This window comes from Lactuca saligna, chromosome 3 (genome assembly GCF_052625555.1).
Source record: "Lactuca saligna cultivar CGN05327 chromosome 3, ASM5262555v1, whole genome shotgun sequence".
In the NCBI taxonomy this organism is placed as follows: domain Eukaryota; kingdom Viridiplantae; phylum Streptophyta; class Magnoliopsida; order Asterales; family Asteraceae; genus Lactuca; species Lactuca saligna.
The window spans coordinates 180,331,527-180,403,615 of NC_136419.1; the positions used below are offsets into that span (position 1 = coordinate 180,331,527).

General features: G+C 39.0%; 2 protein-coding genes across 3 annotated transcripts; one reads left to right on the forward strand and one right to left on the reverse strand.

Moving 5' to 3' along the window:
* Positions 1-8,876: 8,876 nt before the first annotated feature.
* Positions 8,877-16,172, forward strand: LOC145037552 (ARM repeat superfamily protein). Of its 2 annotated transcripts, none has more exons than XM_078986239.1 (21): positions 8,877-9,026; positions 9,138-9,205; positions 9,380-9,531; positions 9,895-9,969; positions 10,316-10,431; positions 10,518-10,632; positions 10,847-10,975; positions 11,194-11,241; positions 11,466-11,590; positions 11,692-11,888; positions 12,202-12,494; positions 13,159-13,308; positions 13,551-13,778; positions 14,043-14,192; positions 14,292-14,367; positions 14,474-14,601; positions 14,692-14,892; positions 15,045-15,185; positions 15,258-15,386; positions 15,473-15,682; positions 15,776-16,172. In XM_078986239.1, exons 3-21 carry the CDS (start codon positions 9,397-9,399, stop codon positions 15,926-15,928), a joined length of 2,799 nt encoding a protein of 932 aa, XP_078842365.1. In that variant the 5' UTR covers positions 8,877-9,026; positions 9,138-9,205; positions 9,380-9,396; the 3' UTR covers positions 15,929-16,172. The 2 variants fall into 2 exon arrangements, with proteins under 2 accessions (XP_078842365.1, XP_078842366.1); XM_078986240.1 differs by having other exon boundaries at positions 9,385-9,531.
* Positions 16,173-16,411: 239 nt separating this feature from the next.
* Positions 16,412-18,238, reverse strand: LOC145037553 (transcription termination factor MTERF8, chloroplastic-like). The gene is made up of 2 exons (XM_078986241.1): positions 18,149-18,238; positions 16,412-18,029 (listed from the first exon to the last, which is right to left on the reverse strand). Exon 2 carries the CDS (start codon positions 18,003-18,005, stop codon positions 16,929-16,931), a length of 1,077 nt encoding a protein of 358 aa, XP_078842367.1. The 5' UTR covers positions 18,006-18,029; positions 18,149-18,238; the 3' UTR covers positions 16,412-16,928.
* Positions 18,239-72,089: the final 53,851 nt, after the last annotated feature.

A 72,089-nucleotide genomic window follows, 5' to 3' on the forward strand; every position in this document is an offset into this window, starting at 1 on the left:
CGAGTTGGTCTACCAACTCGTCGAGTCCATACTCCTCCAACCCCATACAACCCCGAATCCACTCGTCGAATCTAGCAATAACTCGATGGGTTCTCCTTCAACCACTCAATCGGGACCAACTTCGTCCGACTTGCCGAGTTCATCCTTGAACTCGTCGAGTTCATCATCCACATTTAAATGTGTCTAGCCTGTGACTCGCCGAGTTGTATGAACAACTCGTTAAGTCCATCCTCATAACTAAGGAGATTGCCTTAACTCATCGAGTTCTTCCTTGAACTCGTCGAGTATGATGAAATTCATGACCATTATGGACTCAGACTGGCTGAGTCCTTTTCCAATCTCAACTCATACCCTTAACAGAAGGGTTTTGGGGCAAGAACTGGCCTGACTTGCCGAGTCCCACAACTCACTCGCCGAGTCTTTCTATGTCCAACACTATTCCGATGATTTCAGACAAGCTCAAGGCATCCAAGATGCAGATTTGGCCTCCTAGGGTCGGGATATCACACAAAGCTGCTACCTTTGCACCCTTGCATGGCCCTTTTTGCTCAAAAGGCCATAATAACCACTTAAACTTTGCATGGGGAGTTCTAATGGCATAAAGCTTCCACCTTTATGCTTTTACTACTTAAGACACTCCTAGATCTGAAAGGATCTGGATTGGGGACGTTCAAATCCCACAAGAGATCATCCTTGGTCCATAAACTTCATAAAAAAGGACATAAAGAGACATAACAAGCTAGAAGTCAAGGAAGGAACTTGATTACGAAAATGAGCAACAAGTGGAGTGAATCTTTAGGATCTACTCCTTCCTCCTTGAACCTCCAACCTTCTTCTTGTTCCTCCAAGCTTCAAGAATGCTCTAAAACTCCCAAAATGACTCACAACTCAAGGGAGGCTCTAGGGTTTTCATTCTGGACTTGAGAGAGTATCAAGGGGTTGATGAAGGCTATAATGTTCCTTAAATAGGGTGCAAGGCCCTCATTTAGGGTTTTCCCCAAACCTGGCCAACTCATCGAGTAGGTCACTAAACCCGCGACCAAATCACGCTCCTACTTGTCGAGTCACCCATCTACTCAACGAGTCACTTCCTTATTTGAGGTTTTCTTCTCTTTTCTGGCCTTCTAAATTCAGGGTGTTACAACTCTCCCCCACTTAAACTAGACTTCATCCTCGAAGTCCGCCACGGTCCACTACCTTACAATCCATTTACCACTTTACCACTAGGTACACACTTCATCTACCCGATCTAATTATTGAAAACGTCACCTTCAGAACAACCGACCATTACTACCTTCGAGTACAACACCTTTACCCAACTGGTAGCCTTACCGGTACTCCCAGTGCACTTACATTGATACACAAGCCCCCCCCCCCCCTTTCCTTGCACTGCCATTGGCCTTTCCAAGGCAACTTCCTATAAGCAACGATCTTTCCGATCTCCATCAAGAACAAATCTTCTGATGAAACCGCAATCATAGGCACTCTCAGTGCCGACCATTACACCGACACTCACGAAATATCCCCCCATCCGATGCTCCAATAATGAAAACTCCTCCCAACGTGTGAATTCAGACAATCCTTCGAGCAGCATATCCCTCTCTCCTACGTTTAAGGCTCAGACGAGGACAACATCACCGAGCCAAATCATTTACTCTGAGATCATTTGATTCTGCAGTGAGCAGCTCAGCACCACCCAATTAGCTCACGACTTCTTACACCAAATTCCTTACCATCATTCTTTCCTGAAGTCCTGCTAACTCCCATCTGCCTACTAGATGAACCGAGACCACCCTGATCCCAACTAACCTACCATTACCCAAAATACCGGTCCCCCATTGGCCGGTTACCAAACGCAAGAGCATTCCCTCAGTCGCTCTCGGCGACTTAAGAAGGTACAACGACTACCTGAAATGCTCTACCAGCCCAGCCACCCTGGCTCTAGAAGATCTAAGATCCTCGATCCCCTACCTTACCCTAAGGTCTCTACCAGGTCTCACCTGTTGCTAAAAGAACTCGAGCCTCGCCCACAGGCCTCACCCATCTATACTTTTGTGCGGCCTCTCCCATAGGTCTCACCTATCCAGGGCTATGTAGACCCACTCCTCTTCTAATCTCAACTAGCTAAACTTCCCTGGTTCTTATCATGCTAACTCGGAGATACGGGCCTACTCACATCCGGGTGGCTACCCCGCCCTATCTTAAACTATCTGAAAAACCCTGCCAACGAATCACGCATCTGATACATTCGTACTATCGAATAGGGACCGACGAATGCTACGGCTACCCCGTAGTCTTACTATACTCGTTCTGCCAACTAGTGAATGCTACGGGCCACCCCATACTCTTACAACACTTCTGCGTTACCAGCCAACTAACGCTACGGGCCACCCCTCAGTCTCACCATACTTCTATGCTATCTGCCGACTAATGCTACGGGTCACCCCGCAGTCTCACTATACTAATGCTACGGGCCACCCCGCAGTCTAACTATACTCATATACGATTGCTACGGGCCACACCGTAGTCTTACCATACTAATGCTACGGGCCACCCCGCAGTCTAACTATACTCATATACGATTGTTGTGGGCTACACCACAGTCTTACCATACTTCTCTTACTATCTGACCACTGGTGAATGCTACGGCTAACCCATAATCGAGCATACAAGCACAATCTAGTACCCCCAAGCGGTACTCATGTCCCAACTAAAACTCCCTACCGATTCTTCTACAATCTGCTATCAGACATCTCGAGAATGAGGTCTCACAATTGGCAAGTTTTTCGAACTTCCAATTCACACTATCCTCAATTCATACAGCCGCCTGGGCCATCTTTCTCCCCGACAGAAGAGTAAAACTTATCCCAGTTTCAAAACCGCTTCTGCTCCCATAACATGATTGTTTCTCCCCCACTTAGCTTCGGCTAAGTCTTTACGGTACGTGAAAATCCGAGGATTTCCATTCCTTCCTCCCTTGCACAAAAGGCATGATAACTACCATCGCCTTAATATTGCTAGCGATCTGTCACTAGCACGCTCCAAATACCATACGATTTACCGAGTACAGGATGAACAATTACTGCATCCCCGATACTAATAATCCCCCGAGCTCAAATTGACGTCCTTAAGGTCCGAATAACTAATGCTCAGAGCAACCTCTTCAGTGATAGACCACTTCCCTTGATGCTTCCAAAAGATATCCCAAAAACTAAGACTAGAACCACCAAACCCTGATGATGGTGGAGGGCTACTCCATGGACCCTATCTACCGACCTCCACGCAATGCTCCTGAACCACTTTTGGTCACAACCGAGATAATTCTAGACACTTCGAACTGGAAAGTGAGAGATGACCCTATATTATCTACTAATAGTTCCTGGTATGCAATTGGCATATAACAATTCTGAAAGTACAATCCGAATACAAGCAGAGAGACAACTCATACATACTATCACATGAGTTCGGGGTAAGAACAACCCTAATACACATAGAATCGGAAATAGCCATTGATACATACCTGCAACATTCCCTACTGTAATCCAGATCTCCCTCATCTGTCACTGCAAGGACCTACCCTCTCACCCATCCGTAATCCTCGAAGTTGTCGGGGGAGATACACTCCCTGCTCCTCCCCTCATCTTCGGGAAATCGGACTTCTTGCGGCCCACCTGATTGCAGTGAAAACATAATGGGCTTGCTCCCTGTGAGCAGTCCCTGCTGACGTGACCATCACTGCCACACTTGTAGCAGCCTGAACCCCTGGAATGACAAACCCCCTCATGCAGTTTCCCGCACATGCTGCACTGACTTTGGCCCTGCCGACCTACTAATCGCTGATCTGAAGTCGTGGGTCTCTTCCCAGGACCCTCCAAAGTATACATCTGATCTGACCTCCTCTTCACAATGTGCTCCAAATCAATCTCCTTTTCCCGCACCCTGGCAATCATAGAGTCCAAGGTCGGACATGTCGAGAAGCTGACATGCTCTCGAATATCAACTCTCAACATGTCATGATAACGGGTCCTCTGCATCTCATCATCTCTTGTATACTGAGGCACCAATAAGGCCCTCTCCCAAAATTTAGCGGTAATCTCCGCCACCGACTTTGTCGTCTGTACTGGACAGCTGCTGAAGCTCCACTGCCTGCGCAAACTCTGCCCTAAACCTAGTCACAAAGTCAGACCAGGTTATAGCCTCAATGGCCAAGGCTCCCAAGGAATCACCAATTGACTCCCACCAGTCTCTGGCTCTGTCCTTCAAGCATCCTGCAGCAAATCAAACCTTTGACCCCTCGGGACAAAAGCTCGTCAACTGTGCAGACTCAATGTTTTCAATCCATCTTTTGGAAACAATGGGGTCCTTCACCCCATGGAAGTCTGGCGCGCCACACCCCTTGAAGCCCTTGAAGGAAAATGTGTGTGATTCTGATTGGCTGGATGCCATATCACTTCGGAACGCTCTGAGACGATCCTCCAACTCAATAATCCCTTCCTTGATCGACCCAAAGATGATCGGGGTTGACTCAAGGATACCTCTCGTGATCTCAGACGCGATGAACTCGTGTAGCCCGTCATTAACCTGCTCGGATCCTGCCCCCGAGCCTGATCCTAATCCTGACCCTCCTACTCCATGTTGTGTGGTCACCATACTGAAAGTAAACACATAAACGTCAGGATCATACCTACTCCCAAGAGGTCTCACACACCATCCAAGTTTCCTGGTTCCATCTCGGCCCTCCTTGACTCAAGTACGGGCCCATACTACCTTCCACATCTATCCGTACTTTTCTCAAGTACTGCCTCAACTCCACCAAGTCCCTTTAACTACTACTAACACTTCTCCTAGCACTACTCTCATCCTAGGCTTGCCCTAGGGTAACCTCCAACCCGCACCCAGTCCTCATTTACTGAAGGCATCTTTATAATTCCAATTAGCCACTACCTGAATACCATCACATGTGACGAGGCCCAGATAATCCTTCGGGTAAAGGACTCGTCCCTACAACGGTTAGACTCAAATGAGAGCTGCGAAATAGGGCCGAATCCAACACTCTGATATTATTTAACCCTGATCACATATGACTTGACGTATTCACCTAATGGCTAACTCTCATCACTCAGAGTCCCACAACGCACAAAGCAAGTAGCATTCAGATAAAAGGGAAATCTAACCAGAACATAATCAAGCAATTCTATCCACACAACAAGAATCTGTACTAGCATGCGATGTTAAGCTTATATAATCAGGCATAACCTAAACAGGCTATAATACCGTTGTCTAACTAACAATACCATGCAGTTCACACACCATATAACATGCATATAAGGCATCCTCCTAGATCCTTAGCCCTAAATCTAGCATGCTGATCACATAATCATGTCATGACATAAACTTGTATGGGTATCTTGGGGAAAACTTACTTGAGCTCGGCTGATTGCACGCATCACACACTTTGTTCTTCTCAAAGTTCTTTTCTCTTTTCAGATTCTTTTTAAACTCCTTTTTATAAAATGGTTTTACTTTTGAAAATTTTCATACCAAGCCCTTAGTTTAAGTTCATAAACACCTGAGAGTATGTCCGAATCCCTCAAACCAAGGCTCTGATACCAACTTGTAACATCCCAAAACTCAAGACCAAATTTTTTGCTTTAATTAAGTTATTATATAAAACCAACATTATAAAAACATTCATATTAATATCTCATGTCAAACCAAAGTGTCAATAATCAAAACATATTATCATAAAACCATATCATAGTGTAATCCTAAAGATCTCATGTGCGGAAAACGTAGTGTGATGCACTGCGATCGAGCCAGCTCCTTTCCTTGAAAGCAAGGTACCTGAAACCAAAACTGAAAACCGTAAGCACGAAGCTTAGTGAGTTCCCCAGATATCACATACCATACATACTAACTGGTCCATACATGCCATACATAACCAAGAGCCATTCATAACAAACATATCCATAATCAAGTAAGGTGCTATATGCCAAACATAGTCTTGCGGGTATGCCACGGGCCGCACGTGGTCTTCCTGGTCAAGCCTGGGGCCACTCCCTCGGTCTTACAGACAAGTGCCAATGGCTACCCCTTGGTCTTCCATGCAAGCATCACCAAGACAACTATACATACTACTCTACTAGGCAACGCAACATATAGTGTTCCCGGAGCCACCTCCCGTTTTTTCATATATAATAGCATACAGTACACCAGGAGCCACCTCCTGGTCTTTCGTACATAATAGCATATAGTGCCCAAGGAGCCACCTCCCGGTCTTTCATACATATTGCCTAGGGCTAACCCTCGGGTCTTCCTGCCATACGTAATAACATATTGTGTGCCAGGAGTCGTCTCCCGGTCTTTCATGCGTAATGCCTAAGGCTAACCCACGGTTATTCCTATCTTACATAAACTAAATGGGTCGGCATTGCAGCCATAGACCCATACAAACAGTGAGGAGACTCACCTCGCACTGCCGAAAACTCGTTGAACACCTCTGACTGCTAACCGGCAACTTCTGAATCGCTGACTCTTCGGCTTCCTGAACTATCAATACCCAAAATAACATTTAGATCAATAATCCAAAAGTCAAACCTGGTCAAACTTGGTCAAAGTCAACATCCAGTTGACCTGACTCGCCGAGTCCATACTCCTCCAACCCCATACAACCCCGAATCCACTCGTCGAGTCTAGCAATAACTCGACGGGTTCTCCTTCAACCACTCAATCGGGACCAACTTCATCTGACTCGCCGAGTTCATCATTAAACTCGTCGAGTTCATCATCCACATATGAATGTGTCTAGCCTGTGACTCGTCGAGTTGTATGAACAACTCGTTAAGTCCATCCTTATAACTAAGGAGATTGCCTTAGACTCGCCGAGTTCTTCCTTGAACTCGTCGAGTACGATGAACTTCATGACCATTATGGACTCAGACGGGCTGAGTCCATTTCCAATCTCAACTCATACCCTTAACAGAAGGGTTTTGGGGCAAGAACTGGCCTGACTCGCCGAGTCCCACTACTGACTCGTCAAGTCTTTCTATGTCCAACACTATTCCGATGCTTTCAGACAAGCTCAACGCATCCAAGACCCATATTTGGCCTCCTAGGGTCGGGATATCACACAAAGTTGCTACCTTTGCACCCTTGCATGGCCCTTTTTGCTCAAAAGGCCATAATAACCACTTAAACTTTGCATAGGGAGTTCTAATGGCATAAAGCTTCCACCTTTATGCTTTTACTACTCAAGACACTCCTAGATCTAAAAGGATCTAGATTGGGGACGTCCAAATCCCATAAGAGATCATCCTTGGTCCATAAACTTCATAAAAAGGGACATAAAGAGATATAACAAGCTAGAAGGCAAGGAAGGAACTTGATTACCAAAATGGGCAACAAGTGGAGTGAATCTTCTGGATCTACTCCTTCCTCCTTGAACCTCCAACCTTCTTCTTGTTCCTCCAAGCTTCAAGGATGCTCCAAAATTCCCAAAATGACTCACAACTCAAGGAGGCTCTAGGGTTTTCGTTCTGGACTTGAGAGAGTATCAAGGGGCTGATGAAGGCTATAATGTTCCTTAAATAGGGTGCATGGCCCTCATTTACGGGTTTTCCCCAAACCTGGCCAACTCGCCGAGTCAGTCTTCTGACTCGTCGAGTAGGTCACTAAACCGGCGACCAAATCGCGCTCCTACTCGTCGAGTCACCCATTTACTCAACGAGTCACTTCCTCATTTGAGGTTTTCTTCTCTTTTCTGGCCTTTTTGAATTCAGGGTGTTACATAAATATTAAGATTTAATCTTGATTCAAATCATTGTCTTATTTGTTATTTTGATTGATTCTGGAAGCCTCCTAAGATTCCCTTAAAACTGTTCACACCATAAGGGTTTCAAATGTTCTCATTGCTAAACTAGTGAACAATTAATATTCAATCCTTGTACCTTCAGGTTAATTCTAATTAATCTCAAATTAATTATTATTAATTTTGATTAATTTGCAATTAACTTCTAATTAGTTTATTAACTTGTAATAAATCAATTAACTAGTTATCTCACTCTCTTATTTATTTTCTAACTGTTTTAGCTTTTGAGAGAAACCCAAAAATAATTGTTATTATTTTCAAAGTTATGCCTATTAGTTATGAGATTAGACTACTATTTCCAGCAATATTATGTTCATTAGTGTATAATTTTTAGTGTTTTTATGAGTGTTTGTCATCAATAAAAACTAAAACAAATTACACGAGAAGTTCATTTGGTTTGAGGTAATTTGGGACTAACAATAAAAGTAATTTTTTTTTATATCTTTTAGTATAAAAAGCGCTTGATAACATCGAAATAATTTTTAAGTATGCATATTTCAATCAAAAGCGAACGTCATCGGTTTTGCACATGAATCATTTGACTTCGTTTTTAAAAAACACTTGATGAAGACGGTATGCGTTGTAGCAAATGACTTGAATGTGCTTTACAAAGAAAAGATCGAGACATCGTAACCAACGTCACTTATTAAGCCGATTAAGGAAAAATTGCAAACCATAAAGCCGATGGATGGAATTTTTTTGTGTATTCAACTTAGTTGAGTAACAAAATAAAAAAATTTCTAGAAAACTTTTTTGACTAAAAAATGTAACAAAATAAAAACATGATATAAAAACCTACCTATTGAGAAGACATGGTCTACTTTTGTAACTTAGCATTAACTTCAATTAAAAAAAAAAGGAGGCGACATTTCTTGAAATCCAGCTTGCAGATGCTGAGATGAGGAAGATAATTGTTAGTTGTGACAATTTCAAATATTAAATTCGTATTCCCCTCCACGTAGGGCACTGAAAATTTATTCAGAAAGAGAAAAAAAAAAAAAAAAAAGTTGAATAATTTTTTTGGCAGTGGAAGTTAAAAGTGCCGGGGAGGAGGAGATTACAACACTCTTCTTGCCTCCCCACGTCTTTAAAAAAATGTAATATCAGGCGATTAGTTTACATCGACTAATCATAATCTTTCGTTTTCCTTCTGCTTTAGGTAATAAATTCCATCAAGATTCATACCAGTAACGTTCCTTTCAATTTTGATTGCTACCCTTAACGGATTTTTTGATTTATTTATCATCATTTGCTTTCCGTGTTCCTCCAGATCGAGATCAGAAGCTTTCCGATTGTGCGATCAAGTTCGTTGAATGATCTTATAATTCATTTGCATTGGTGGGTATCGTTCAATCGATCCTAAATTCGACTTCAATTTACTTTTCCCCTTCAATTCGGCCGACTTTCTAAATTTAGCAGCCGAATTCACTTCATGATTAGAGCTGTGTGATTCTGATTCACTACATTCCAGCTGCTGAGTTCATCTAGGCTTGACGAGTTCTTATTTTGCAGAAAAGTTCTTGAGAAAAATGGGGGTTATGTCAAGGCGGGTTTTACCCGTCTGTAGCAACCTCTGTATATTCTGCCCTTCGATGCGAGCGAGATCACGACAGCCAGTTAAACGATATAAGAAGCTTCTTGCAGATATATTTCCTCGATCGCAGGTGAATAATTTGACTTGTATGCTATTCATTACTTTATTTGAGTTGAATTTTACTGAAATGTGATTTGATTTGATCGAATCCCTAGTTAAGTGTCTAGTTTACTGTTATAATGTACCACTTAATCCTACAATAAGTATTAACCATGATGATCATTCAAGGATAGAAGCAATTTGAGGAAAATATTATATTTCTAATGAATCTATTAGGCATAGAAGGGATCCTCTATAGATTTTCTGCCTAAAATACTCAGAATTTAGTGATGCCAACTTTGCTATTATGATAGATGACAATCACGAGCATGATTTTTGTATCTTAATGGTGAATTTTATAATTACTCTAATTATAATCAACTTCAAATTCCAGAATGCTGAGCCAAATGATCGAAAGATTGGGAAGCTTTGTGAATATTCTTGTAAAAACCCTTTACGTATACCAAAGGTAAAGCTTATATCACTCATCTAAACTACCATATTAATGATCCCATGCTCTTTTGACTTTGTTTTTTCAATCTATCTAAAGACTCTGTTTCTTTTTTCCATCAAGTGTTGTTTGGATAAATGATGTTTAAAAAATATTTGAGAAAATGGCAAGACACTTGAGGAAATGGAAGGAAAAAAGAAATGTGGGCAAATTTGTAACATGTTAGGACTTAATGAGGAAAGCCTCATTCCTCTGACTTTCTCCATTAAGTAGTTCTTTCTGCATTAAGTCAAAAAGAAACACCTTAAAAGGGCTTATGTTAGTTTATTTATATCTTATGTCATTTGAATAACATTTGTTACAGATTACAGATTACCTAGAACAGAAATTTTACAAAGAGATGCGCAACAAAAACTTTATCTCTGTAAAAGCTGTTTCACTTGTTTATGGGAAATTGCCATCTTCATGTAAGGAGCAGATGTAAGTTGAAATGCATTAACTATCTTCACTTAAAGTTGAATTTTGCATAATAATGTATTCAATCCAAGTTTTTTCAATATCTTCAGGCCACTTTTTGCTAGTAGTTTGTTGGGAATTGTTCGGACACTATTAGAACAAACTGATAATGATGAAATGCGAATTCTTGCTTGTCAGACTCTTGTCAGCTTCATAAACAATCAGGTAGTTAGAATAGTTCTTTAGGTTAAATGCAAGAAATAACAACATTCTTTCATGGATTTGTTTATTATAGAATCATACTTTTTCATTACTTTCTATTACAACATTGCACTTCGAAAAATCTACTCAATTACAACAATGCCATTCAATTTTTCAATAACAAAAAATTGAATGGCATTGTTGTAATTAATGATAATTAACTTCTTAAAAAATACAGGTGGATGGGACTTACATGTTCAACTTAGAAGGCCTCATTCCCAAACTTTGTGAACTTGCTCAAGAAGTTGGAGATGATGAAAGAGCATTAAGGTTGAGGTCATCAGGGCTTCAAGTTTTGGCTTTCATGGTAAACATAATTTTTCTTTGTTATCTTTATCATTTATAATATCGATAATTCTTGACAACTTAGTAATAGAAAAGATCATTCCTTATCATTTTCCTCTTTAGTTTCTGTAACTTTTGGAGCTTCACTTAAGGTATTGTGAATACATGGTACTCTCTAATGATATAACCTAAAATACCCTTTGCATAATTTCTAATATTGTTCTTGATTTTGTTTTCTAGGTTCGATTTATGGGGGAGCAATCTCATATCTCTATGGACTTTGACAATGTACGTTCTACTTCTTTTTGCTTTTCTTCTGTTCTCTATAAACTTTTTTAGGTAGATTTTTAATGATGAGGATGAGGAGGGTATTTACGTCTTGTTTAGAGATCGAGAATGAGTCCATGTCTGATCTTGTTCCACCTTTTTAACAAACGGGACCCACTTGATTTTTTTTTTCTATTTTTTTATTTGAATTGATATTCAAAATCTTGTTTTTGTTTTAAAAATAGATTGTATCAGTAACCTTGGAGAATTTTATGGACACACCAAACACTGACCATGAATCATCATCATTAATGGATGTAAACAAGATGATCACAAATGTTGTTAACTTTAAAACGGATGTTCCCATGGGGTAAGTGGGGTTATGTTATTTATGTATACAGATATTAAATTATTCTTCCTCATTTAAAAGATTTATATCAATTATAGCTTTTGTTTTTGAAAATGTTACAGGGATGCAAACAGAAGCCCCTCTTATTGGTCGAGTGTTTGCTTGCATAATATGGCGAATTTAGCAAAAGAGGCAACAACTGTTAGACGTGTACTTGAACCTCTTTTTCACAATTTTGACACTGAAAAGCATTGGTTCCCTGAAAAAGGGTTGGCTTTTTCTATTTTAAAGTATCTGCAGATGGTGTTGGAGGAATCAGGTAAATGTTGATTCTTTTTGTTTTTTGATTCAAGTATATATATATCGATTAGTAATAGGGTTAAATGCAAGAAAAAGCTAGTTACTTTCATTTATTTCTTCCTATTATAGTGTTTTACTTCGAAAAAACTTTGTACTTACAGCATTATCATCCACATACAAAACAATTTCTACAGCTATAATTGACTAGATTGTTCAAGTATATATAATAAAATGACTTGATAAGAAAAAAGAAGCATCCTACTTTTTTTTTGCATTTAGCATGTAGTTTTAACGGTTTTATAGTATTAACATTTTTTCCACTTTGAATTCAGATGACAAATCACATCTACTCTTGTCTATCTTAATCAAGCACCTTGATCACAAAGATGTTATGAAACAACCAGTTATTCAGATGCACATTGTGAATGTTGCTACACAGCTTTCACAATATGTAAAGCAGCAGGCATCAGTCCCCATTGTTGGAGCAATAGCTGATCTCATTAAACATTTACGCAAATGTTTGCAGAATTTATCTGAGCCATCGAGTCCTAGAGTGGGCCCCATTAGCTCTTATATGGATCTTCAATGTGCTTTGGAGAATTGTATCTCAAGTCTCTCACATAAGGTTCTTTATGTCCCTTAGTTATTTGATGCTTTTAGTTGGCTTTTCATATATGCAAGAGTAAATCACAAAAAGGGTCCCTTTGCTTTTCATGATTTTTACTGTGTTTGGTCCAAAATTGATTTTTTTTTCCAGTTTCGGTCCCTCAAACCTTAATAAATGACCACAGTTGATATGAAACCTTAAAATAAAGACGAAAATCGTTACAAAACCTTGAAATAAGGACCAAAATTGAAAAAAAGTTTTGATTTTAGACTAAAACACAGTAAAAATAGAAAGTATAGGGACCATTTTTGTCATTATCTTAATATTAAATTAGGGCAAAGTACATAAAAGCACAACATACTTTCACCATTTTTGGATTTAGCCACTTAACTATTTTCATTAGTGATTGAATCATTATCTTTTTTTTACCCATTTAAAAAAAAAACATTTTTTCTGGTTACTCAGTTTTGATAATATAGAAAATCACAACGTACTTTCATCAATGTTATAATATCATAATCCTAAACCGGGAAAATTTGTTTTTTAAAGAGTAAAAAAAGTATAATGGTTGAATCACTACAGAAAATAATTGAGTGGCTAAATTAATAAAATAGTGAAAGTACAGATGTTTTTGTGTATTTTTCACTTTAAATTAAATTGTACTTTACTTGATGATTTGTAGGTTGGAGATGTGGGACCCATTCTTGATTTGATGGCTGTAGTGATAGAGAATATTTCAGCAACTCCTACTATAGCTAGAACAACTATGTCTGCTCTTTATCGCACTTCACAAGTTATCAGTTCCATTCCAAACATTGCCTACTACAAAAAGGTAAGGGTATTTTGGTCATTTATTTCAATTCCTTCCATCCATGAAGGAATGAAATCCATTAAACATGGAACCTGAAGGATCCCAATGGAATTGAATTCCGTCCATTTGCCAACCAAACATGCCATGTCATGTCATGGAATGGAATCTCATATTCCAATTCCACCGCAATCCACGAAACAAACACCTCTTAAATATGCATCAAATTACATATAATGAATGTTTTCGGGTCTTTAACTTTTCAGGCATTCCCAGATGCTCTGTTTCACCATTTGATCTTAGCAATGTCACATCCAGATCATGAAACACGAGTTCTTGCACATCAAGTATTCTCCAATGTGCTTATGCCAGCTGTAAGTCAGCCTTCATCAGGTTATAAAGCTGACAAATCTGAAACCATAGATGAAGAAAATCATGCCATGGAATCATCATCTCGTGGTGGAATCACCCATTCTTTGCCTAATGGGAAAACAGTATGATGCAACTTCTCTCTTGAATTCATCATCATACTTCTTTTTTCTGTTTCTTCATTAATCTTTGGTATGATGGAATCAAGAAAGGAACGGAATGCTTCATTCCAATTGGAATAAAAAAAAAAAACTTGCGTGTTTTGAATGATGGAATGGAATGAAGAACTCATTCCATTCCATTCATTCATTAATTCCATCCTATCCAACCAAAAAGACTCTTAATGTAGATACTCAATCATTTATGTGATTTTTTTTTTAATTCTATAGATCTCAAGTTCCTTGAGACTGAGTCGCCATCAAGTGAGCCTTGTGCTATCATCAATCTGGATTCAAGCAACATCTCCCGAAAATACCCCTGCAAATTTCGAGGCAATTGCACACACATATAGCCTTGCTTTATTGTTTACTGTATCAAAGGTGATGTTTCAATCTCAATCCTCAATATTCCACCTAATCAACATTTCATACATAAAAATTCAAGAAATCATATATTCATCTCATTTCTTCTTTCTTCAGAATTCAAATCATGTGGCACTAATCCGCTGCTTCCAGTTGGCATTTTCCATTGGAAGCACCTCACTGGATCAACAAGGTAAAGATTAACAATTTGACATTCAAATATTCAATCACACCCCTCATTAAATTTATACTTTTTTCAAATTAATTTTTGGTATAAATTGATTTTTGACTTCTTGAAGGTGGTCTACAAGCATCCCAGAGAAGATCTCTCTTCACATTGGCATCTTACATGCTTATTATTTCTGCAAAGTCAGGCCATATTTTGGAGCTGATTCCAATAATTAGATCAACATTGACCAAAGAAACGGTTTGTTTTTGTCATAGAATTAGCAACATACTTTTACTCTTTTTATAGAAATATGTAATGTACTTTTTATATTGCTATTTTTCAATGCAGATGGATCCTTATCTTGCAATAGATGAAGAAGATATGAGGCTGCATGTAACTTCAACAAAACATGGTGAAGATAATGGCTATGGATCACAAAGAGATGAAACTGATGCAATGAAAGCACTTTCTGCAATCGAGTTAAAGGATCAAAAGTTGAAGGACACACTTTTGTATCATTTGTTATCAAAGCTTGAAGATTTATCAGAGGTTTGTTTATTGTTCCTTTCGTTAATTTGTAGGGCTGAATTTAAAACTGATTATAATCATCCTACTTTTACAAATTATTTAAACCACAAAACATGACACTTCACTATATTTAAAACTGATTACTTATAATCATCATCTTTATATTTCTACAGGAAGATGAATTAAATATGAAGACACAGCTTTCAGAGGGATTCTTCCCTGATGATGAATACCCTTTGGGGGGCCCACTATTTATGGACACACCTATTCCATGTTCTCCAGTTGCCCAAACGGATTTCCAGGCTTTTGATGAGGTAATAATAATTCTGTCTTTCTTTTTTGGACTGAATGAACTGTGAGAAAATGACGATTTTACCCTTGGATAGGTGATGCCTCATGCTGATGAGACAGATGAGGATACGTTTCAAGACCAATACGGAAGCCAATCAGCTCGCAAAGATTCTCTCTCCATGAATTCACTTGACATTTTAAGTGTTAATCAGCTTTTGGAATCGGTATGTCTGTTTTTTAATCTTTTTTTGGAAATTAAAAAACAAAAAGATAATGATAATTAATATTAAATATTGTGTTTGTTTAACAGGTGCTGGAAACAGCACGTCATGTTGCAAGTTTGCCTGTTTCCTCAACTCCTGTAAGTTATGATCAAGTGAAAGATGAATGTGAGGCTTTAGTAACAGGAAAACAACAGAAAATGTCTGTGCTTCAAAGCTTTAAAAAGCAACAAGATAACAACACAATGTTGATTCTTTCTGGTGAAAATGGTAAACAAGATCAAATTACATCATACAATGTAAGAATCTTGACTTTTTTATTTTTAAGTTTCTGTGTCCCTAAAAGCCTATATTTGATTTTTCGAAATGTTTTTTTAACCTTTTTTTTATAGAAAATGGAGCTCCCAGAAGATGTTAAATTGTTAACAAATGGGGAGCAAACTGATCAACTTGTTTCTTATACAAAACTATACAGTCAACAACAGTCTTTTAGGCTTCCACCTTCAAGCCCATATGACAAGTTCTTGAAGGCTGCTGGATGCTAATAAAGTTTCAGTTGTTTTTGGATACATGGATTCACTAATGATTTCTTGTTATAATGTTTTTTTTTTTCCCTCATAGTCTTGGTGTTATATAAAAGTTTGATTTTTTTTTTTTTTGTTCTTTTTCAGAAGTAGAAAAAGAAGGTTTTTTGTTTTGTTGTAGTGTATGTAGTTGTGGGACAAAATGTTGTGTTTTAGATGATAAAATGTTGGAAGTGAATATTGAATAGTTGTGTTTCTGTTTTTATTTTCATTTGTGTTGAGGTGTGGTTCGTATTTGTGTGTTGTCTTTGACCATGAGATTTGCAACTAATTTGATTGATATTATTTTAAAATGTTTTTTATTTTTTTTTTCAGAATATTTGTTTGCTCGTTATCATACTTTGCATATGTTATTCTTTCGTATGTTATCATACCGAAATGGAGTATCATAAGGATGCAATTTAAACAATCTAAACAAGTTCAATTGTAATACCCGAACAAAAATAAAAAATAATAAAATATATAAAACTTAAAGAGGCTAAATATAAACAAAGCCTAAACTATGTTACCTACATCTTTAACGTAAACAGTCCAAACAAGTCAATGATAATATGTTACAAAAAAAACTTAAAAGGACTAAACGTAAACAAAACTTAAACTATTATTACGCTGATTCTATCCTTCTTCAAAAAGATCAACTTGGTTACAACAATTTGATAACTCAAATTGAGCATTATTATGTCAAATACACAAACAATACAAAGCAAAATACCAATTGTGTTCTAACTTCTAAAAGCCAAGTGATGTGCATCTTTTGAAGCAATTTGGACAATAAAACCTCTCACCCCCAACATTTGCAGAACACTTCAAAAGTTATAAAAAGAATATGCACTCCTATGCTTCAACTAACATAGTGCAATCTCCCAATTCCCAAATCACTATATTTCGTCAATTCCACTTGTGCAAATCTAATGATATTATACAATCTAAAATCACTAAAAAAAAAACTGAATTTCGTGTTTCATTCTTTTGGCACAACCAAATCACCACATTTGTAAGCCAATAACAACTCATCGGCGTTATCTCTGTTCTTAGATATGAACTTCTCCAAGAACTCATCTTCAGGCAACCACATCACATTAAGAAACTTCGGTGTCTTCTTCAAAATCTTTTTTGATGTCAAAATATTTAAAATTTTATACCTGGGAATCACTCGTTCTTCCAAACTAAGCATCAAACAAGTAGGTCGACGAACTAACACAGCCTTATCAAACTTAACTGTATTTAAGAAGAATTCAATCCCAAGATTTAACTTTGATTCAGATACTCTAAACAATCCAGGAGCCCTTTTAAACATATCTGAACATTCGACTTTAGTGAACCCAAATGATTGGAATAATTTAAACTTTCTTTTAATTGTTTCATCACTCATACAGCTCAAAGTATACAGAGCATGAACCAGCATTCTTGAATCGAGTGAGAATCCCATGTCTAACACCTTGGATACAAGATCTTTAAGCTCTGATTCACCCATTATCAACAGTCTTGGTTGTCTTGTTGTAATTGTAACAAGTTGTGACCCAACAATTCCGCATTGTTCTAAGTATTTGATATTAGCAGAGATTCTTGTCACCGGTTGCTTAATATCAGCCCAATTACATCTTGTCAATGTTCGAATCAGATTCTCATTGTCATGATTCATCAGCTCTTTTATGACATCAACACAGGGTTTCAGCCGTTCAAAACGATTAGATAAGTAACCTGGGTTTTTGGAAATGAACTTACTCAGTTCTGAACCAGCGAGACCCAAATTTTGAAAAAACTGAATCCTTGGTTTTAGGGTTTTTTCGGCGTCTGCGAAAAGGATTTGAGGAGATTCGTCTACCCAATTTTGAATATCGGTGCTGTTGAATCCGAGAGACTTTAAGAGTTGAATAACGGATTGTGGGTTGGTCTCGGAGGATGAAAACCGAGTGGATAGTGAGAGGGCTCGTGGTTTGGAAAATCCTAAGGATTCTGTGAGGTAATCAATAATGGAGGATTTAAATGGCGATGGGGATGGAATGGTGTGAAGATAACGAGAGAAGAGATTCGCCATTTGAGCTCGGAGGTCTTGTACACCCTGTTCTCGTGTTTAAAAATGAAGGGAAGCGAAGGGGAAAACAATTAATCAGTTGTGTTCTAGAGTTGAGAAGCAGATGCAAGAAAAAATGGGAGGCATAAAGGAGAAATCGATAATACCAGGTGAAATCGCAAAGCAAATGCAGAGAAAAATCAGAAGCCTTTTTCTGCTTGATTGAGAAGCCGAAGGGGTGTTTTGGCAAACCTTATTAAAACACTTTGTTAGCTAAATAACCTATTCTACATTTTTATAAATAAAAAAAATTTCGGATAAAAATAATTTATTTAGGTGAAAAAACTCTCCTAAATCAAATTTTTCATAAATTATCTCACACTTACTTATTAGTTTATAAATCAATAAGCTATAAGCTAATAAACACTAAGTTTTCTTTGCCAAACACTCCGAAGTCTAAAGTTGTGCTCCCTTTATTTGTTGAACGTCCGAAGAAATAAGGCCAAGGGTAGAAGCGTCTTTTTCATATGTTTCTCTCCCAGACATCCAAATGAAGTTTTTAACCGGATTGGTGTTTTGGAAAACATATTTACCATTAGTACTTTTTAAACATATCAACATAAGGTTTTTTGGTAATTTAGTAAAAAAGAAAAAGCCATGGTGCCCTAATACCATGTTCCGAGTTTCATTAAAGAAAGGAAAAAAATGAAATGAAATATGAAAAGAAAAGAAAGGAGGTGAAGGGAAAGTAAGTTGCATTTTTCTGTTATCGAGTTCAAAAGAAATGAAAAGATAATTATTTTTCTTTTGTGTTTCCGAGTTGAAGGAATAAGAAATGGAAACTAAAAGTGGATAATTATACAATTTTCACGTTTTTACCACAATTTCAAATCTATACCACACAATTTCAATGCCTAAACTTTTTTTTGCCACTGTAGCATGCCTCTCGACTTCTTTATTTTTTTTCACATGATTACTTATACAAGAATCATAGGTAAATCATTAACGCATCACTTATTATTAATCAAACGTCAACTATGTTCATAATTTGCATTACTTTTTCAACCAATACCAATCACAACCACTCATAGTGGAAAAAAAAGTCAAAAAACCCCAAAATGAATAACTTGTGCATAACATGATGTCAATGTAAAGGTAATCAAACAGATTCATACTCAACAAATTCCAATGAATGAACTCAAACCAAAAACCAAAAATATAAAGTCAAACTCATAAGCAATCAAAAACTATCATCCTAAGTAAGTCATTTACCAACATTCATCATTTTTTTCAGCAAACCCTTTTGTTATGTGTCCAGAATAATGGCATCATGTAGAAGAAACAAAATTAGGAAATCATTATATAAGGAGAAAAGAATGAAACCTGATGTAAGCCTTGCTGGGATGTTGAATTGATGACAGAGGATGAAGAAGCAATATTTTTGTGCATGTTGTTGTTGTACGTGAAATTCTTATATAGGGTTCAACGATAGTTTGGTAATCATTAGGTTTCTATGTTTATCATTGATTATCTTCTCTCCAAATCCCTCCAATTTGGGTGGAAGATTAGGAGAGAAAACGTTCCTCTGACTTCCTTTCTTTTCTTCCCAAAACATTCTAAACAAAAAACTCGAGAACACGATTGACTCCTTCTTTCTCATTGATTCCCTCCTTTTCTCTCCACTTTCCTTGTTAAATGAGATTGGGAATAGGGTGTAACTCTCATTATTACCAGAATGATTGAAAGACACGTTGTGACACCAATCTCCATCAATAACCGTCAACCCTGGCGACTCCACTGCAGGAGGCGAGATAGTCGGCAACTCAACTCCAGTCGCACGACAACAATTCTATCACATGTAAGATTTTCGATTTCCATCACATGTTCGATTTTTCAACCTTAATCTTCAATCATATCGGTTTTTTTAACTACAAGAAACGATTCTATTGACCCTCAGGGTTCAATTTCTATATTTTTTTATTTCCATCATAGGTTTAATTTTTTGAACTATAAGAAATGGTTAGAGCACAATTTGTTAGCTGATTGTTTCTCTGTTTGTAACGTCTGGAAAATACTAAGTAAAAATTTTATTTAAACTCAACCAAAAACCATCAATCATTCATTTCAAAACCCATAAAAGTGTGAAAATGTAGTAAAATAGTTATCAGAGCACAAATCATAACTCAACGTGTGGAATGTTGGTGGATGCGATGCAATCACGTTGAGCTTTTCCCCTTGGAATCGGAAGTACCTAAAAACATTAAACATAAAAACGTAAGCACAAAGCTCAATGATTTCCTCGAAATTCCACATATCATACATACATCGGGACCCGCCCGATTAACAGGCTTCTCTTTAGCATGTAGTGGGCACCGTCCAACAGATATAGAGGGCCCCGCCTAAACATACATACAAATACATGCAAGAGTCACACAGACATGTAGCATCCTATAAACATAATCCAATAGGCCGACATTGGTGCCTTCGACCCAAAAATATTGTGAGGAGACTCACCTTAATCCGAAGATAACCAAATCTTACACTCATTGCTGCTACAAAAGCTCCTCACACTGAACATATCCAAAACAATACTAATTAATAGTTAAAGTGATGACCCATAATCAAAGTTCCATTTCATACTCTCTCTCTCTCTCTCTCTCTCTCTCTCTCTCTCGCTCTAGTATAAAAGACCATTTTATACCTCCAAGGCTACACCCCACCCTAACATGACCTAATGCTAAAAAATGATCCATAACACCCTCTGATCGTATGCCATGTGGTTTGTATAAATTGGATACATTTCAAGTATAATAAACAACAACAAACTAACTGATAAAAATACAGAACAGGAAAGTAAAGAACATAAAGAATTTCACTAAATTGTCTTTCACCAAGAAAGGGTTTTGTCTTCACCAAGAAGACGGGTTCTCACAAAGACGGTCTCCAAGATGATTACAACACCAAGCCGTTCTACATTCGGGTTTCACCCTAATGTTGTATATATATATATATACACACACCCACACACACACTAAAATAATCTAGTGAATCCCTTAAATCAATGGATTGTATCTAATCTACATATAAACAGATCCTTATCACCAAGATATCGGATATGTTATCTATCTATATTTAGAGAGTGTAACTACATAATATACAAAGATATCTTCCTAATATATATATATATATATATATGTGTGTGTGTGTGTGTGTTATCTTCCTAATATGTATAAATGAGATCTTCCTAATATACAAAGATCACTAAGATCATGGGATCATGTTGACGTTGATCATTCTGGAGCTAACGTTGGCGTTGATGCTGACGTTGGCGTTGGCACTGGTGATGGTGATCAAAGTGTAATTCTATTTGACTCATCAGATTATAATGTGTGACCTTACAATCTCCCCTTATCTAATGATGTCAAAACTAATCTTTAAAAAGTTCTTCAGCTTTAACAAATCCCCCCCTGATAAGGTGTATGACTCTTACCAATTTTGGTTATCAGTAGTAGAAGTAGTAAGAGCAGCGGAAAAAATCAGTGTATCATGGGTTGCGGCGAACTAACAGATGATAAGGATATGATAGAATGTTGATATCATCGCCCCCTTAGATTTTACTCCCCCTTATATAATCAACATTTGAGTTTTTCTCCCTTAGATGTATAATCTTCTTTCAAGAGTGTTTACTATGAATGATCAAATAGCAATGTAGCATAACTATACTTTTCTCTTCCTTTTATGACAACATCAATATGTACTACCTTTTTTTAAGAATACAACAAATAATCCTTAAAGAAAACATCAAAAAAAGTTAGAGGATGAAATATGTGTATCACATTATTATGTTATTGCAATAGCAGATCATTTACATAGAGTTGTGTAATAGCCCAATTTTTCAAATAAAAATTTTCATTTAAATAATAATCCATGTTCCTTAATTGTAAATTCCAACCATTAAGTATTTCTCAAAAATCCATTACATCGATTAAATTATCAAAAGATTAGAGTGTCCATAAAAAAATGTTGGAGAGTGCGTGTTGCGCCATCATGTCAGGCCCTTGCCCTTAGATCCCGAAGTACCTGAACACAACCAACAAAATTGTAAGCTAATGCTTAGTGAGATCCTTATAACATACCACACATATAATCATATAAGTCCACATACGCCATGCATACAAACAAACATGTAAGGAAGCCATGGAAACCCTCCTTGGTCTTACTCCAGATGCCATGGGAACCCCTACATGGTCTTAACCAACTGTCATGGGAATCCCCACATGGTCTTCACACGAGTACATAACATATTGATAGCACTTCCACAAATGATCATTATAGCTAAATAACATGGGCCAGCCTTGGTACCTTCAACCCATTGGTATGGTGAGGAAACTCGCCTCAATCAGCTGAACACGAACGCTGCTTGTCTAATAGTCCGAAATCACATACTGAACAAAATACAATAAACCCTAAATTAGGATTATAACATAGTCTAATTAAAGATTCCAAACACCTAATCCCAAGTCCTTCCATAGTGGCCCAAAAGTCTTTCCTTTTCTAATGGGCCTAAGGTGCATGATAAAACTATTAATGGGCTATATAGCCCAATAAGTCCTTACCAAAACAATTATGGCCCAACTCAAAATATCAGCCGACAACTCTAAATGGGACCAGACCTAACACTGATTAAAGCCCACTATGCCTATAAGCCCACACAAAGCCCAAAATCCAACTGGTGTGCGTGCGCCTTACGTACCACTCCAGTACGCCCAACGTACTGACTGAGAAGTTATACGCTGATGTACGTACAACTTGCTACACACGGCGTACAAAACATGCTATGCCACCTAAAGCTTGAACACCACCTTCTCCTTGTTGAATGCTCTTTAAAAGGGCCACCAACACACTTTCTAAGCTCAAGAATCACATTCACAAGGAAATCTGAGGTTAAGGGACGATATAAGGCTATAGAGGCTGGTTAGAGTTGATGTGTTTTGAGCATTCTAACACTTCCTAAGTGTACATGCAACCCTAATAACCTTGGATCTATGTTTGTCTAATTATCATGCAAAGTTGTTTTCCAAGGTTATGAACCTATCTAGCATACATAGGGTACAATTTTCTTTGTATAAAAGATAGAACTACATACCTTGTTGTTGAAAGTGTTCCTTGAAACCTTATGAGCCTAGCACCTCAAGTGTGATGCCTCAAATGCTTCACACAACACCAAATGCAAAGAATAACTTGAGAGAATACTCTAACACATGCAAAATCGGCCAAGCCCTCTTGTTTCTTAGTGTAGCCGATTTTGGGGAGAGTTACATTGCTTATATAGTGTGTTACATTAGGTAAACCCTAATGTTCCATGACTCTTCATTTCTTGATCCATGGGTTAACTCCATGGAGCATCCTATGGGTGGAACCCAACTTGATAATCCATGGAGCCTCTTAGCCCACTATATAAGATATGGAAGATTTACTTAATCTACCTATATATCTAATTAGTTATCTTTTAATCACTTAATTAATTCTAAATTAATTCTTGATCAAAACTAATTAAATAATATTATTAATATATTAGAACTTATAATATATTAATAAACCATATGTGTTATTTCTCTCATTTAGTTTATCCAATTGCATGGTGCCATGCAACCCAAATGGACCATGCCGGGTCGGGTCAAGTATTTACCAGAAATAGTTATGGACTTAGACACCTTATCCAACAGTCTCCCACTTGGATAAGTCTAATAACTATAACTGCAATACTTCAGGAACCGATCGGCAATCGTAACTCTTTCAAGGTCTCTCGGAACTGAGAAGATGTTGATATGCCATTTAAGATAAGTGATCATATAATCCTCTGTTCTAGATATCAGCCGGACAGTTACATGGAACAATGTCTTACTTATTGTCCAACAATTTGTTTCCCGATTTCCAATTTGTTTGACAAAGAACTTAATTGAACACATCAACTTAGTTTTGACCAGGCCCGGTACATAGGTCAAAACAAAATCATCGAGGGGCCCAGATATCAACTTCTAATCCAAGAAGGAACAGATAAACTTCGACTCATATGTTTGTTCTACTACTAGTTGAATTATACACAAAAGTATGTTTTATAACATCGAGTTACCAATACGTTTTCGTACAATCAATGCATAATCAATTCATAGGCAACAAATCATATCTCTAGGTTTGAAGACTTATATGATATTACCGTCTCACGATCACTCGAGATAAAATTCCATGAAGTGATTCCAGTGAGCGTGGGTTGATTCCAATACTCAGAACTTATGAGCACTCATGAAGTGTTGTCTTATATCCTGACACCTACAACCAACTTCATGACAGTCTTACTTCATATCTACTTCCAACATATGAATGACTGTGGAAAGTTTGAATAATATGTGAAACCACAACATACTATTCTAGAAATCAAAACATGCAAAAGAAATTATAGTAAATGATTGACAAAAGATAGTAACACTTTACTCATAAATAAACACAACTTTTATTCATCATCAAATGTCAATTACACTTTACAAATTTCATAATTTATCTAACTACTAAAACTAATATCATCCTTCAGCCCTATGCTCCGAGCATGCTGGAGATGCTTAACCCTACTCAGTCCCTTCGTGAGGGGATCTGCTGGGTTCTCATCCGATGATACCCTCTTTGCCACGAGGATTCCTTCTTCTATGCGATGTCTGATAAAATGATATTTTCTGTCGATGTGTTTGGATCTCCCGTGATCCGTTGGTTCCTTGGCTAAGGCAACAACACTTTCACTATCGCAGAAAATTTCCATGGGCTCCTTTATAGCTGGTACTACTCCAAGGTCTCCTATGAAGTTCTTCAGCCATATTGTCTCCTTTGCTGCCTCGTTTGCTGCTATATACTCTGATTCACAAGTGGAATCAGCCACTGTCTCCTACTTGGAACTCTTCCAAGTGATAGCTCCTCCGTTCAAGGTAAAGACCCAACCCGACTGAGAGCGGAAATTATCCCTATCAGTCTGGAAGCCAGCATCAATATACCCTAGAACTCTCAAGTCATCACTCCCGCCGAGGATAAGGACCCAATCCTTAGTCCTCCATAAGTACTTGAGGATATTCTTTACCGCAGTCCAATGTGCCTTGCCAGGGTTCCCTTGATACCTACTAATCATGCTCAAGGCAAAGGCTACATCAGGTCGAGTACACTTCATAGCATACATGATCGAGCCTACTGTCGAAGCATAAGGCACTCAACTTATTTCTGCTATCTCAGCCTCAGTACTCAGGCTTTGTGTCTTACTCAATCTGGCATTACTCTGGATGGGTAACTCTCCTTTCTTGGAGTTCTGCATGCTGAATCTCTTCAACACCTTGTCCAAGTAGGTACTTTGACTAAGTCCAATTAGTCTTTTACTCCGGTTTCTCAAAATCCTTATCCCTAGAATATAGGCAGCTTCTCCTAGGTCCTTCATAGAGAAACACTTCCCAATCTAGGACTTAACTTCTTGCAGAGTTGGGATGTCATTTCCTATGAGTAGTATGTCATCCACATACAATACCAAAAAGCTAACTATACTCCCACTAGCCTTGACATACACAAAAGATTCATCTTCACTCCTAGAAAAAGCCAAATTCCTTGACTTTCTCATCAAAGCAAAGATTCCATCTGCGAGGTGCTTGCTTTAATCCATAAATGGATTTCTCAAGCTTACACACTCTATTAGGGTACTCGTTGCTGACAAAACCTTCTGGCTGACTCATGTAAACATCTTCAATAAACTTTCCATTAAGGAAAGCGGTTTTGACATCCATTTGCCATATTTCATAGTCATGAAATGCAACTATAGCTAACATAACCCTAATAGACTTAATCTTGGCTGCTGGAGAAAAGGTCTCGTCGTAATCCACTCCAGGAGTTTGAGAGAAGCCCTTTGCAACCAGTCGAGCCTTATAAGTGTGTACATTACCATCCATGTTGGTCTTCTTCTTGAAGATCCATTTGCCCCCTACAGTCTTACGACCTGGTACATTCTCAACCATGTTCCAAACTTGATTTCCATACATGGATTGTATCTCGCTATCCATAGCCTCTTTCCATTTAGCAGACTCAGGGCCTGTCATGGCTTCCGCATAGTTGTTAGGTTCATCTAGACCTACTAGTGTCTCATCACTAATAAGTGTCTCACCTTCCGCAATAATATGGAAACCATAGTAATGCTCAGGTGCATTCCTAACTCTCGCGGAACGCCTCAGAGGTACAGACCCATCAATTGGCTCAACAGGAGTTTCCTCCTCAAGTTGAGGGCTAGGGTTTGAGGTTCCTTCACCACTTGACTCTTGAAGTTCTTCAAGGTCAATTTGCCTCCCACTGTCTCCTTGGCTTATCAACTCTCTCTCTCTCGAAAGACTCCTCTTCTTGCTACAAAGACCACATTATCACTAGGTCTGTAGAAGAGGTAACCAAAGGATATTTGTGGGTAGCTGATGAAAATACACCTCTCGCTTCGGGGTTATAGCTTATCATGAGACTCGCGCCTCACAAAAGCCTCGCAGCCCCAAATATTGATGTGGTCTAGTTTGGGTACTTTACCAGTCCACATCTCGTGAGGAGTTTTGGCAACTTTCTTTGTAGGGACTAGATTAAGAATATGGGCGGCAGTCTCTAAGGCATACCCCCAGAATGAGATTGGTAGCGAAGCTCGACTCATCATGGAACGAACCATATCTAACAAGGTTCGATTACGCCTCTGAGCCACACCATTCAACTGCGGTGTCCTGGGAGGTGTCAATTGTGAGACAATCCCACATTCCCTAAGATAGTCGAGGAACTCTGAACTAAGATACTCACCACCTCGATCGGATCGAAGCATCTTAATGTTCCTGCCCAATTGATTCTCTACTTCCTGTTTAAACTCTTTAAACCTTTTGAAAGTCTCTGACTTATGCTTGATTAAGTAGACATATCCATATCTACTATAATCATCATTAAAAGTCAAATAATAACGATTAGCATCCCTTGTGGCATGTTTGAATGGTCCACACACATTCGTGTGCACAAGATCCAACAAACCTTCACCCCTCTCACAAGAACCTGTGAAGGGTGACTTTGTCATTTTTCCAAGTAAGCATGATTACAACTATCATCTGACTTTAGGTCAAATGACTCCAAGACTCCATCCTTTTGGAGTTGGCCTATGCGTTTCTTGCTTATATGTCCAAGACGACAATGCCATAATGATGCTTTATCCAAGTTATTATTATTAACAAAATCAATACACAATACATATTTCCTAAGTTATCAACCACATATATAGTTTCATACATGCCATCAAAAGGTACTACTTTAAAATAAAGAAGATATTAAAGAAAGCATTAATCGAACCAACTTCATTATCAAATGAAAAGGTGAAACCTTATTTATACAATGCATGAAAGGAAATAATATTTCTTGCCATTTCTGGCGAATAACAACATTTATTCAAATCTAAACTAAACCCACTACTTAGCGATAAAGTATAAACTCCAATCTTGGTGACAGGTGAAGCTTTCTTGTTTCCCATGATCAAGTTTATTCTTCCTTGCTCCACATTCTCACTTCTTCTTAGTCCCTACAAATCAGAACATATATGAATACCATAACTGATATCAAGGACCCCATGAGTTAGAATGGGTGAGTTATTAGATAAGATAATGTAAATACCTGCATGGTTGGGTTTAACTTTCCCATCCTTCACATCTTGTTGGTACTTTGGGCAGTTCCGCTTCCAATGTGCCTTTTCATAGCAATAGAAGCATTCAGCCTCTTTTGGGTTAGAAGAAGGAGTGACGAAACCTTTCTTGGTTCCACTTGAAGAAGAGCCATCAAGGGTCCTAGCCTTGGTACCCTTCGAAGAACTCTTTCTTTTCTTCCCTCGTCCTTTCCCCATTGCCAAGGCAGGGGCGAAGTTGGTAGGAGTAGGAGTAGTAACAACCGTCTTACCCTTAATACCACTTTCCGCAGTCTTTAAGAGTCCTTGAAGTTTGCTGAGAGTGACCTCTTCCTTGTTCATGTGGTATGTCATGCGGAATTGATCATAACATGAAGGTAAGGAGTGCAAAATAATATCTATTGCTAGCTCCTAGGGGAATTTCACATTAAGCTTCAGCAAGCGGTCCACAAATCTTTGCATTTTCTGCATGTGGCCCGTGATGGGTTCTCCATCCTTCATTCGAGTTGTTATCATGGAGGAGATGATTTCATACCTCTCTTGTCTTGCACTTTGATGGTATCTTTCCATCAAATCTTGGTGCATTTCAAAAGGGTAGAAGTCCTCATAGGAATTTTGGAGGTCGGATGTCATAGTGGCCATCATGATGCATACCACCTTGGTGGCATCCCTTTCATGTGCCCTAAAGTTAGCGATTTCTTTAGGAGTAGCAACTGTCTCATCAATCCCCTTAAGCTCCTTATCGAGGTCATATTCTTTGTCCTCATAGCAGGTAATCATTCAGATGTTTCTGATCCATTCATTAAAGTTGGATCCATCAAAAGTGACTTTCCCACACAAGTTCATTTGAGAAAAGGAGCCATTAGGATTAGAGCCAGAAGCAGCAGTGTTTGCATTCATCTGAAAAGAAGAAAAGTTTAGAAATAGAGATAGTCCTTAATAAAACACTCAAATGTAGTATTAAGGCTAGGACCCAATCACAATATATTATACTTAGAAGAGGTATGTCGTAATCTAAGTAATAACATATTTGAAAGGTAGGTGAATGACGATTCACGAATTTCCACCAAAGCCGAAATATTAAAAATATTTAGTTTGGTTCTTAGAAACTCCTAGATTCTTTTGAGATTCAATGAACTTTTCAAAGGCATGTTTCAATCTCGAGTGTGCCCTCCAAGTTTTGTGACTGGGATGTCGAGGATCACAAAACGAGGTGTAAAGTAACCATACAAATTACTTGGTACCCTTATTGTAGTACCCCTCAATCGATGTGTCAGTTAACCACACACGCTCCATCGATACTATGATAAACATTAAGTTACCCTTTACCTAGCTTGTTAAGTCCAAGTTAGTGTGCCGGTTAACCACACACGCTCCACTAACGACTTAGATAAAGTGTAAAGTGTAATTTCATGGATTAGCACCTTATTCACATTTTTCCTAAAGTAACTAAGATTGGGAATTTAATAAAACATTTAGTTACTTTATAATTATCATTATACTTTTAATGAGAATTTATAAGTCTTTGTCCTATCCGTTCGGCTAACGACCCTCCACCAGTCAAGAAACTGGTGGGTGAGAGTGGACACCCATTAAGTTGCCATTTTATAGGCAACAACGTTATACCCACCTTATAGACTGGCTTTGTGAATGAGGCGTACTAGCGGTAAGACAACTTTGATCTTATACATATATATATATATATATATATATATATATATATATATATATATATATATATAATTATTAAATTATAATATTATAAGTATAAGGGTTGAATTTTAACTTTTAAAATTCTAAGGGTTGGAACTAAAGTTTTAATCAAGACTTTACTTGTTCCAAAACTTGAGGGCAAGTTTTGTAAACTTTCAAAACTTTTCATTTCTTGTAACTTATGAGTTAATTAGAGTATTAAAAATGAAGACTCTTCATTTTTATAACCCATATGTTCTTTTAATGGTTTTTAAAACAAAGTGACTTTTGGTTTTCCATAACTTGAGGACAAGTTATGGACTCCATTAAAACACATTATGATCATGAATTAATCTACCACATAGGTTACAAATAATTCCTATGATCATCTAAACATCATAAGAACAAGAACATGAATATGAACACTTTCATGAATCAAAAATTACACTTAAAACTTTGTAATTTTGATAATTGTCATTGTAAACGGATTAGCATAAGCATTACACCATCTAAAACATGTTTTCAAGTACCAAAACAATTTAGGGTAATGTTTCTAGTCCATTTCCAGCAACTAAAATCGAAATTCTGAACACATCAGCCTCTACTCGTCGAGTGCAAGAATAGACTCGACGAGTAGCTTGCATTTGTGCATGGAATCGTCGAGTCCCCCATGGACTCGGCGAGTTCATACGAGCAGAAAACAGAAAAACGATTTTTTCAAGCAGTTTGCACAAATAATCAACAAACGAGCCTAGGCTCTGATACCACTGATGGGTTTTGAGCATTCTAACACTTCCTAAGTGTACATGCAACCCTAATAACCTTGGATCTATGTTTGTCTAATTATCATGAAAAGTTGTTTCCAAGGTTATGAACCTATCTAGCATACATGGGGTACAATTTTCTTTGTATAAAAGATAGAACTACATACCTTGTTGTTGAAAGTGTTCCTTGAAACCTTGTGAGCCTAGCACCTCAAGTGTGATGCCTCAAATGCTTCACACAACACCAAATGCAAAGAATAAACTTGAGAGAATACTCTAACACATGCAAAATCGGCCAAGCCCTCTTGTTTCTTAGTGTAGCCAATTTTGGGGAGAGTTACATTGCTTATATAGTGTGTTACATTAGGTAAACCCTAATGTTCCATGACTCTTCATTTCTTGATCCATGGGTTAACTCCATGGAGCATCCATGGAGCGTCCTATGGGTAGAACCCAACTTGACAATCCATGGAGCCTCTTAGCCCACTATATAAGATATGGAAGATTTACTTAATCAACCTATATATCTAATTAGTTATCTTTTGATCACTTAATTAATTCTAAATTAATTCTTGATAAAAACTAATTAAATAATATTTTTAATATATTAGAGCTTATAATATATTAATAAACCATATGTGTTATTTCTCTCATTTAGTTTATCCAATTGCATGGTGCCATGCAACCCAAATGGACCATGCCGGGTTGGGTCAAATATTTACCATAAATAGTTATGGACTTAGACACCTTATCCAACAAGAGTTTAGTCCCAATGAATTAAGGATGCTTAAATAGGTATCAAGTCCGAAAATTAGGGTTTTGACCATTAGTCACGTACTTCCAACACACCCCATGGTACACCCCGCGTGCATGCCAAACCTCCGCGATCATCCATACTTAGTATGCTAAGTGTACTCCTGGATTACTCCCAATATACTAAGGGACCATTATGAGATAATTTTTATTTCAAGGGTATAAAGGGTAATTACCTGATTTGGAGTCTTACAAATCTCCCCCACCTGAACTAGACTTCGTCCTTGAAGTCCGCGGATGCAAACAGATCTGGGTAATGCTCTCGCATCTCATCCTAAGGCTCCCATTTCCATTCCGAGTGCTTTTGGGGCTGCCATTGCACCTTCACTAGATTCACCTCTTTGTTACGACGAGCCTTAATCCTCCTATCCAAAACTATAATGGGCTTCTCAACATAGTTCAGACTCTCATCCACCTGAACGTCGTCCAAAGAAATAACTGCAGCCTCATCTAAAACACACTTCCGAAGCTGAGACACATGGAAGGTGTTATGAATCTGACTCAGCTCATCCAGAAGATCCAGTCGATAAGCAACCCTATCAACTCAGTTAGAAATCCTGAACGAACCAATAAATCGGGGCCCCAACTTGCCCTTCTTCCGAAATTAAATGAAACCCTTCCAAGATTACACCTTCAACAAAATAAAATCTCCCACCTGGAACTCGAGATCCGAACGACGCCTGTCAGCATAACTTTTCTGACAGATCTGCGCAACTCGCAACCTGTCACATACCTACTGAATTGACTCAGTAGTCTTAAGCACCACGTCGGTGATTCCCATGACTCGATGTCCAACCTCACCCCAACAAACTGGAGTTCTACGCCTCCGACCATACAACATATCAAACGGGGGTCGATCAATACTAGCATGATAATTGTTGTTGTATGAAAACTATGATAGTGGGAGATAAGTATCCCAACTCCCTCTGAAATCCAATACGCAAGCCTGAAGCATATCCTCGAGCATATGAATCATCCGCTCGCTCTGAACATCAGTCTGGGGGTGGTAAGAGGTACTGAAATACAACTGAGTATCCAACTCTTCATGAAACTTTCTCTAGAACCTGGAGGTGAATCGAACATCGTGGTCAAAGACCACAAATACCAGTACTCCATGCCTGACCACCACCTCCCGCACATAAATATCTGCTAATTTCTCGGCAGAGATACTCTCGGAAATTGGAATAAAATACATACTCTTGGTCAATCTATCCACAATAACCTAAATGGAGTCCACAACCTGAGCCATCTTAGGCAAGGGCTGAACCTTGACATGGGGACTCTAATGCTTGGCTTTGACCTTCCTGAAGGTCAAACATTGTTCAACAAACCATGCAATCTCCCGCTTCATGCAGGGCAACTAATAACTCAACCTCAGGTCTCAATACATCTTTGTGGCCCCTTATGGATAGAAAACTTGGATTTGTGCGCCTCCTCAAATATCTTTTGTCTTGTACCCCTGAACATCGGTACCCAAACTTTGCCACACTGAGTCAGAAAACCACAACTGTCTCGAACAAATAGTGGAATCTACCCCCGAATCCGCTTAACCTTCCAGTTCTCCTTCTTTAGTCCCTCCACCTGAGCTTCCTTGATCATATCCAATAGAGGTGAAATCATGATCATCCTCAGGCAAACATATCGAACCAGATCACTTGCCGCCTTACGGCTTAAGGCATCGGCCACCACATTGGCCTTCCTGGGATGGTAAAAAATCTCGCAATCATAATCTTTTACTACATCAAGCCATCTCCTATGTCACATATTTGGATTCTGCTGGTCCATAAAATACTTCAAACTTTTGTGATCAGTGAAAATGGTGCATCATACACCATATATGTGACATCCCCAAAATCACAGCCAGAAAAGACCGGTTTTGTTTATACTTTATTTCAAAATCAGAGTAATCTTTTAATAAAAGAATTGCGGAATTTTTCCCAAAACAATATTATGATAAAGATTTATCAAAAGCATTTCCTTAGAAATGTATTTCATTAAAATACTCGGGATGTCATGTTCGATACAGTACATAAGTATAAACAATACAGTATAAGCCTTACTACATTATTTCATATCTACAGGCCTATATCCATAATCCCTCGTCCAAAACATCACATCTATGCTCATGCGCCACTACCTTTAATACAAGAAACTGAGTGGGCCAGGCTTGGGAGCCTGGTGAGCACATAGGGTTTTCAACCCACAATAAATAAGTTTATTAATTTCATCAATCAACAATAACCCGATTACCCGTTCCCGTTATCCTCACTTTACGTCCCTAAACACCTATCCTAAGGGACCTAGCCTAAGGATCATCATCGGGATGGACACCACTGCTAAGGGGATTCCTCAGCAATAAATGTCCTAAAGGCAACCATGTGGGAGATGGAGTACACCGGTGAACACATCGTTCACAAACACCTACAGGTTGCGAGCCTGCTAGTGCCACTGGACTATCTAGAAGAGTCTGTGGTCGTCATCCATACTCCGCTAGATGACAGAATCAACAACATCAACATCGAGGCCTCTCATCATTTTATCACACATCACCTATTACATCTACCCATGTTTTACCCCAACATTTTCGTAGATATAAAATACATATACAGTTTAAATCATTGAAAACATGTATAAAAACGTTCATCCAGCATAGATAGCAAGTATTCAGATAATATGCACACATAGCACGTAATTTATATAAAATACTTCATATCTATGTGTAAGCTGAAAGTAACTATGCACTCACCTAAAAGGTGGTGACTCAGCACTCGGACAACGCTTCGATACTCTCAAAACGATTTTCCTTCGATAAAATCCAGTATCAATACCACTAGGGTTTAGTCTAACGATAACCGCGACAAATTAATAGTCTGACTATTATTATTATTATATAAGCTTTAATAACACTCAATATAACTCATAATAATAGCCCAAATAAATATTTTAAGGACCTAATAACATTCCTATAATTATTTGAAAGCTATATTAAAATTTCGTAAGCGTAGCTCACTTACAGCGAATTTTATCGAAAACCAGAACTTAGTTGGAGCAGCGTTTCGAAACCGAAACACTCCTTTTTCTCAGGACTCCGGGAGCCTCGGGGCTTCCTTAGGGTGCTAGGGGGTTTATCTAGGGTTTAGGAGTGGTTTGCGGTCTTAGAGAGAGAAATATTTTAGATAGAGAAAGAGATTTGGTATGAAAAATGAAGCTGCCTTCGGCCCAATTTATAGCCCGCGAGGCCTCGGTACGTTGGGCGTACCTCGGACCTACGCTGGGCGTAGTGGCACGGATAAGGCTTCCAGTTGTCTCGCACATGGCTCGTTCTCGGAGTGGATAAGAGCGAAGGTACGTGGGGCGTACAGAATTCGGACGCTGGGCATAATGCAAGGTGACGTGTCATCATCCGAAGCGACGACCGTGGGCTGCAAGCCACGGCCAGGATTAAGCCACGTCATCAGTCCATGCATCAGCTTCACAAATTCATTTTCCAAATTTAAAAATTCGTAACTTTCACATATGAGCTCCGTTTTCGATGTTCTTTATATCCACGCGAAGGTGGGAACGTACTCTACAACTTTCATTTAGACTTCGTCGGCTAATTTTGACTCGATTTAAAATTTTATATTATTAACAGGTGAAAGACCCCAATTTTCGTATTTTTGAAAGACCCAAACTTTCATATTTCACATTATCATTACTCCAAAACATGCTATTTGCATATTCATAAAAGCAATATTTTACATTGATATAAAGGATTTACAAACTATTGGATACAAACCTTATATTACAAAGTGTTATATATATTACATAACTACGCAAGATATTGTAATTTATACAAACATAAAAAGTAGTACAAAAGTACTATTACAAACTATTCTACATCTTTCAATAGTATGTAAACATACTAGTTATTTATCACTTGCAATTGTTAAACATTGATAGGGTAAGCGGTGATGCTTAGTGAGTTCAAAAATAGATACAATATAATGTTATGCCATATATATACACTTCAATGTGGCAAAGCAAAGAGGAACAACAATATGTATGTGAGATCATGTGACAAGCGTTCATATCAATCAAAGACATTATTCAAAGATATTCTTTTCAATTCTTGATATACATCAATAAGGATTTGTCCTAAATGGAATAGATGACATGTAATTTCTGATTAACCTCTTGTTAGATTTCAAGCTTATAGTCCTGTCTAACCATTTGCCAATGCCATAGAATAGAAGTCATTCTCTTACGGAGACATGCTCTACATGGCTAGAGGCTACGTACCTGTACCAATGTGAATCTAAGTCCTTTCACTGATCACATGGTCAAAGGTATTATAATTGCTATAAACATAGCGAATAACACAAGAAAATAACTCAAAATGATAATACTGAAAAGCACATAGCACATATAACACATAACATACAATTGTTCCTATATATTGAACTCACCTTAAGTTAACCGGGGGTTAAAATAGTAATTTGGACAAAACTTTGGCTTTAAATATGGCCTCCTATGTTGAAAACCGGGAGCTTGATTGAAAACCAGGCTCTGCGAAGGTAGGGCTTCAAAACCGAAAAGATAAAATTTCCGGGCTTCTCGGGGGTCTCGGGACGTGTTTCGGGTGCTAAAATTGATTTCGGGGCTTCGGGGAAAGTCAATATGAAGAAAATATGGAAAGAGGGGCTAAAAGTGGCAAATTTCCAAAGTTAGTCGGAAGATCTCACAGGTCCTCTTTTATAGGACCGAGGTTCGGAGCTGGCTTAAGCAACGAAGGGCTTGGTGGAAGCAGCGGAGCGAAGCAGGTGGCGCGAGAGGGGAGGCTCAGATGCGAGGTTCGGCTGCGAGGCTGGTAGGCAAGGCGTGTCTCGCTCCTGCTGGACCTCGGCTTCGCCGAATCAGGGAAGAACACGCGTCGGTCTCGGAAGCAAGCAGCGAAGCAGCTCGGTGGCGAAGGCGATGTGATGTAACGCCTGTATTTCTGGGCTTGCCATTTTTAGCAATGTAATAGTCTAGGTTAACCTTTGTAACCCGTTTTGAAGTAATAGAAGTGTATTATTTGAGTATTATGTGTTTTGTGCTTAATTGCTTAATTATGTGGTTTGATTAATTAAAAATAAAAATAAGCGTCAAAATTTAAGTGTAAAATAAACTTGATATCTTTAGATAATGTTCTAGTAGTTGAAACAAGGTTTCCGAAGATATAAAGAATGCCGAAATCCGAGTTATAACAAGGAAGTTATGACCTGTCGAAGTTTCGCGATAGAACCGGCACCGATGAATGACGTAAAAAGTGGAATTTACGTTAGAACGATATTTAGCCTTAGTGATCTAAACGAGAATCGAAGATCTCGTTGTTAGTATCAAAGCGATAAAAAGTTAGGCGAGAACGGACGTCAAACGAAGAAGTTATGAATTTATAACGAAATTTTCTGTCCCGGCCTATTAAAAATAAATAATAAAAATAAATTCAAAATTAGCCGATGGAGTCTAAATGAAAGTTTTAGAGCGTAGTCTCACCTTCGCGTGGATATAAAGAACGTCGAAAACGGAGTTCGTATGAAGGAGATATGAATTTTCGAAGTTTATTAAATAATTAATAATTAAATTTAATTATAAAATCTGGCCTTATCCGAAGACGAGTCACCGGATTCATCTGGAGTACGCCCCGCGTACTCAAGTACGCCCCGCGTACAACAAGAAGTGTCGACACTTCGGATGACGCATGCAGTGACGACTTCGGAGCCCTGTACGCCCCGCGTACGAGGAGGTTCCAGCCTCCTATAAATAGGATGCGAGGATTCCGGGTATTCTTGCTCATTTCTTCTCCTCTTCGTGTCGAAGCTCTGCGTTTTTACCCCCGAAGCCACCCCTAAGCCCCGGTAATATTCCCAAGTCCCGAAGCAAGTCCCGAGATCCCGAGAAGTGCGGTTTCTGAGCCGAAGCTCTGCCCGCGAGAAGTTCGATTTTTGTAGAGGTCTTCCAGATCTGCTGAGGATTACTACTTTTGCAAGTCGTAGTGATGTCCGATCATCTTTTGATCAGGTGAGTGTATACTACCTTTCATAAACGCAATAATAATAGAAGTATGGGTTGAGTGTATTAAGTATATTGTTGTTTATATGTGTGAGTGTGTTGTTACTTTCTCCTAACGTATATTTATGAAGTATTTTTATACGAGATACGTGTTATGTGTATATTTGGTTGTTATGTGTGTGAAGGTATATTCACTTTCTTCTATCTTACAGATCTGGTTATTTCTATATGAAATACGTGTCATGTGTGTGTGCCTCATCTGTCATATGGAAAATGTATTGATCAAGCATGCTATACAGGTTTTGAAAATATGTATAAAAATGTATGTTTTTATCTACTAATATGTTGGGTAGAACATGGGTAGATAGTTGGTGTGTAATAAACAGATGAGAGGCCTCGTTGTTGTTTTGATCTAGTCATCTAGCGGAATTTAGATGACGACCACAGACTTTTCTAGACAGTCTAGTGGAACGCTAGCAGGCTCATAACCTGTAGGTGTTAATGAACTTGGGTGTTCATTCGCTGTATTCCATCCCCCTCATGGTTGCCTTATTTGACTTATATTGCTGAGGAACCCCCGCAGCATGTGTTTTCACCCCGATGAAAATATTCTTAGATTAGGTCCCTTGTGTTAGTTAGTTTAGGGACATAAAGTGAGAATAACGGGAATGGGTAACTGGGTTATCGTTGGTTGATAATAATTAATTTAATTATTTATTGTGGGTTGAAAACCCTATATGCTCACGAGGCTCCCAAGCCTGACCCACTCAGTTTTATTTGTATTACAGGAAGTGGCGCAAGGGTGTAAGATGGATGAACCATCAAGTTGTTTTGTTTACAAATCTGTATATGTAAATATTTGTTGAATGACTTGTAATGTTATCGTTTATGCTTATTGGTCTATATCGGAACATGACACCCCGAGTTTTGATTATATAATGATAAATACATTTCTTTTATGAAATGCTTTGGTAAACATTGTTTTATCATGTTTTGTTTTTGGGAACAAATTCCGCAACTCTTTCAAATCAAAAGGATTTACTCTGAATTTATTTTAAAAGCATAAATGAAAATCGGTCTTTTCTGGCCGAGATTTTGGGGATGTCACAGTTGGTATCAGAGCATTAGTTTAAGCGAACTAGGAATTTTTAGGATTTCTGGACTTAAACTTAGAATGCTAAGTGAAATTTTGAGATGTGTGTCTGTTACATTTTAGACAAGAGCACTAGTTTATTTTAGGAAAGTTGCCTAAAATGCTTTATGTGCTAAATGTTATATGTTTCCATATATGATATTATTTGTTCGGATCTATGGTTTGTTGCCGACTGGATCTAGGAACTGTATGTGTGTAGGATTCTAAGCGTACGTCTACGATATTTGAACTAGCATGTAAACGTTTCGCAGTGATAAGGATGATTTGAATATTTATCGTGAATGAGGATCTAATTTCACCTTATTTGGTGTGTAGATCAAAAATGGTGAGAACAAGAAGTGGAGTTGGAAATGCTGATTAAAACAGGAATCAACCACCAGTGATTGAGCAAAGACCTGTCGTAGCAGCAGCACCCGAGCCAATAACAATGGCTGGTGTACAAATGATGATTCAAACAATGTTGAATCATCAAATGGATGAAACTAGACGGTTGCTTCAACAGAATCGTGAAGAACTGCCAATTCGTGTAGAAGAGCCTGAATTAAATGAAGGGCACTCGGAAGGTGGAAACTTTAGTGGGTCTATTGGTCAAGCCAACCCACCGATAGATAGGCGAGACAACCATGATGGAAGGAATGAAGGAATGGGATGCAAGTACAAGGACTTTCTAACTTGCAAACCATCGACCTTCAATGGAAAAGAGGATCCGATAGGAGTGATGGATTGGATCTCTGAAATGGAGTTAGCCTTCATGACTTGTGGCTGCAGAGGCAAGTTGCAGACTATCTATGCAGTGCATCAGTTCCAAGGTGGAGCCGTTCGTCGGTGGAACACTCTAGGGAAGACTTTGAGCCCAAATGAGCCACTGCAATTGTCATGGGTAGAATTCTTGGTGCAGTTCAAACGCAAGTTCTACTCGGCTCAAAATCTATTGGAGCTAGAGAACAAGTTTCTGACACTAACGAAAGGCGGCATGTCAGTTGATGAATACACCAATAACTTCACCGATAAAATGGAGTTTGCCTTGCGTATCGTTCCAGACGAGCTGAAAAAGGTGGATTGGTATGCGAAGGGACTCCCATGGGAGTATGAGGTGCCAATACGTTAGGCACATACTCTAGAGGCAGCTATCTGGGCTGCCAAGTCTGTTGAGAACATGATAAAGGGGAGAACCACCAACAAGGTTGAGGTTGGTGAGAAGAGGAAGTTTGAGGGAACATCTGGTTCTGGTAAGAAAAGCAAATTTTCGAAATCTGATTCGAAAAGGTTTGGTGGGGGAAAAGGAGGAGAGGCGAAGTGGTGTGAAAAGTGTAAGAAAAAGCACTTTGGGAAATGTAGCGAGGATGTAACCTGCTACAAGTGTGGGAAGGTTGGACATTTTGCCAATGAATGTCCGAACAACAAAAGGATGTGTTTTGGTTGTAATGAAGAGGGGCACATTTTGAAAGACTGTCCGAAGAAGAAGGAGGCAGCTAAGCCCGACATTCCACCAAAGCCGAAGGCGAGAGCATTCCAGATGACACTGGAAGCTGCTAAGGATGAAGCTGATGTCGCTTCAGGTACCTTTCTCGTTAACAATTTGCCTGTCCAAATTTTATTTGATTCTGGAGCCAACTACTCCTTTATATCGCATGAATTTGGTAGAAAACTAGCCTTGCCTGTTGATAGACTAGATAATGCTTTATTAGTCGAAGTTGCTAGTGGCAAGTTTGTACCTGTTAGCCATCGTATGAAAAACATCTTAATCGACCTTAATGGGAATAAGTTCCACGAGAAATTATTGCCCATCGAACTTAATGGTTTCGACATCGTGTTGGGAATGGATTGGCTTAGTGCCAATTATGCCGAGATATTGTGCAAGAAGAAGATAGTTAAAGTGAACCCGCTTGGGAAAGATTCATTTATGGTGTATAGGGAAAAACGCCGAGTGAATTCTGGAATCATTTCCCTAATGAAAGCCAGAAAGTGTTTGACCAAGGGATGTACATCATATTTAGCATTCGTGATTGATGCTAAGAAGGAAAAGAAGGTGATGCAGAGTATTCCTGTGGTGTGTGATTATCCGGAAGTATTTCCCGAAGATCTTCATGGATTACCACTTGATAGACAAGTAGAGTTCAGAATAGACTTGTTACCAGGAACAACGCCAATAGTAAAAGCACCTTATCGATTAGCACCGATGGAGATGAAGGAGCTGATGATGCAACTTCAGGAGTTATTGGACAAATGTTTCATTAGACCTAGTTCATCACCCTAGGGAGCTCCGGTGTTATTCGTGAAGAAGAAAGATGGAAGCATGAGGATGTGCATTGATTACCGAGAGCTGAATAAGGCAACAATAAAGAATAGATATCCGTTCCCAAGGATTGATGACCTGTTTGATCAATTGCAAGGTTCGAGCTATTTCTCGAATATCGACCTAAGGTCAGGATATCATCAGCTGAAAGTAAGAGAGCAGGATATAGGGAAGACTACATTCAGAACTAGATATGGACACTACGAGTTCTTGGTTATGTCGTTTGGACTAACCAATGCTCCGACAGCATTCATGGATTTAATGAATAGGGTTTGTAATCCGTTCCTTGATAAATCTGTGATAGTGTTCATAGACGACATTCTGATTTACTCAAAAAGCCAGGAGGAGCATGGCAGACACTTGCGAGAAGTGTTAGAAGTCTTGAAGAAGGAGAAGTTGTATGCTAAGTTCTCCAAATGTGATTTTTGGATTCGAGAAGTCCAATTCTTGGGTCACATGGTCAACCAAGAAGGGATAATGGTTGATCCAGCAAAGATTGAAGCTGTAATAAAGTGGGAACAACCAAAAAGTCCCACGGAGATCCGAAGCTTTTTAGGATTAGCCGGATATTACCGAAGGTTTATCCAAGGCTTTTCTTCGATCGCTAGTCCGTTGACAGCTTTGACCCACAAAGGAGTTACTTATGCTTGGAGTGATAAGCATAAAGAAGCATTCAAAAAGCTAAAGAAGAAGCTATGCGAGGCACCGATACTTTCTCTACCCGATGGAGTTGAAGACTTCGCTGTTTATAGCGATGCGTCTGGTGTTGGATTGGGTTGTGTTTTAACCCAAAGAGAAAAGGTGATAGCATATGCGTCTCGACAGCTGAAGGAGCATGAAAAGAATTACCCGACTCATGATTTGGAGTTGGCAGCGGTAGTTTTCGCTCTGAAGATATGGAGGCATTACCTCTATGGCACGAAGTGCAAACTTTTCATTGATCATAAGAGTCTCCAATATCTCTTTAATCAGAAGGAATTGAATATGAGGCAACGACGCTGGCTGGAATTACTCAAGGACTACGACTGTGAGATACTTTACCATCCCGGTAAAGCTAATGTTGTTGCTGATGCTCTCAGTCGGAAAGTCAATCTTGAAAGGAAAAGACCAAGAGCGGTGAGAATTGAAGTTGTCTCGACTATTTTAGAAAGTATAAAGAAAGCTCAAAGAGAAGCTTCTGAGAAGAATGACCGGAAGGAGGAACGTTTGGGCAAAACGTTGGTGTTTGGTACCAACGGTCATGGACTGAAGGTATTCCAGGATCGGATTTGGATACCTAAGATAGGAGGAGTCAGAGATCTTCTGATGGAAGAAGCTCACAAGACCATGTACTCGATTCATCCCGGTAGCACTAAAAAGTATAGGGACCTGAAACCCTACTACCGGTGGCCGACGATGAAGCTTGATGTTGCAAAGTATATGGCAGAGTGTGTGACGTGTGCGAGAGTCAAGACACAACATTAGAAATCGTATGGGAGTTTAGAACCTTTACCTGTGCCTATGGGTAAGTGGGAAGACATTGCTATGGATTTTGTCGCTAAACTGCCCAGAACAAAGAATGGTCACGACATGATTTGGGTGGTCGTCGATCGATTCACTAAGAGTGCGCATTTCATAGCAGCCAGGGAGAAATGGTCTATGGAAAAGCTTGCGAATTCTTATGTGAAGGAAATTGTGAGACTTCACGGTGTTCCGCTAACGATTGTATCGGATCACTATAGCCGTTTCACCTCAAGGTTTTGGAAAAGACTACAAGAGGAAATGGGTACCAAGTTATGTTTAAGTACAACTTACCATCCGCAGACTGATGGTCAGAGTGAAAGAACGATACAAACACTTGAAGATATGCTGAGAGCATGTACCTTGGAATTCCTAGGTAACTGGGATGAACATTTACCATTGGTAGAATTTTCCTATAACAATAGTTTTCACTCGAGCATTAAGATGGCACCTTACCAAGCTTTGTATGGACAAAAGTGTCGTACGCCGTCTTGTTGGCTTGAGGCTGGGGAAATGCAGTTTATGGGACCAGAGTTGGTTCATCAAACTGTTGAAAAGTTGAAAATAATTAGGGAAAGGATGTTAGCAGCTCAAGATCGTCAAAAGAGCTATGCTGACAAAAATCGAAGACCGATGACTTTTGAAGTTGGAGATTCGGTTTTGCTTAAAGTCTCGCCGTGGAAGGGACTTATAAGATTTGGTAAAAAGGGAAAGTTGAGTCCAAGGTTTATTGGACCGTTTAAAGTTCTTCAGAGGATTGGGAACCAAGCTTACAAGCTCGAACTACCAGAAGAACTGAATGGAATTCATAACACTTTTCATGTGTGTTATTTACGGAAGTTCACGGGGGAAGTTCCCGACATGATTCCACTTTCGGAGTTGAGAATCGATGAGAACAAAAGGTTGATTGAAGAACTAGAGGAAATTGTTGACCGAAAGACTAAGAAGTTGCGACGCAAGATGGTCGAGTTAGTGCTTGTCCGATGGAAACACACGAATGGGCCGAATCTCACCTGGGAGACGGAGAGTGACATGACGGGTCGCTATCCGCATTTGTTTGTTAAGGTGTGATTCCGGGGACAGAATCATTCTAAAGTGGGGAGAATTATAACGCCTGTGTTTCTGGGCTTGACATTTTTAGCAATGTAATAGTCTAGGTTAACCTTTGTAACCCGTTTTGAAGTAATAGAAGTGTATTATTTGAGTATTATGTGTTTTGTGCTTAATTGCTTAATTATGTGGTTTGATTAATTAAAAATAAAAATAAGCGTCAAAATTTAAGTGTAAAATAAACTTGATATCTTTAGATAATGTTCTAGTAGTTGAAACAAGGTTTCCGAAGATATAAAGAATGCCGAAATCCGAGTTATAACAAGGAAGTTATGACCTGTCGAAGTTTCACGACAGAACCGGCACCGCTGAATGACGTAAAAAGTGGAATTTACGTTAGAGCGATATTTAGCCTTAGTGATCTAAACGAGAATCGAAGATCTCGTTGTTAGTATCAAAGCGATAAAAAGTTAGGTGAGAACGGACATCAAACGAAGATGTTATGAATTTATAACGAAATTTTCTGTCCCGGCCTATTAAAAATAAATAATAAAAATAAAGTCAAAATTAGCCGACGGAGTCTAAACGAAAGTTGTAGAGCGTAGTCTCACCTTCGCGTGGATATAAAGAACGTCGAAAACGGAGTTCGTATGAAGGAGATATGAATTTTCGAAGTTTATTAAATAATTAATAATTAAATTTAATTATAACATCTGGCCTTATCCGAAGACAAGTCACCGGACTCATCCGGAGTACACCCCGCGTACAGCAAGAAGTGTCGACACTTCGGATGACGCATGCAGTGACGACTTCGGAGCCCTGTACGCCCCGCGTACGAGGAGGTTCCAGCCTCCTATAAATAGGATGTGAGGGTTTCGGGTATTCTTGCTCATTTCTTCTCCTCTTCGTGCCGAAGCTCTGCGTTTTTACCCCCGAAGCCCCGGTAATATTCCCGAGTCCCGAAGCAAGTCCCGAGATCCTGAAGATCCCGAGAAGTGCGGTTTCCGAGCCGAAGCTCTGCCCGCGAGAAGTTCGATTTTTGTAGAGGTCTTCCAGATCTGCTGAGGATTACTACTTTTGCAAGTCGTAGTGATGTCCGATCATCTTCTGATCAGGTGAGTGTATACTACCTTTCATAAACACAATAATAATACAAGTGTGGTTTGAGTGTATTAAGTATATTGTCGTTTATATGTGTGAGTGTGTTGTTACTTTCTACTAACATATATTTATGAAGTATTTTTATACGAGATACGTGTTATGTGTATATTTGGTTGTTATGTGTGTGAAGGTATATTCACTTTCTTCTATCTTATAGATCTGATTATTTCTATATGAAATACGTGTCATGTGTGTGTGCCTCATCTGTTATATGGAAAATGTATTGATCAAGCATGCTATACAGGTTTTGAAAATATGTATAAAAATGTATGTTTTTATCTATTAATATGTTGGGTAGAACATGGGTATATAGTTGGTGTGTAATAAACAGATGAGAGGCCTCGTTGTTGTTTTGATCTAGTCATCTAGCGGAATTTAGATGACGACCACGAACTTTCTAGGCAGTCTAGTGGAACGCTAGCAGGCTCATAACCTGTAGGTGTTAATGAACTTGGGTGTTCATTCGCTGTATTCCATCCCCCTCATGGTTTCCTTATTTGACTTATATTGCTGAGGAACCCCCGCAGCATGTGTTGTCACCCCGATGAAAATATTCTTAGATTAGGTCCCTTGTGTTAGTTAGTTTAGGGACATAAAGTGAGAATAACGGGAATGGGTAACTGGGTTATCGTTGGTTGATAATAATTAATTTAATTATTTATTGTGGGTTGAAAACCCTATATGCTCACGAGGCTCCCAAGCCTGACCCACTCAGTTTTATTTGTATTACAGGAAGTGGCGCAAGGGTGTAAGATGGATGAACCATCAAGTTGTTTTGTTTACAAATCTGTATATGTAAATATTTGTTGAATGACTTGTAATGTTATCGTTTATGCTTATTGGTCTATATCGGAACATGACACCCCGAGTTTTGATTATATAATGATAAATTCATTTATTTTATGAAATGCTTTGGTAAACATTGTTTTATCATGTTTTGTTTTTGGGAACAAATTCCGCAACTCTTTCAAATCAAAAGGATTTACTCTGAATTTATTTTAAAAGCATAAATGAAAATCGGTCTTTTCTGGCCGAGATTTTGGGGATGTCACATGCGAAGCGCGCGTCGGATCCGGATTGGCTCGCACCTCGTTCAACTCAGATTGCGACACGTGAAGCTTCTCGGATCGGCCACGTCTGCGGTGACACTGCTGCTTCGTGCGAGTGATGTGTCCGGACACTATTCATGCGAAATTTTTCGATTTTCGGGCCCCGAACTTCTAAAATCCATAACTTTCGCATACGAGCTCCGTTTTTGACGTTCTTTATATGCACGCGTAGCTAAAATTACGCTCTACAATTTTCGTTTAGACTTCGTCGGCTAATTTTGACTTTATTTTAAATATTATTATTTTTAACAGACCAGGACAGGAAAATCCGTTAAAAATTCATAACTTCTTCACCCGACATCCGTTTTCGTCAGAATTTTTACCGTTGTACTACATATGATGAGACCTTCGATTCTCATTTAGGATGTATCGGTAAAATATCACTCGATCTAAAATTCGAGTTTTTAGTTGTCTACTGCTAAGTTGAAACTTCGAAAAATCATAACTTCCTCATACGAAGTCAGATTTTGGCGTTCTTTTTATCGAATTTATCGGTTTAACGAATACTACGACTTTCATTTAGATTACTAAGGCTAAAAAATAGTTTATCAAAAACTCACTTTTTACGTCATTCGGCGCCGTACTGGTTTTGACGCGGATCTTCGGTTGGTCATAACTTCTTCGTTATAACTTGGATTTTGATTAGGTTTTAGCCTACAAGTTTCTAACGAGATTCTCTACAACATTAAATAATAAAATTGTACTTATTTAAAATTTCATATTTTCGTTAAATTATACTATTTGACTTTTAATTGGAATTTCATAAGACTTCCAATATTTTCTGAGTGATTCTAAACATAGTTTTACTTCATTTCTAGTAAAAACCATCTGTTAGAACTCAACACTCAATTTGACATAATATTTCACAATTTTATTTATTACAAAACACGATTTCAAAATGTGTATGTTACAACAGGCCGAGACAGGATTGGTCCGTTAAATCCTCATAACTTCTTCATCCGACGTCCGTTTTCGCCCATCTTTTTCTCGTTACACTATAACTCGGATTTCGGCGTTCTTTACATCCCCAGAATCCTTGTTTCGACCACTACAACTTTATATAGAGATATCGGGCTTATCTCACACTTTAATTTTGACGCTTATTTTTATTCTTTATTAATTATACATTTATAATTAAATTTTAAGCACATAAACACACATAATTCACATAATACTCAAATATTTCATCTTTATTACTTCAAAAAGAGTTATAAGAGTTGACCTAGACTATTACATTGACAAATATGCTTAGCCAAAAAACCCGGGCGTTACAATTCTCTCCCCCTTAGGATGATTCCGTCCCGGAATCATGCATCGGCAAACAGATGTGGATAGCGACTCATCATGTCATCCTCTGTTTCCCAAGTAAGATTTGGCCCATTCGAATGTTTCCATCAGACTAGCACTAAGTCGACCATCTTGCGTCGTAACTTCTTAGTCTTATGGTCAACAATTGCCTTAGGCTCTTCGATCAGCCTTTTATTTTCATCCATCCTTAACTCTGAGATTGGAATTATGTCGGGAACATCTCCCATGAATTTCTTCAAATAACACATATGGAAGGTGTTGTGTATACCATCGAGTTCATTGGATAATTCGAGCTTGTAAGATTGGTTCCCTATCTTCTGAAGAACTTTGAATGGTCCAACTTCCCTCGTTTCCCGAATCTTATAAGTCCTTTCCACGATGAGACCTTAAGCAAAACGGAATCCCCAACTTCAAAAGTCATTGGTCGTGTTTTCTTGTTAGCGTAGCTCTTTTGACGATCGTGAGCTGCTAACATCCTTTCCCTAATCACTTTCAACTTCTCTGCAGTCTCATGGACTATCTCGGGGCCCATAAACTGCTTCTCTCCTGCTTCAAGCCAACAAGACGGTGTACGAAACTTTTGTCCATACAAGGCTTGATAAGGAGCCATCTTGATGCTCGAGTCGAAACTATTGTTGTAGGAAAATTCTACCAGAGGTAAGTGTTCGTCCCAATTCCCTTCGAATTCGAGGGTACATGCTCTCAGCATATCTTCCAGTGTCTGAATCGTTCTTTCACTCTGGCCATCGGTTTGCGGATGGTAAGCAGTACTCAAACACAACTTTTTACCCAACTCCTCTTGTAGACTCCTCCAAAACCGTGACGTGAAACGACTATCACGATCAGATACAATTGTAAGAGGAACACTGTGAAGTCTTACAATTTCCTTCACGTAAGCATTTGCGAGCTTATCCATAGACCACTTCTCATTGGCTGCTATCAAGTGTGCACTCTTAGTGAAACGATCCACAACTACCTAAATCATGTCGTTCCCATTCTTCGTCCTGGGCAGTTTAGTCACAAAATCCATGGTGATATCCTACCATTTACCCATGGGTACGGGTAAAGGTTCTAAACTCCCATAAGGTTTCTGATGTTGTACCTTAACTCTCGCACATGTTACACATTCGGCCACATACTTCGCAACATCGAGTTTCATCGTCGGCCACCAGTAGTAGGGTTTTAGGTCCCTATACATTTTATTGCTACCGGGATGAATCGAATACATGGTATTGTGTGCTTCTTCCATCAGAATATCTCTTATTCCTCCCGTCTTAGGTACCCAAATCCGATCTTGGAATACCTTCAGTCCTCGACTATTTGTACCGAACACTAATGTTTTTCCCAAACGTTCTTCCTTTCGGTCATTCTCTAAAGCTTCTTCCTGAGCTTTCCTGATACTTTCCACAATTGTCGAGACGACTTCAATTCTTAACACTCTTGGCCTTTTCCTTTCAAGGTTGACTTTCCGACTGAGAGCATCGGCAACAACATTTGCTTTACCGAGGTGGTAAAGTATCTCACAGTCGTAGTCCTTGAGTAACTCTAGCTAGTGTCGATGCCTCATGTTCAACTCTTTCTGATTAAAGAGATACTGGAGACTCTTATGATTAGTGAAGAGCTTGCACTTCGTGCCGTAGAGGTAATGCCTCCATATCTTTAAGGCAAATACTACCGCTGCCAACTCCAGATCATGAGTGGGGTAGTTCTTTTCGTGCTCTTTCAATTGTCGAGATGCATATGCTATCACCTTTTCTCTTTGGGTCAGAACACAACCCAACCCGACTCCAGAAGCATCACTATAAAACGCGAAATCTTCGACTCCATCGGGTAGAGAAACTATCGGTGCTTCACGTAACTTCTTTGTTAGTTTCTCGAATGCCTCATCATGTTTCTCACTCCACGTATACGTAGCTCCTTTATGGGTCAAAGTTGTTAACGGAGCAGCTATCGAAGAAAAGCCTTGGATAAATCGTCGATAATATCCGGCTAATCCTAGAAAGCTCCGAATCTCTGTGGGACTTTTCGGACGTTCCCACTTCATTACAGCTTCGATTGTTGCTGGGTCAACCATTATCCCTTCTTGGTTAACCACATGACCCAAGAATTGGACTTCTCGGATCCAAAAATCACACTTTGAGAACTTAGCGTAAAGCTTCTCCTTCTTTAACACTTCCAACACTTCCTGTAGATGCTTGCCATGCTACTCTTGGCTTTTCGAGTAGATCAGAATGTCGTCGATGAACACTATCACAAATTTATCGAGGAATGGTTTACAAACCCTATTCATCAAATCCATGAATGCTGTTGGAGCATTGGTTAGTCCAAACGACATAACGAAGAACTCGTAGTGTCCATATCTCGTTCTGAATGCAGTCTTCTCGATATCTTGATCTCTCACTTTCAGCTGATGGTATCCCGACCTAAGATCGATCTTTGAGAAGTAGCTCGAACCTTGTAGCTGATCGAATAGGTTGTCAATCCTCAGTGATGGATACTTGTTCTTCACCGTTACCTTGTTCAGCTCTCGGTAGTCTATACACATTCTCATGCTTCCATCCTTCTTCTTCACGAATAACACCGGAGCTCCCCAGGGTGATGAACTAGGTTGAATGAAATTGTTGTCCAACAGCTCCTGAAGTTGCATCATGAGCTCCTTCATCTCCGTCGGTGCTAATTGGTAGGGTGCCTTTGCTATCGGTGTTGTTCCTGGTAACAAGTCTATACAAAACTCCACTTGTCTATCAGGTGGTAATCCGGGAAGATCTTCGAGAAAGACTTCCGGATAATCACACACAACTGGTGTATTCTGCACATCTTTCTTCTCCTTCTTAGCATCGATTACGAATGCCAAGTATGATGCACATCCTTTGGACAAACATTTCTTGGCTTTCATTAGGGAGATGATTCCAGAATTCACTTTGTGTTTGTCCCCGTACACCATAAATGATTCCTTTCCGGATGGGTTTACCCTTACTATCTTCTTTCGACATTGAATATCAGCATCGTTGGCGCTAAGCCAATCCATACCCAAAACGATGTCGAAACCGTTTAACTCTATGGGTAATAGCTCCTCATGGAATTCGTTTCCATTTAGGTCAATGATGATGTTCCTAATACGATTACTAACAGGTACGAATTTGCCACTGGCAACTTCTACAATCAGGGCATTATCAATTTTTTCTACAGGTAATGCTAATTTCCCACCAAATTTATGCGACACAAAGGAGTTGTTGGCTCCGGAATCAAATAGTATATTTGCAGGCAAACCATTTACAAGAAAGGTACCTGAAGCGATGTCTGCTGCCTCCTTCGCAGCCTCGAGCATCATCTGGAAGGCTCTCGTCTTCGGCTTCGGTGGTACGTTGGGTCTTCCTGCCTCCTTCTTCTTTGGGCAGTCCTTCAAAATGTGCCCTTCTTCATTACACCCATAACAGTCCTTCTGGATGAGGGTGCATTCATTGGCATAGTGCCCAGACTTTCCGCATTTGAAACAAGTGACCCCTCCGTCACACTTCCCAGAGTGCTTCTTCTTACACTTGTCACACCACTTCGCTTCTGATCCTCCTCCTCTCGAACTAGACTTCGAGAATCTACTCTTCTTGTTGGACTTCGAGGATCCATCGAACTTCCATTTCTCACCAACCTCATCACTTTCCACACCTCTTTCCTTTTGTTGAGTCTCCACATTCTTAGCTGCTCGAACGACTGATTTCAGAATGGCTGCCATCTTGACTGTTGGGCCGAAGTCAGCCGGCAGTTCGTTTGCGAACTTCTCAATTTTGGAAAGTTCGGTTGGCACTAGTTATGGAAACAACTTCATCTTTTCCGTGAATGCAACAACATAGTCATCGATGCTCATTATCCCCTTCTTCAAATTTTGGAACTCATTGTTCAGATCAATTAGATCTATCTCTGAACAGTATTGCGCCTTCAGTTGTTCCAAGAACTCATCCCATGACATTTTCAGAGCTTCTCCTCGCGGCATTGTATTTGCCAATAGCTTCCACCAGCTCAAGACTCCAGTTTTCAATTGTCTCACAGTGAAGACAGTCTTTTGCTTCTCGCTGCAGTCACAGCTCTCAAACACCATTTCCATCTCGGAGATCCAATCCATAATCTCAACAGGCTTTGGCCTTCCTGAGACACTTGGTGGTTTCACACCCAAGAAATTTTTGTACATCCACCCATCCTTGTTGTTTCTCCCTTTTGGGCCATCCCTTTGCTCACCTTGAGTCCCTACTTGACTCACTTGGCGGTTGTAGTTCCCTTCCTCAGATTACTCGTGAACTGGCTCCGCCGGTTCAACATGTATGGTAGGTTCGTCCCTATTTTCGTGGAGCATCTGTCTCATTTCTTCCCTTTGTTCCGCTAGCATAGCCCGAATCATGGCTTGAACTCCAGCCATGGTAACTGGCTCAGGTGCAACTTCCTCAACAACAGGTATTTGCTGAACCACTGGGGTTGGTTCCTATCTCCATTTGCGTTCACGTTTCTGCTACAAGTCATTGCCATTTTGATCTATACACCGAATAAGGTGAATTTAGATATTTATTTAGGACTGATGTTCAAATCATCCTTATCTCTCCGAAACGTTTACATGCTAGTTCTAATATCGTAGTCGTACGTTTAGAATCCTAAACACATAAGGTTTCCAGATCCGGTCGACAACAGACCATAGATCCGAACAATTAACAACATTTTAAGCACAAAGCATTTAGCACATAAAAGCATTTTAGGCATAATTCCTAAAATAATCTAGTGCTCACACCTCATAATCATCGCTTAGTATTCTAAGTTTAGGTCTAGAAATCCTACAAATTCCTAGTTTGCTTAAACTAATGCTCTAATACCAACTGTGACATCCTCAAAATCACAGCCAGAAAAAGACCGGTTTTGTTTATACTTTATTTCAAAATAAGAGTAATCTTTTAATAAAAGAATTACGGAATTTGTCCCAAAACAATATTATGATAAAGATTTATCAAAAGCATTTCCTTAGAAATGTATTTCATTAAAAGTCTCGGGATGTCATGTTCGATATAGTACATAAGTATAAACAATACAGTATAAGCCTTACTACATTATTTCATATCTACAGGCCTATATCCGTAATCCGTCGTCCAAAACATCACATCTATGCTCATGCGTCACTACCGGTAATACAAGAAACTGAGTGGGTCAGACTTAGGAGCCTGGTGAGCACATAGGGTTTTCAAACCACAATAAATAAGTTTATTAATTTCATCAATCAACAATATCCCTTTATCCTCACTTTACGTCCCTAAACCCCTATCCTAAGGGACCTAGCCTAAGGATCATCATCGGGATGGACACCATTGATAAGGGGATTCCTCAGCAATAAATGTCTTAAAGGCAACCATGTGGGGGATGGAGTACACCGGTGAACACATCATTCACAAACACCTACAGGTTGCGAGCCTGCTAGTGTTCCACTGGACTATCTAGAAGAGTCCGTGGTCGTCATCCATACTCCGCTAGATGACAGAATCAACAACATCAACATCGAGGCCTCTCATCATTTTATCAAACATCACCTATTACATCTACCCATGTTTTACCCTAACATTTTCGTAGATATAAAATACATATACAGTTTAAATCATTGAAAACATGTATAAAAACGTTCATCCAACATAGATAGCAAGTATTCAGATAATATGCACACATAGCACGTAATTTATATAAAATACTTCATATCTATGTGTAAGCTGAAAGTAACTATGCACTCACCTGAAAGGTGGTGACTCAACACTCGGACAGCGCTTCGATACTCTCAAAACGATTTTCCTTCGATAAAACCTAGTATCAATACCACTAGGGTTTAGTCTAACGATAACCGCGACAAATTAATAGTCTGATTATTATTATTATTATATAAGCGTTAATAACACTCAATATAACTCATAATAATAACCCACATAATTATTTGAAGGACCTAATAACATTCCTATAATTATTTGAAAGCTATATTAAAAATTGCGTAAGCATAGCTCACTTACAGCGAATTTTATCGAAAATCAGAACTTAGGGCAGCGTTTCGAAACCGAAAGACTCCTTTTTCTCGGGACTCCGGGAGCCTCAGGGCTTCCTTAGGGTGCTAGGGGGTTTATCTAGGGTTTAGGAGTGGTTTGGGGTCTTAGAGAGAGAAATATTTTAGATAGAGAAAGAGATTTGGTATGAAAAATGAAGCTGCCTTCGGCCCAATTTATAGCCCGTGAGGCCTCGGTACGCTGGGCGTACCTCGGACCTACGCTGGGCGTAGTGGCACGGATAAGGCTTCCAGCTGTCTCGCACATGGCTCGTTCTCGGAGTGGATAAGAGCGAAGGTACGCGGGGCGTACAGACTTCGGATGATGGGCGTAATGCGAGGCGACGTGTCATCATCCGAAGCGAGGACCGTGGGCCGCAAGCGACGGTCAGGATTAAGCCCCGTCATCAATCCATGCATCAGCTTCGCAAATTCACTTTCCAACTTTGAAAATTCGTAACTTTCACATACAAGATCTTTTTACGATGTTATTTATATCCACGCGAAGGTGGGAACGTACTCTACAACTTTCGTTTAGACTCCGTCGGCTAATTTTGACTCGATTTTAAATTTTATATTATTAACAGGCCGGGACAGGATGGGTGCGTTAAATCCTCATAACTTATTCATCCGACGTCCGTTTTGCCCATCTTTTTCTCATTACTCTAATTTTAACGAGATCTTCGATTCTCATTTAGGTCGTGTCGGCTAGAAATCGCTCGATCTAATATTCGAATTTCTGGTTGTACACTTCTAATCCGAAACTTCGAAGAATCATAACTTCTTCACACAAAGTCAAATTTGGGAGTTCTTTTTATCGATGTTCTTAGTTTAACATATTCTACGACTTTCGTTTAGATCACTAAGGCTAAATCTCGCTCTATCGTAAATTCACTATTTACGCTTCCCGGTATCGTGCCGGTTTCCGTCGCGAAACTTCAACGGGTTATAACTTCTTCGTTATAACTCGGATTTCAGCGTTCTTTACATCCTCGGAATCCTTGTTTCGAACACTACAACTTTATGTAGAGATATCGTGCTTATCTCACACTTTAATTTTGACGCTTATTTTTATTCTTTATTAATTATACATTTATAATTAAATTTTAAGCACATACACACATAATTCACGTAATACTAAAATATTTCATCTTTATTACTTTAAAAAGAGTTACAAGAGTTGACCTAGACTATTACATTGACAAATATGCTTAGCCATGAAACCCAGGCATTACAATATAAATTGTGCCTCTAAACTTGAGGGCAAACACCACCGCCCCCAATTTTAAGGCATGAGTGGGGTAATTCGCCTCATGAGGCTTTGACTGCCTCAAAGCATAACCAATCACATGCTCCCTCTACATCAAACCGCTCGTAATTCCAAAGTAGAAGCATCACAATACACTATAAAGTCATCCAATCCCTCGGGTAGTGCTAGAATCAACGCCTCACATAATTTATGTCACAAGGCTTCGAATGACATCTACTGATCTCGTACCACCGAAAGGTCATGCTTTTCTTGGACAACCAGGTCAAGGGTACAGTGATCTTGGATAAATCCTTAAAAAATCTCTGATAGTACCCTGCAAGTCCTAAGAAACTCTGGATCTCGGATGCATTCTTCGGAACCTCCTAACACATCATCGCCTTGATTTTGGCTGGATCAACCAAAATACCTTCCTGATTGATGATGTGACCTAAAATTGCACCTCCCGCAACCAAAAATCGCATTTGGAGAATTTGGAATACAAAATCTCCATCCTCAAGGTCTCTAACACCTCCCTCAAATGTTGCTCGCACTACTCCTTGGTCTTAGAATAGAGAAAGATATCATCAATGAAGATAATCACAGACTGATCCAACATCGATCTACAAACCCAGTTCATGAGATTCATGAATGTTGCTGGAGCATTGGTGAGCCTGAATGGCATCACCACGAACTCATAATGACCATAGCAAGTTCTGAAAGCTATCTTCGGTATATCCTCATCCATAACCCTCATCTGATGATACCTTAACCGAAGATCAATCTTGGAAAACCAAGATGCACCCTGAAGCTGATCGAACAAATCATCAATCCTTGGAAGCGGATAACGGTTCTTCATTGTTAGCTTGTTCAGCTCCCAATAATCAATACACATCATGTGTAACCCATCCTTCTTTTTCACAAACAGGATCGGTGCTTCCCCACAGGGAACTACTCAGACGAATGAACCCTTGGTCCAACAGCTCCTGAAGCTGTGTAGAAAACTATTGCATATCAGGCAGAGCAAGGTTGTATGGTGCATTGGCTACCGTAGCCGCACCTGACACTAAATAAATACGGAACTCCATTTGCCTCTCATGAGGCACCCCAGGCAGTTATTCTCAAAATACGTTAGGAAAATCACACACAATCGGAACATGGTTCAACTCTGACGTGGCCTCAACCCTCGCATCCGAACATAAGCCAAAAACCTGGCGCAAACATGTTGAAGGAGTTTCCTAGCTCTCACAGTCGAGCAGAGGGCTGGCTCGCATGAAGCTCTCTCCCCATGAATGACCAGTTCTCCCCACTTAGGGTTCAAACCCTCACTATTTGGCGCTCGTAGTCTATCATGGCCCCATTGGGCCCCAACCAATTCGTCCCAATGATCACCTTTCGTCCTCACAATGGAATCGAAACCAAGTTGATATGAAACCACTCTCCGAACACATTCAGGATACTCCTCCGATATACCCTCGCAGCACTTATGATGTAATCATTTACAAGCTCCACCTCAATTGGGGAATCCAAGGTCCCTGAAGCATCCCAAAACAATCCATTTGAGCGTAAGAGATATGAATGATCAGGTGAACCCCGAATCAAAAAGAACATGAGCCGAAAAACCATTGACCAAGAAGATCCTTATACAAGATCATAAATAGCACAAGCATAACAATAAAATAAACAAGACAGGAAATAAATCACATACCGGTTACGACGTCTGGCGCTACTATGGTGTGACATCCCCATTTTCACGGCCAGAAAAGACCAATTTTTTTTATGCTTTGTTTAAAAATCAGAGTAATATTTTAAATAAAAGTGTTGCAGAATTTGTCCCAAAACAATATATGATAAAGATTTATCAAAAGCATTATCGTAGAAATGTATTTCATTAAAAAGGATCGGGATGTCATGTTCGATACAGATCATAAGCATAAACAATACAATATAGGCCTTACTACATTATTCTGTATTTACAGGCCTAAAATCCATTAATCTCTCATCCCAAGACATCACATTTATGCTCATGCGCCACTACCTGTAATACAAGAAACTGAGTGGGTTAAGCTTGGGATCCTGGTGAGCACATAGGGTTTTCAACCCACAATAAATAAGTTTATTAACTTTATCAAACCAAACAAACCCGATTAACCGTTCCCGTTATCCTTACTTTACGTCCCTAAAACATCTAACACAAGGGACCTAGTCTAAGGACTATCATCGGGATGGACACTACTGCTAAGGGGATTCCTCAGCAATAAATGTCCTTAAGGCAACCATGTGGGGGATGGAGTACATCTGGTGAGCACACAGTTCAAATAAACACACAGTTCAAATAAACACCTACAGGTTGCGAGCCTACTAGTGTTGCATTGGACTGTCTAGAATAGTCCGTGGTCGTCAACTATACTCCGCTAGATGATTGGATCATCAATAACATCTATAACGAGGCCTCTCATTATTTTATTTTGTCACACAACAACTATTACATCTACCCATGTTTTACCCAACACATTTTGTAGATATAAAATACATATACAGTTTAAATCATTGAAAACATGTATAAAACGTTCATCCAGCATAGATAGCAAGTATTCAGATAATATGCACACATAACACGTAATTTATATAAAATACTTCATATCTATGTGTAAGCTGAAAGTAACTATGCACTCACTTGATTAGGTGGTGACTCGGTACTTGAACAGCACTTCGTTATCTCAAAACAATTTTTTTCCTTGACCAAAACCTAGTATTAATACCACTAGAGTTTAGTTTTAACATTAATCGTGACTAATTAATAGTCTAGCTATTATTACTATTATATAAGTGTTAAATAACACTCAATATAACTCATAATAATAGCCCAAATAATTATTTTAAGGTCCTAATAATGTTACTATAATTAAATAAAAGCTATATTAAATATAGTATAGGCGTAACTCACTTACAACGAGTTTTTATTAAAAATCGGGCTTCGCTGGAGCAGCGTTTCCGAGCCAAAAGCTTTTCTTCTCGGTGCCGTCGGGCGCTCCGGGGATTTCTTCTTGTGATAGGGAGGTTCCCTAGACTTGGGAGGGGTTTAGGGAGGTTAGAGAGAAGTTAGAGAGAGAAAGAAAGGTTTGAAGGTGTGAGGAAATTATGAAGAGTTCATCTCTTATTTATAGGAATTGTATAGTAAAGTAGTCTCCAAGCTTCGTTCGTAACTTTTGCATACGAGCTCCGTTTTTGTCTGTCTTTTTACCTTGAGTTCCTATTAATGAGATCTTCAACTTTCATTTAGACCTCATTGGCTCATTCTCATTCTATCTCGGATTTACAAAACTGTATCGAATTCGCCGCGCTCGAAAAGTAGAGACTAAGCTTTGTCCATAACTTTCGCATACGAGCTCCGTTTTTATCTGTCTTTTTACCGTTGAGTTCCTATTAATGAGATATTCAACTCTCATGTAGACCTCGTTGGCTAATTCTCATTCTATCTCGTATTTACAAAACTGTATCGAATTCGTCGCGCTCGAAAAGTAGGGACTAAGTTTCGTCCATAACTTTTGCATACGAGCTCTATTATCGACGTTCTTTATATCCACGCATTGGTATTTACGAGTACTACATCCTTCATTTAGATCCCGTCGGCTAATTCTCACTCTATCTCATATTTACAAAACTGTATCGAATTCGCAACGCTCGAAGAGTAGGGACTAAGCTTCGTCCATATCTTTCGCATACGAGCTCCGTTTTCGACTGTCTTTTTATCGTTTAACTCCTATTAACGATATCTTCACTTATCATTTAGATTATTTTGGCTAAAAATCGACCGATCTACAATTCAGATTTCGGGCTGTGCACTTCTATGCTAAATCTTAGAAAAATATAACTTCCTCATACGAAGTCAGATTTGGATGTTCTTTTTATGAACACTATCGGCTTAACATATACTATGACTTTCGTTTAGATCGCAAAAGCTAAATCTCACTCCATCGTATATTCACTATTTACGCCTCCCAGTATCGTGTCGGTTTCGTCACGAAACTTCGACGGGTCATAACTTCTTCTTTATAACTCGGATTTTGACGCTCTTTATATGTGTGGAAACCTTGTAACATATACTAAAACTTGGTTGAGATTATTTATTCTTAATAATATTTTGTCAAAAAGTCGTTTTCGATCCCGATTACCTCTAAATTGACTAGCTCGGATCTACGGACGTTACATCTGGCCTCCTCCGTAGTCAGCTGAAATGTGCGACTTTTCACCGAAGGAGTCTCCACCTTAACCGGCGGGCATCAGTGATCCTCATGTTGGCGGGCGTAGGAACCACCACTGCTCCTCCTCCTCCCGACAACTTCAGACAATCAGACTTTTTATGACCAGTCTAGTTGCAGTGGAAACAAATCAATCCCTTCTTGGGGCAATCCCTGATCAGGTGGCCCGACTGGCCACATGTATAACATACTAGACCTGTCACTCGAAAAGCTACGTTGTGTGACCTCCCGCACTTGGAACATTGGCCACGACCCAACTAGCCGCTTCTAGAATAATTGGATGTCTTAGGCTTCATAGCGTGACCCACAACCGTCTGTACCTGCTCCGACTTCCACTTCGTGTGGAGCTCTAACTCAATCTCCCATTCCCGTGCCTTCTCCACCATGTCATTCATGGTCTTGCACCCCGAAAAACTCACAAACTCTCGAATGTCATCTCTCAGCATGGAATGATATATGGTCTTCTTCATCGCCTAGTCTGTAGCGTACTATGGAATCAATAAAGCTCGCTTGGCGGTGATCTCCGCCACAGTCTCGGTAGTCTGCTATAAATCCTGGAACTCGCTCACCAATCGCTGCACCTCGATAGACGATGCAAACTACTGATCAAATCTCCTCACAAACTCCTACGAAGTCATCTCAGCCACACCTGCTGACCCCACCTCGCGGGTAACCTCCTCCCACCAGTCTCGAGCTCGATCCCTCAACATACAAGATGTGAACCCCACCTTTGTCGCCTCAAGGAAAAAACTCGTGTGCTGGGCATTCTCCATGTTTTCCACCTAACCTCGACTCGTGATGTGGTCCCTAACCCCAAAGAACTCAGGCGCACTACATGCCTTAAACTCCCGGAACGAGGGAGCTCGGGATCTAATCTGGCCTGCAACAATCTCGGCTCGAAAAGACCTGAGCCGCTCCTCCTTGATCTCCATAATACCCTCCTTGACGGTCCCAAAAATCACTGGGTCAGCATCAAGAATACCACGTGTCACCTCGGTTGTGATAAGATCGCGCAGCCTCTCCATAATACCCTCCTTGACGGTCCCTACACCTGAGCCCGACCCTGATCCCGATCCTGATCCTAAATTACCCTAATTAGAAAATGGGTTAACAATCATGACTATGGGACTATCCAATTCTTAAGTTCAAGGTCCCCATAATTCACCTTAACCTTAATGGGCTAAATCCTTCTTGGTCCAAACATAATGATGGGGCCTAAGGCCCAAAGTTCCAACTTATAACACTTAAGGCTCACAAAATTCCATTCAAAAACTCCCTTAGACCAAAACAATATTCTGGTGGCCCAAAATACAACCTTAAACTCCTAGGGTCCAAGATGGAGCCCAATACCGAAAGCCCTAAACAACTGCAGCTTACTACTGAGTACGCGGGGGCGTACATAGCTTGTACGCTAAACATACATGCTTAAGGGCTTATATGCAGTGTGCATAAGCTTGTACGCCCAACATATTCACCTTGTTTGGCCAACTTCATTTTTTGCTCTTAATTGGTTAAGACATTAGCCCAAAACTCAAATCTGGCATGTTTAAGGTGTTTTATCATGTAAAGTTGCCAACTTTACAGGCATACATGGCTTAATAAGGTTCTAGAGCTCAAAAGAGCTTAATGAATGACTTAATACTTGTGTGGGGGGTCACAAACACCAAAACGTTTGCAACTTTAAGCTGAAGGAGCCTACCAATTGACAATATCTACAAGATTTAGCATCTTAAATGGTCTTAACTCTTCAAGACCACTCAAAAGGGACCAAAAGGACCATAACAAGCTAAAGAAGTAGATGTAAGCAGAACATAGGCAAGGTATGAACTTTTATACCTCCAAAAGCTTCCTACGATGAAGTAGATTTGGATCTTGAAGCTCAACCACGTCCAAGGCTTTCACATCAAGTTCTTCTTCTTGCAAACACACCAAAAAGGCCACCACAGTCACTTTAAAGCTCAAAAATCATACTCACTAGCAATCTAGGGTTTTAGGAACGATAATAAGTAGTAGAGGCTGATAAGGGTGAGGATCCAAGAGTCATAAGTAAGCTTAAATAGGGTTCATGCTCTAAAATTAGATTTTTACTTCTAGCCATGTATGCTCCGCGTACGAGCTCGTATGCCATGCGTACGTGGTTCAAGCCTTCAATCACATCCGCCCTTGTACGCTAAGCGTTCATATATGTATGCCCACTTAAAAAAGTAATACCTGGATTCGAGTGTTACAACTCTCCCCCACTTGAATTAGACTTCGTGCTCGAAGTCCATTGATGTAAATAAATTTGGGTAATGCTCACTCATCTCATCCTCTAGCTCCCATGTCCACTCAGAGCCCTTCCGGTGTTGCCATTGCACGTTCACTAGATTCACCACATTGTCTCGAAGAGTTTTAGTTTTCCAGCCTAGAACTGCAATGGGCTTCTCCATATAGTTCAGCCGGTCATCCACCTGAATATCATCTAACGAGATCACTGCCAAATTGTCGACAACACATTTCCGTAGCTGATACACGTGGAAAGTGTTATGGATCTTATTGAGCTCATCAAGAAGATCTAGCCAGTATGTAACCCTACCAACATAGGCAGAAATCCTAAATGGACCAATAAATCGGGGATCCAACTTTCCCCTATTCCGGAATCGGATGACACCTTTCTAAGGTGACACCTTCAACAACACATAGTCTCCCACATGAAACTCAAGGTCTGAACGACATCGGTCCGTGTAACTCTTCTGGTGACTCTTTGCGACCCGCAACCTATCATACACCTGCTGAATTAGCTTGGTGGTATTAAGCACTACCTCAGTGCTTTCCATGACCCGATGTAGAACCTCTCCCCAAAAAAGCGGGGTTCTACACCCCCTTCCATACAACATCTAGAATGGTGGTCGGTCAATATTCACATGATAATTGTTGATGTAGGAGAACTCTGCAAGTGGGAGGTAAGTATCCCTAGTCCATCCAAAATCCAACACACAATCCCTAAGCATATCCTCAAGCGTCTGAATTGTCCGCTAGCTCTGATCGTAGGTCTGGGGATGGTATGTCGTACTCAAATGCAATTGAGTGCCTAACTCCTCATGGAACTTCCTCCAAAATCTGGAGGTGAAACGAACATCAAGATTAGAGACCACGGATCTGTCATCCAATACCTAACTACCACCTCTCGAACGTAGATATTCGCTAACTTTTTTGAAGATTTACTCTCGGCGGTCGGAATAAAATGTGCACTCTTGGTCAATTTGTCCACAATGACCCAAATAGATTCAACTCTCCACGTTGTCCTGGGAAAATTGGTGATGAATTCCATAGTAATCTCATCCCATTTCCACATGGGGATGGGTAACGACTGCACCTTGCCGTGAGGTCTCTTATGTTCAACTTTTACCTTCCTACAAGTCAAACACCGCTCGACAAACCAAGCAACTTCCTTCTTCATGCAAGGTCACCAATAACTCAACCTCAAATCTTAGTACATATTCGTGGGCCCCGGGTGGATAGAAAACCTTGATTTATACCCCTCCTCCAAAATCATCTGTCCTACCCCACCTGATCCTGAAACCCAGACCCTACCACACTGGGTCAGTAACCCCCGACTGTCTCTAACAAACAAAGGAATTTTCCCTCTAATCCACTCATTTTTCAAATTTTCCTTTATCAATCCTGCTAGCTAAGCTTTCTTGATCAATCCATCAAGGGTGAGATAACATTCACCCTTAAGAAAATAACTCGGATCGATGAGCACACCGTCTTATGGCTTAAATCATCGACCACCACATTGGCCTTCTCGGGGTGATACAAAATATCGCGGTCATAGTATTTTACCACTTCTAACTACCTCTATTGCCTCATATTCAAGTTCGGTTGATCCATCAAATACTTCAAACTCTTGTGGTCGGTGTAAATGGTGCATCGAACTCTGTATAAATAGTGCCTCTAGATTTTGAGGGCAAATAGTACCGCCCTCAATTCCAAATCATGTGTGGGGTAATTCACCTCATGAGGCTTCAACTGCCTCGAGGCGTAAGCAATCGCATGCCCTCTCTACATAAGGACAGCTCCTAATCCCAAAATTGAAGCGTCTTAGTAAACCACAAAATCATATAATCCCTTGGGTAACGCAAGAATCGAGGCCTTGCACAATCTCTACCTCAGAGTCTCGAAGGCCAACTGCTAATCCAGACCCTACCGAAAGGTCATGTTCTTCCTTGTTAGGCGGGTCAAAGGCATTGAAATCTTGGAGAAATCCAGAATAAATCTTCGATAATACCCCGCAAGACCCATGAAACTCTGAATCTTAGATGTGTTCTTTGGATCTTACCGATACATCACCACCTCAATCTTGGTCGGGACAACCAAGATACCACCCTAGTTGATGATGTGCCCCAAAAACTGCACCTCATGCAACCAAAACTCACATCCAGAGAATTTAGCATAAAGAATCTCCTTCCTCAAGGTCTCCAACACCTCTCACAAATGTTGCTCATGCTTTTCCTTGGTCTTGGAGTAGACCAGAATATCGTCAATGAAGACTATCACAGACCGATCCAGCATTGGTATGCAAACCTGATTTATGAGACCCATGAACGTTGTTGGTGCATTGGTAAACCCGAAAGGCATCACCACGAACTTGTAATGACCATAACGAGTTCTAAAGGTTGTCTTCTGTACATCCACATCCCTGATTCTCATATGATGGTATCTTGACCGAAGATCAATCCTGGAGAACCAATATGCACCCTAAAGTTGATCGAATATATCATCGATTCTTGAAAGTGGGTAACAGCCGGTTCTTCATCGTTAGCTTGTTAAATTCCCGACAATGAATACACACCATGTGTGACCTTCCTTCTTCTTCACAAACAGGATCGGTGCTCCCCACGGGGAACTGCTCGGATAGATAAAACCCTTATCTAGCAACTCATGTAGTTGTGTAGACAACTCCTACATCATAGGCGGTGCTAGGAAATATGGCACCTTCGCTATCAGAGTTGAAGTAGGCATCAAATTAATCTGAAACTCAACCTGCCTCTCAATAGGCACCCCGACAACTCCTAAAAAAACATCGGGAAAGTCCCACAAAATGGGTACCTCGCTCAAGTTTGACCTGGCCTCAACCCGCGTGTCTGAAATATAAGCCACAAATCAGAATAACCCTGCTGAAAAAGCCTCCTAGCCCTTGCAGTTGAACAAAGAGCCGACCAATGCGAAGCTCATGCACCGGTAATGACTAGTTCTCCCCCACTTGGGTTTCGAACTCTCACTAACTTCCGTTTGCAATCAATCACAACCCCAATGGGGCCAACCAGTCCATCACCCTCAACCCCTTCAAGGGAATCGATACCAAATCGATAGGAAACCTCTCACCGAACATGTTTAGAACAACTCTTTGGAATACCCTCGCAACACTCACCGTATGATCATCATCTATCCCCACCTCTAGAGGGGTGTCTAAAGTCGCTGCCATGTCTCAAAACTTCTTACTAACGACAAAAGATACAAAGGATCGGGTAGCCCCCAAATCGAATAAGATCTAATAACTCATTAACCAAAAAAGTTCCCTATACAAGATCATAACAAATATAAGCATAACCAGAAAGCAATAAACTATAGAGTTAAATCACATACCATTAACTACATCTGGGGCTACTCGGGCCTCATCGATGGTCAGCTAAAATGCTTTATTCTTCACTGTAGGAGTTTCGACCTTGCCCTGGTAGCCATTGGTAATACTCAAGGTGGTTGGCGTAGGCGCCACCACTGCTCCCTCAGACAATCTCGGACAATCGACCTTTTTATGGTTGGTCTAGTTACAATGAAAGCAAATCAGGGTCCTTTTGGGGTAGTCCTTTGTAGTTTTAATGAAATCGAGTATGAATTATGAGATCAGAGTAAAGTAAGAATAATTAACACGAGATCTTAATAAAGTTTGTTTGGCTCAATTATGCTTTCAATATGTACAGAGAGTTTTAGACAAAATTGAAAAAAGTTCTTATCTATCTCTAGTATATATCCCATATATAAAGGGATCATGAAAGCACACAAAAAATCTAAGGGACTGAACATTAAAAATTTCGATACATAAAGTGCCCTTATAATAAAATAACAAACTATCGAAACTATCTATGACCTTCGACACCTCACAACAATATTCGACATCTACATTCTCCCCCTTTGTGAGAAGTGACGAATCAGGTCATCAATATCTGAGCAACTTGATGTATAACTCTTTGAACTTCAGCGTACCAACTGACAATCTTTTGAATTTCAACTTTTTCTTTGTCTTTATTCTTGGCACAACTATTCATCCGAACCATGAAATTTGTATAATGAGAAGAAGTATATCTCTCAACATCACACACTTGGAATAAAAACTTCATGTTGTTGCCCTTCTTATTTTTACCAACAAACACAATTCCTAGTTTTTTTACACAAATCTCCCCCATCTTCATAATTTTTCAAACTGGTTTGGTTCTTCAACAATGATATAGGAACAAAAAATTGTTTTCCCAATGTTGTAGCTTGTCACACTGCCAAACCAGATGGCAGAAACGTTCGGGGGGCTTGGGTGACTTCATTATTGTAGTATCATCACAATGTATATAAATGAAACAAAACATCATCATCATCACACATGCAATATTACAACTGTCATTGTTTACATCAAGTATTGTATTTCAATATTACATGCCAAAATATCCACAGTATGGTGATACCAAAACACAACAAAATATCCAAGTATTCTTTCTGACCAACCTGCACAATGATTTCCTAAGAATACAAGTTAATTTAAAAAGGTCAACATATATAATGTTGGTGAGTTCATAAGTATGTTGGAGTAAAATGTTTTGTATTACTTTGTAAATACCAGAAAATCCGATATTTTCTGAAAAGTGGTTTGAAATGTTTGTGTCTGATCTTATATTAATGCATGTGTGCTAATATTTGTAAGTGTATGAAGTGAATGATCCCAGACAACCCAATGTTGTCTGTTTATAAAACGCTGTGATCTCAACACCTTATGGTTGAGTACCAGTGCGTGTATATTACCGTGTTATCAACAAAATTTGTATTCAGTAAATTTTTATAATGGAGTTCATTCCTCTAAGTGAGTCGTTATAACCATACTTGATAATGACTAATCCGCTTGTCGTGATGTTTTTCAGACGCCGACTTGTTTAAGGTAAGGTTTGTCGCCCTAGATTGGCCTAGTCTAACTATAGCGAACAGCCCAGGTGTGGGGTGTCACCCAGTATACATCTATACACAAACTCTCGCTCTCCCTCCAGGAGACTCTGGTTATAACTACAGGCTATGGTTGTACACTCGATAGGTCCCAAACGAAGTGTCTCACAAGATTCTTAACTAAATTTACACGAATATGATATTTCATAGTGTATATTGTTTCCATGTATATATTTAGTTTTCAAAGCCCAACGAGTATGTATGTGAATGTGTGGTGTCATCAAGCATGTAGATGGACCACGAAGGCCCAATAAACATGTAAGGTATATTACAGGCCTAATAAACATGTAAGAGGACAACTAAGGCCCACTAAACATGTAAATTATATTCTAGGCCCAATAAGCATATAAATGGACAACTAGGCCCAATAAACATGTAAGGTATATTCCAGGCCTAATAAACATGTAAAAGGACAACTAAGGCCTACTATACATGTAGATTACATTCCAAGCCCAATAAGAAGTGTAAATGACGTAATTGATCAGTTGGTTGTTAAGCTTAGTTGATTACCAAAATGACACGAAAAGGCCCACTTTTTGTAAAAAGACATTTTTGGTCCTTAAACTGAAAATTTACAATTAAGGCACATTTTTTGTAAAAATGACACTTTAGGTCCTTTGAGACTGAAATTTACATTTTTGGGCTTGTTTTAAACGAAATAGCATTTCTAGCCACTTTTTGTTTAGAAATAACACTTATGGCCTCAATTTTATGAAAATTGACATTCTTGGCCCAATTGTGAATAAATTTATCTTTTTGGACCAAATTTAAATAAATTTATATTTTTAGCCCTTTTAACCGAAAATTTACGATTTTGGCTCAAATTTGTCTAAAATGATAATTTGAATCATAAAAGCCAAAAATTTACAAGTTTAGCCCATAAAAACCGTGATGGCCCAATTTGAGGCCCATTTTGTGAAAATTTACAATTTTGTCCCTTTTAAAACTGTGAATGTCATAAAGTCCCATTTTTGTTTAAAAATGAATCTTTTAGTCCTTTTAAAACCGTGAGTTTACAAAAGATCCTCACTTTTGTTTACTTTGTCAGTTTTGGCCCTTTACATGATTTTTCTTAGCTTCAAACACCCTTTGTATGTTTTAATCCTTTCATATTCATAATAATTTGCATGGAGTGTTTTTGTTTACCAATATCACCATATTTTAGTAGATCTATTGATATTTATGGAGTTCTAACACATAAACACAACATTTAACGTAGTAAAACACACATAATCATGCATATACACATAAATCTACACAAAACAACTTGTATTCTCCCCCAAAACATAGTAAAAAATCGAAAATAGAAGGTATGAACTCACCTTGGGGTGTTGGATTCGGTTTTTGGTGAAGAAAACAGAGAGATTTCTGTCCTAGCAAACTTCCTTGAGTAGATCTCGATCTTATGAGGTTTCTAAAGAACATAGATCATGAAATAGGGTGTTAAGAGAAGTAAGTTCATCATGAACATGAAGTTAAACATTTCGATGAGAAGTAGCTTACTAAGATGAAGGGATTTTCGGTGTCAACCTCTTGAAACACACACCAAACCAAGAATCTTAGAAGGACAGGTGGTAGAATTTTCCTTGTGTTCTTTAGGAGGTATGAGAGGAAATGAAGAATGTGATTTAAGTTTGAAGTGAAAAATGGTGGTGGGGAAAGTCTTATGGTCGAGAATAGAATAAGAGGGAAGAGGGAAGAAAGAAGTGTGAAAATATGGAGCATGGAAGTATGTGATTTGTCTAGATAAATGTCGTGTAATTGCATGGAAATCCATTAAACAATAATTAGGTGGCACTTAGTTTGTCAATTAATTTCCCCCTTTTTTTACATATGTGTATATATGTCGGAGAATGAGAGGGAAGGAAAAGAGAAAGAAATTTTTAGGCCATTTTTGAAAATATTAGAAATTACGTGGCCCAATATGAAAGTTTTCGGCCCAATAATGATAAAGAAAGGGATTTACGGCCCAATAAGGCCCATGAAAATGTTATGGGACATTTTAGGCCCAATATAGCACAAATGCTATAGCTTAAAGAATGTGGGTCCAACTAGATCCCAAATAGGGTTCCTTGAGCCAAAATAACCAAATTGAGAGTTTACTGGCCCATTAGGCCCAATAAGAGGACTCTGGTCCATTCTGAGTTTGAACCGAGATATTAGGGTTTAAAACTCACAGTTGAGTGTATGGGATGTATTGAATTTGGTTTTGAACTTCACGAGTGAGTTTTGATTCAAATAGTTGTTTTTGGAATGAGCATTAGTACATAACATCAACTTCGATTTCAAGTTACACAAGAGTTGAGTACATGAGGAAAAAATTTCCTAGCCAAAAATGCTAGTTGTGACATAGCTAATTCAATGTTAGTTAAAGCTAAATCACCATAGTATCCATCAATAAATATCTTTATATGTGTGAAACCAAGTAAGAAATCTTCTTTATTAATCACCTACATCTTCGACACATCAACAGACTTCAAGATCTTCTCAACACATAACAAGTCATGAAGATTCATCAAGGGAAAGTCTGCAACCGAGAAATTAAAACCAACATTGTTGGCTCGGACTGCATGATATCAAAAATTCTGCAACATACCCTCAAACAAAAAGTCTTTGGATATACTGAGAACCGGAACTATCTTGACCAAGGACCAAATTTCCTCTTCCCCTTTTCCATGTACGACATGGAACCGATACTTCATATGCTTAAATAAACGTTTATCTATGAACTTATCAGCAATCTCAAATTGCTCATCCAAAAACATCATATGATTGATAGGAAAATCTATTAAAACTGGTCTTTTCTTTATCAAAACTCTTCTTTGGAACTTTCTTAAAGTCATGCATCCCTCCAGAAATAACTGAAGCTTCGATATACTTGTAAGTATAATGTTTCGAAGGATCACCTTTGTTTAGACCAGGAGGATCATTAGCTCTCTGTCGAAGGATACTTTGATTTTGTCTCTTTTTTTCCATATCCTTTTCAAGTGCTGCTTTTTTCTCTTCAACAGTGAGTTCAGTAAAAATTCCTTTCCCCATATTTTGCATTTATTTTGTGGTTGGAGATGGTTTTGAAGAACTAGATCATCCACTAGCAGAACCTATTACAATCACTTTGGTTATTGGTTTTGTTGTTGTTGTTGTTGTAGAGGATAAAATTGTAGACAACTTAGGAAAAGAAGTTGGAATTTGAGTAGACAAAATCTTCCTAACAACCTTCACATCATCATATGTTTTATTCGATGCACTTCCCCCAGCACCGACTCTCGATCGAATGCCAACACCTCCCTTTTCTCCCCCTTGCACTCCTGTGGAAATAGGTGGGGTATCGGTTGGCATCATGTTAATAATCTTTACAAGTGGTGCAAACTCTTTTTGTATCATGGACTCCAACAATTTACACTTCTCAGAAAGAAGCTCTGGAGTAATTAACGAAGATGAAACAAAACTGGACTTCAAAAGAAAGCCTTTTAATTCAACCAACAGGTTATCAATATTACTAAAACTCTTGACATATTCGTCAACCTTTGTAGCAACCTTCGGAAGTAGAGTCTCATACAAAGTAACATACTTAGTTACAACATCAACAATAATATCCACCTTCTTGTAAAGAGAGAGAAAATTGTGTTCTAATGATGCAACTTCTTTTGCCATGTCTTCACGAAGTTCTTCAATTTCCTGATTCACATCTTGATGCACCTTCTTAACATCTTGAATAAACAAAACATGTCTTTTCTTTGCAACAACCTTTAATTCTTTCAAATCATAATTAGATGAAGTAAAATGTGCATTGATCCTCTTCTCATTATTTTGATCAACCATATCAATTTCCTCATGAATTCGATGCTCTTGACCCTTTATCATCACATCCACTTTGATTCCAAACACATAATTTCCCCCCTGCATCAACTTGAAGTTGTAACAACGAATTGAGCTTTCTGTTGAGGATTTTGAACTCTTTCCCATACATCAACATATTATCAGGAATATTCTTTTCTTCTGGATCAAATTCAATATCAGCAAAAGTTCCCTCAAACTCATTAGCTTTAGTTTGATCATCTTCCTGAAAAGTTTGGTAATCAGTTGATTGAGATGAAAACCGAGAAGTAATGGGTGGATTGATGATGTTTTCAAAAGTGGGTGAGTAAGTAGATGTATACATGGTTAAGTGAAATGGTGGTAAATAAGTTGAAGTATAAAAGTGTAGAAGTTTCGAAATATGATGAAATAATAAGATTTGGATTACCCATGCTGACATTTGTGTGCATATTAGATATGCTGACAGGGATGCCTAAAGTTCGAACCTTCTCAATAATTGATTCGGTATGCGAAATTTCGGGTGGTATGATTGTAGTCTGCTCATGAGTGGATGTCTTCGGATAATCAGCATGGTTAGTGGTTGTCTCCACATTAGATGCTTTCACAGAGCCAACATAATTTCCAATCTTCTTGAAATTCGACTTGGTCGGAAAATTCCTCAATAGTGATGGAATACCAATATCAACATCACGAAGTGGTGATTCGAGAACAACATCTTCCAACATATCTTCAACCACCTTCCTTATCTTCTTCTTAGAAATCTTCTTTGCTAAATCATTTTCTATTCTCTTTTTCGAAGCCGGAGACATAGGAATTGGCACATCATGAAGAACAACTCCTTATCGAGTGACATGATGTTTACGTGTGAACTTTGGGGAAATACTGCAAGACCTTTATGGTGAATGAGGTGGTTTATGAGCCATTTTCTTTAGATTTTTCAAAATCCCAGATTTCAAAGTAAAACATATGTGTCCGATTGAGAAGATTCGACATGAACTAGCTTAGAAAGAATCCTCGAAGATGGATCAGTGTGCACCACTTTCTTTGAAGTAGACTTAACAACTTTTTCAACTTTCTTAGGAGACAAAATTTCAACTTTTTCAACTTTCTTTGGACTAGCCTGATCATCCTTCTTTGATCCTCTATGCTACTTCGAAGGACCTTCAGTAGAATTTTGCAACAGCACTCCACTCTCTATTGATGGATTGATAGTCTGCAAGTAAGCTACCAGTATGAGACTCGTTGGATCAAATTTGCTCAACATCGCATTTGGGATACGAGAAATCATTGGAAACACATCTGGATTATCTTTGATGGTTTTTGGATAATGGTACATCGAGAATTTCATCGTTTCTTCGTCATCAGGTACTTGAATACCTTCCTTCTCATACACAAAATGCATAATTAGGATCTAGTAGTGAGCACAAAAATCCCATCTACAACATTTATATTCCATATACTCTTCACAAACTCATCCCAAAGTTGGGTTGCATAATCCACTGATAAATCATAGTAGATACCTGCCACCATAGCATAAACCTCCAATCGAGCTTTATCCAATCTCACACTTTGACCCATCAAGCATCGAAGGTATATACCAAATAAGAAATTCCAGAGACAAGGCAATCTAGACGTCTTAAATTCATTGATCTTTGTAACATAAGGTTGATAACCCATATCGTTAAACATATGAATGACGTGTTCATTTGTTACCTTATTAAAAGGCTCGGCATTGGGGATATTGAGAATCTGAGAAAAAAGCATCTTCGTTAACCTGAAATTCTTTTCATTCACCATCTGAAATGTCACAATCTTTATTGTCTTGCTATAAGTGATCGTAGAACCAGCAAGAGATAACCGAGAAAGTCATACAGAAAAAAAGTTGAACATTGTTGTCGTTAACACCGAATTTTGAAGAGCAACGATTAACATTTGTAACCCCCCTGGCTAAACAGTAACACCGGCTTGAACCTGATAGTTGGTGCTTTGAATCTACATGATGGGTTGAGAAGAAACATCTTCAGTGATATGAGAATCAACATGCTTAGCCGCCATTGTTAGGGTTTTAAAAGCTTGAAGAATATTAGAGAGAAAAGAGCACAAATCGTTTGAGAATTTTATGTGAGCGTACAATTGGAATAAAATCTCCAAATCCATTTTTATACGTACACCTAATTTAAATTTGAAGTGGTTTTTGGCATTAAATGCGTCCTACGTGGCTCATTGAAATGCGGACCAGTAGCTGTAAAAATAGCCATGTCTGAACAAGTGAGATGCACTTTATCCTTGAAAACCGCACAGATGACAAAACTTCACATCCAACGGACGTTTCACTTTCCCTAATGGAATGATAACCGTCAGAAACCTTCGACATGGAGGTTGGGCTCTTTAACTTTTGGATTGAAAAACGAAGTCAATTGCCAGACTTTCGAAATCATCAGCCTGAATTGGTAGTATTCAAAACCTCAAGGATTCCGTGAGTGCAAAGTGTGCCAAAGAAAAAGATAAGAAACAAAATAAGAAAATTTTGGTGCTTGTGATGTAAAAAATCTTTTGACAAAGATGCGGTAAGATCCCAAGAAAAGATTGCTTCGCTAATCATCAAGAGATATGATTAACAGTTTGTATGGTTTCCCATGAATTACAATCAAATACTTATAGGGAAGTATCGAAGAGCTTCTTTTAATATGTTGTATAGGTGGTTGAAAATTTTGTTACTTATCACAACTAAACATAAGTGTGAGGAATTGTAATCGGAATTACATGTTTGACCAGTGAAGTCAGGGACTAGTATGCTTTGGAAAAGTTTATCAAGTAACAAAGAATCAGATTGATAGTCACATTGAAATCATATTCTATAAAACAAAAGTATTCCAGGATCTCGTTGGGTAAAAATGTC

What these genes read in the sequence shown, in the direction of transcription:
- LOC145037552 (XM_078986239.1), top strand. Translation starts at nt 9,397, where the DNA reads ATGGGGGTTATGTCAAGGCGGGTTTTACCCGTCTGTAGCAACCTCTGT. An exon ending in CTTTGCCTAATGGGAAAACA is followed by an intron (nt 13,779 to 14,042) that starts GTATGATGCAAC and finishes TTAATTCTATAG; the next exon opens with ATCTCAAGTTCCTTGAGACT. An exon ending in TTAATCAGCTTTTGGAATCG is followed by an intron (nt 15,387 to 15,472) that starts GTATGTCTGTTT and finishes TTTGTTTAACAG; the next exon opens with GTGCTGGAAACAGCACGTCA.
- LOC145037553 (XM_078986241.1), bottom strand. Translation starts at nt 18,005, where the DNA reads ATGGCGAATCTCTTCTCTCGTTATCTTCACACCATTCCATCCCCATCG.